General features: G+C 39.6%; 5 protein-coding genes across 6 annotated transcripts; 2 read left to right on the top strand and 3 right to left on the bottom strand.

Annotated features, from left to right (window-relative positions):
• Window positions 1-209: 209 nt before the first annotated feature.
• LOC141764298 (rac GTPase-activating protein 1-like) lies at window positions 210-9,826 on the bottom strand. Its single transcript, XM_074629385.1, has 17 exons — window positions 9,639-9,826; window positions 8,426-8,525; window positions 7,701-7,903; window positions 7,255-7,415; window positions 6,815-6,884; window positions 6,626-6,679; window positions 6,342-6,419; window positions 6,013-6,127; window positions 5,708-5,856; window positions 5,062-5,226; window positions 4,882-4,977; window positions 4,509-4,707; window positions 4,246-4,351; window positions 3,877-4,009; window positions 3,609-3,708; window positions 2,659-2,767; window positions 210-1,690 (listed from the first exon to the last, which is right to left on the bottom strand). Exons 2-17 carry the CDS (start codon window positions 8,508-8,510, stop codon window positions 1,615-1,617), a joined length of 1,899 nt encoding a protein of 632 aa, XP_074485486.1. The 5' UTR covers window positions 8,511-8,525; window positions 9,639-9,826; the 3' UTR covers window positions 210-1,614.
• A 3,893-nt stretch (window positions 9,827-13,719) lies between these two features.
• LOC141764292 (major intrinsically disordered Notch2-binding receptor 1-like) lies at window positions 13,720-20,941 on the bottom strand. The gene is made up of 4 exons (XM_074629370.1): window positions 20,211-20,941; window positions 17,056-19,063; window positions 15,491-15,709; window positions 13,720-15,216 (listed from the first exon to the last, which is right to left on the bottom strand). Exons 2-4 carry the CDS (start codon window positions 19,051-19,053, stop codon window positions 15,025-15,027), a joined length of 2,409 nt encoding a protein of 802 aa, XP_074485471.1. The 5' UTR covers window positions 19,054-19,063; window positions 20,211-20,941; the 3' UTR covers window positions 13,720-15,024.
• A 400-nt stretch (window positions 20,942-21,341) lies between these two features.
• On the bottom strand, window positions 21,342-32,588 carry evc (EvC ciliary complex subunit 1). 2 transcript variants are annotated; one of them, XM_074629358.1, is made up of 21 exons: window positions 32,435-32,588; window positions 32,049-32,239; window positions 31,329-31,442; window positions 30,011-30,097; window positions 29,203-29,426; window positions 28,615-28,699; window positions 28,051-28,149; window positions 27,785-27,913; window positions 27,488-27,649; window positions 27,150-27,366; window positions 25,999-26,147; window positions 25,774-25,872; window positions 25,472-25,684; window positions 24,439-24,548; window positions 24,066-24,267; window positions 23,699-23,923; window positions 23,465-23,600; window positions 22,595-22,697; window positions 22,348-22,474; window positions 22,140-22,236; window positions 21,342-22,055 (listed from the first exon to the last, which is right to left on the bottom strand). In XM_074629358.1, exons 2-21 carry the CDS (start codon window positions 32,226-32,228, stop codon window positions 21,907-21,909), a joined length of 2,907 nt encoding a protein of 968 aa, XP_074485459.1. In that variant the 5' UTR covers window positions 32,229-32,239; window positions 32,435-32,588; the 3' UTR covers window positions 21,342-21,906. The 2 variants fall into 2 exon arrangements, with proteins under 2 accessions (XP_074485459.1, XP_074485449.1); XM_074629348.1 differs by having other exon boundaries at window positions 32,049-32,579.
• A 1,184-nt stretch (window positions 32,589-33,772) lies between these two features.
• Window positions 33,773-47,778, top strand: LOC141764267 (limbin-like). Its single transcript, XM_074629325.1, has 23 exons — window positions 33,773-34,170; window positions 34,810-34,879; window positions 35,188-35,369; window positions 35,765-35,821; window positions 35,963-36,149; window positions 36,258-36,358; window positions 36,494-36,559; window positions 36,677-36,811; window positions 37,139-37,278; window positions 37,739-38,063; window positions 38,201-38,440; window positions 38,687-38,862; window positions 39,247-39,406; window positions 39,500-39,676; window positions 39,799-40,109; window positions 40,557-40,731; window positions 41,990-42,133; window positions 42,347-42,574; window positions 43,411-43,643; window positions 43,733-43,820; window positions 43,929-44,104; window positions 46,884-46,985; window positions 47,230-47,778. Exons 1-23 carry the CDS (start codon window positions 34,081-34,083, stop codon window positions 47,642-47,644), a joined length of 3,978 nt encoding a protein of 1,325 aa, XP_074485426.1. The 5' UTR covers window positions 33,773-34,080; the 3' UTR covers window positions 47,645-47,778.
• A 1,602-nt stretch (window positions 47,779-49,380) lies between these two features.
• On the top strand, window positions 49,381-52,027 carry LOC141764275 (cytokine-like protein 1). The gene is made up of 4 exons (XM_074629334.1): window positions 49,381-49,589; window positions 49,690-49,734; window positions 51,540-51,686; window positions 51,783-52,027. The coding sequence occupies exons 1-4, from the start codon at window positions 49,443-49,445 to the stop codon at window positions 51,882-51,884; spliced, it is 441 nt and encodes a 146-aa protein (XP_074485435.1). The 5' UTR covers window positions 49,381-49,442; the 3' UTR covers window positions 51,885-52,027.
• The last annotated feature ends 8,921 nt before the right edge of the window (window positions 52,028-60,948 follow it).

Raw genomic sequence — 60,948 nt, 5'->3', positions numbered from 1 at the left:
AATGCTTAGATATATAGGCCAGCAAAGTTCTCTTACACCCCTTAAAATCAAGAAGACCTCAAGACCCCTCCTGAAGCTTTGGCGACCCCTAGAGGGGGTTTGGACCCCCCATGTTGAGAACCAGTGCTCTCAGGCCTCACTTCATCAGGGTTCCTCGCCCCACATGCCCAGCAGCTCATGCATGAACAACACCCACCAGGACAAGAAGAACCAGTCTTTTGATGTTTTATTTTTAGCTCAACTGTGGACCTTTCTGTGATCTTATTGGAGCTAAGACAAAAGAAGATAAAGGTTGATATTCAGCCCACAAAGTCTTTGGTGGAAGCAACTACATCAGTTAGACAATACGTCGTTGGAGAAATAGAACTATATAATGGAATAAATGTACAAGGATGTATAAAACATGATAAAATAGAGTACTATTGGAGTCTTACAACCTCAAATGATGCACATTTCTTAATTGGCAGCAAAACATGCTTAGATTTTGGTTTTAATGACTAAATACAGTGAATTTTTGTTAACATAAATATTTTTTCTCTAAATAACTAATACTCAAACCAGTAATGGCATCAGCCTGCTAAAATCTGGAGCTTCGAAAGAGGTGACAATGAGAGCAACAGAGAGAGGAAATTTCCTCAGAGTGATGTAACTGTGCAAGAACGCTACTGTGGATGAAAACAAATATTTAAACTAGTTAGTGTGCATGCAAATCACATTCATAAATCAAAGAAGCTCCAGATTTTATTTTGTGATGACCACACAGATGAGAGCTTGCGAGAGAGAAATATTGACTGAACTGTCCTAGATCACAGGAATAACTTACAGTATTTCCAATCATCTGTTGGTTGTAATGAGTGTCAGTAATACTGACTGGTTGTGTGCATAATATACAGTAGAAAATCATCTTCATTGGTTAAGGTTTGCATTTCTAAAGTGGTGCAACAGCAGCCTCTAGTGGCGTGTATTCCCAGGTAGACGCACATTGTTGCACAGTGCAGAATGCAACATTAATCCCATTCAGTATCAGTGTTTACATTGTTAAAGTGTATAAATTGTCATGATTCGTATACGCACACAATCAACATAAATATAAAACAAAATGTTAAATGATGAAAACAAAAACAAAAAGATGTCATTTTCAGGACAATGAGGCAACCGATGCCAAAAGACAAAGAGACACTGGCCAATAATACAAATTCTTTCCTCTTTGTCCAGATGTACAGCCGTGTATATCACATGTGCTTGAGCACCCGTCGCTGTGGTTACAACCACAGGTTCAAAGATGCACCAACATCAGTGAATGCATAGCTTTTAAACATCAAACAGTGTTAAACACAAGATATAATCCTTGAATTGGTTTAGAATGGTCGCTTCGTCAAAGCATTTAAACCTCTTACAATCACAATCGGTCAGCAATAAATCATTAGTAATCAAAGATATAAAGACAAACTCGTGCAGGAATCTGGTTAGAAAGTCTTGTATAAAATACTTGAATAAAAGATTGTTTCATGCTAAAATTGCAAAGAAGTTTCCCAACATGATTATGTGAATATACCTTCAGTTATTGCAGTAAGTAACCCAGAAATACAATATGGGTCAACCTTTTTTCCCCCATTACTTCAGCTGTGGAGAGGCGAAGAAGTTGCCCTGGCGGTTAGAGGCAGCTGATGCTTTGCTCCTGCTCCCAAATCTAAGGATGGGGGGGTCGGGGGTTAGGGGTGGCAGACAGTAGAATTTTAAGCTTAATAAGAGTAATTTCAGCAAACGCAATAGGTTGGAATTGGACATCAATTAACAACACAAAACAATGACAAATATTGTCCAGAAACCCTCACAGGTACTGCATTTAGCATAAAAAATATGCTCAAATCATAACATGGCAAACTGCAGCCCAACAGGCAACAACAGCTGTCAGTGTGTCAGTGTGCTGACTTGACTATGACTTGCCCCAAACTGGATGTGATTATCATAAAGTGGGCCTGTAAAGAGGAGACTCGTGGGTACCCATAGAACCCATTTTCATTCACATATCTTGAGGTCAGAGGTCAAGGGACCCCTTTGAAAATGACCATGACAGTTTTTCCTGGTAAAGATGTAGTGCTAGTTTGGATCATTTTCAGCCTCCTTATCGACAAGCTAGTATGACAGTTGGTACCCGTTTTCTTTAGTTTCATATGATGCCAGTATCTTCACTCTAGCTTAAAAACTGAGCCTGCTACAACGCGCATTAATGCGTTAAAGAATTTATTGCCATTAAAACCAATTAGCATTAACGCGCAATTATCGCGTTAACTTTGACATCCCTAATAGAAATAGTACCAACGTGATATCATACAATATATAATTCAGGCCTTTAAGTTAACATCCCTGCACACTCTTGGTGCACCCACACAGGTGTTTTCAATTACTATTATTATTCTCGGGACATTTTGACTCGTCATAGTAGGAAAATCACAGGTGTCACTAATGACATTAACGATAGAGCTGTTCAGTTCAAATGCCCCAGTAAACCATGACAGTGAGCCAGCACAGACAATACCAGGACAAAATGTCCTCTGTGAAAAAGGCCTATTGTGAATAAAATCACTATGGCCAAGTGGCGTTTGGAGAATGTGTCCCTGCTTTTGAGAGAGTGTGTGACAGTATGTGTGAGCTTACATGGTGGTGCTGGAGAGGGTGTGCTTCATGCGCTGGGACAGCGAGCTGGAGGAGGGTGTTTTGGCCATCATCTGGTGCTCTGGAGTGGTCACTGGTCCCAAAATGCTCACTACAGGTAAATTAAAGATCAACACATCGTCAGTTTTCAGTTTCAAACCAGGGTTATTACAGTAAACTAAAACTAAAAAAAAAAATTAGCAGTGAAATATTATATGAAATATTTTTAGTAAGATGAAACTAAATAAAAAACAATATCCTTCAAGAAAAATTTAAACTAAATTGAAACAATATTACCTGATTAAAAAAAGGAATAAAAATGAACGTAAATTAATTTCAGTATTCATTTTTTAGCTATAATATATCACTACCAAAAAAAGGAGAAAGCATGATTTTTCATCAACTTTCATGACATTGAACCAGACTTGACATTCCAGGATATGTTATGCCACAATGGCTTCACATCGGACGCTAAAGTAGTGCAAAGATTGAACATTAAACATTAGCCTATGGCCATTTCTACACAGTTCTCCAACCATGTATTTTGCAAGTATATGTAGCTACATACTTCTGAGACATTATAGCTGGCACTAACAAAAACAAACTAAAACTACTGTAAAATGGAAACTAAATATAGAAAAACTAAATGTTTCTGAAAAACTGAAACTTAACTGAAACTAGCAAACGCCCTCTGAAAACTAACTAAAACTAAAGTAAAAATGAAATCGAAAACTCAAATAAAAAAAATTATTGAAAATTAAAAAATAGAACCTTGTTTAACACAGCTAATTTTGTCATTTGTCAACCAAAGATGCTGAGTACAAATGCTGTATATAATGCTGTGTACTGTTTACAAACAGTTCTTTAAAACGAAATAGAACACATTGTCTTATTCTCATGTCATTCATTTTGGAGGAACTTTTATTTTTGGAAATCCCCTTTCAGTGACTTACCTCCGTGGTCTGGAGTATTAGCGTTGTCCATGTCTGTATAATCTGGATGAGCAAACTGGCCCCAGTAGTTTGCTGGAATACTGAGCAAGCGCTCTACAACCTAGAAAGATATAAATTAAATTCAGTATTTGTAGTCAAAACCATTCTAAAGAGCAGAAACTCTGATCTTGAAGTAAACAAAAGCTCACGCATGCATTTATTTAAACTAAGTGATACTTTAAACGTAATGTAGAGTCAGAGCAGTTATTCTTTATTGTCATTTGCTTACCCTCGGTTGCCTGCTTGTGTCGTGCAGGATGGTCATAGGGTCTGGGTCGGCAGTAGCATGACCCACAATAGTAGGGCCAAACACCCTGGCCAGGTTGTTCACATTCATCTTGGTATCCACACACTCAGAGACCCTGGGAAAAGAAAGCGGTAGAAAATTCCTCAGGCTTGACTACAATGAATGTTGATCTGTACAGCAGTGCAGAGATGTGGAGGTTAACCTTATACAATTTGGACAAAATTCCTTCTAGCTTACAAGTAGTTGCTTAAACCGCTCGTGTCTAATGAGTGGAAGGTAATGAGAGCAGATGGGAGCAAGAACTGGATAAAACAAGGTTTCTTAGCACTGCTGAAATGTAATGAAAATTACTTCTGCAGGTGGATCATCAGGCAGGCCAGAGTGTCTCGGTTGGGATGAGGCAGCTCACTGATGGTCTGATAGATCATGGCAAGACTGTTGCCATCATCCTGGATTTCTGTAAAAACAATAACGTCACCAGTCATTTAATAGCTCCTTGATTCACTCTATTTAAATGCTTGTTCTTAAAAAAATAATGTTAAGTAAACATTAAGACACTAACTTTAACACTAACATTAAAGACCACTGCGGATACAGCACTCTCAGACACTCACCGGCTGCTTCCATGAAGACTTTGTTGAGTTGGAAGGTGAGCAGTGGCTCTGGGAGGTTTCTGAAGAAGTCTTTCAGGACACCTGCAACGACGTTAATGTCGTCCACTTTGTGAAGCGGAGGCAGAGTCTTTCCTCGAATCAGCTTCTCCTTCAGCTGTTTCACCATGCGCTCTTGTCCAGGGACTCTGTACAGGCCAACCTGGGGCAAGGAAAAGATAAAAGACAGCAGGTGTCATCGTCTGGCTGCCTGTGATACCGTACTATTGAATGAGATCACTAATTAAGAGAGAAATGATCTATTGTAATCGCTCAAGGGAAAAGGATCAGAGCATAACATGAAGGTGACAAGTAAACACAGACAATAAAGTCTCACCTCATGTAGGCCTCTTTGTTCAATCTCCTTAATGCAGTAGATAACCAAAACTGGGATCCTTGGGAAGGTTTCTGGAGCAAAGTCAGCCAGGGTGGTCTGCACACAAAATACATACAATTAATCTAAACATGAACATAATCTAAAATTACGAAAAACGGTTTAAACATGCTGTAAATGTACCTCTGTGGTCCTAATGGGAGTGCTAACAGCTGTGGGATTACAGGGCAGGGAACAGTTGTCACGACACTCTGGGTGGGTCACAACCCTACAATCCTGGCAGCGAAGGTACATCTTGCCAAACTTTGTTCTTCTTCCACATGGTGCACAGAACTCAGACTTGATCACCTTAGTGAAAGAGGGAACAGAGTGCCAAAGGTGAGCAAATACTTCAAGTAGTACTTCAGGTACTTCAACAAGGTGAACAGGCTTTTAGTAGGGATGCACGATTTATCAGCCGAACACTGGTATCGATATTTGCCTAGTTGACGGTAAATAAGATTACATTCCCCGATGGCAGTGGCCGATGTTCATCTGTTCTGTCACATCAATTTTGCGCTGGCTAAATGTTTTAAGTTATTAAAAGTAAAGAAAGAATATTTTTAATGTGAAAGAAGATTATATCAAAAGGTTGTTTCATAAATTTGTATGATTTAATTTGTGGTCACAAAAACGGAATAGATCACAAAAACAACAAAAACATCAGTATCGGCATCGGCTAACAGCCAAATTGTGATTTTAAACATCGGTATCAGCCCAGAATTTCACAATCGGTGCATCCCTAGCTTTTAGTGTTGATGCCGACACAACAATACGTATACGGTCTTACTGTTTTGGAGATGAACTGGTGCTTCTTTCCTCCTCCATTAGCCCTGGGGGTTCGGAGCGGGGCTGGGAAATTGGAGACTGGTGTGCTGGGGGCCTCACTGGCAGTTTCGGATTGGTCAGTAGTGGTTGTATCAGCCCATGCTGGAGCAACTGTAGGTGCAATCACATGTTGGTAAAAAGCAATGCAGGAACTCAGAAATGCCTTATTTCATGCATATATTCATTTTACAGTCTAATAATTTGATGTTTTTTTTGTTATAAGGTCCCGTAAAGAGGAACGATACAGAAGATCTACAAAATTCTCACCGCTCTTTCTGCTGCGTGTCCAGTAAGGCACAGTTTCAATGGTGGAGACGGCCTCGACAGCACCACCGTTCGCCGGCACGGTGATGGTGGTTTTGGCCACTATAGACTCATTCATCTGAATCAAATAAAAAACAAAGAATATGTATTTACTTCTCTGTCCAACCAAGCTGATTGGTTTAGAAAAAAAATCTATATTGAGGTTTACTTTCTCTTGATAGCCATTTTATTTGTCTGCTACATCACTCCATAATTATTCAAAGCAAATCCACACAGACTGTTTACAAATGTTAGTGTTATATAGTACATTCAGCTGCAGAGGTCAGCATTACCCTATCTGATGGGCGTCCACTGGAGCGAGGTTTCTTCATTGCCTGTGGAGGACCATCAGCAAGTTTTCTGGAGGAACGCTGTGGATTAAAATGTACAGTAACTTTCAAAAACACTTACTTTAGGGATTGGCTGCCAAAATAGCAAGACAAAGTTACAGTGATGCATATAAACACATGAATCAAGCCATTAGCTGCCTTTACACCTAACCTGAAAAAAAAAAATCTTCATCATTAATACACGCAAGGAGGCATCTATTCAAAATATCAGTAAAGACATGACTCACTCGTTTCTGGCGTTTCCGCAGTCTCACAGTCTTCATCACCGAGGAATCCCAGTCCTACAAAGTGGAGAGATAGACCATAGTACTTCATGAACTTAACTTAATGAACACTGTTGTCCCACTATCTGATCCTCAGATCAGCAGTTCTCCTAAATTATACAGTGAAACTTTTAAGAAAATGGGTCAATATACCACAGAGTCGTCCGTTTGGTCATAGCTGATGTCTGACAGCAAAGAAGCCGATTCATCGATGGTAGTTAACCTGTAAAATAGTCAGTATTTAATCTTCCTGATTGAAGTACTTCCTTTGTCCAAGGCAGGTTAGAAAATGACACAATATTCTGGTGAATCATAAAAGCTTTAATATAGTAACTCATTTTATATATTGAATTCCATTCCCTACAGTGTACAGTATACACTGCACCTCTATACAGTATGGCAGACATTGTATTTACTAAATACATAAAGTGCAAAAGTACTTTTAACATAAGTGAAAGCTCAAGAAAGGATGAGGCATTGTGTGTAGATGAACACCTAAAATAATTATTATTATTGTCTTATCAGTACTCTCTGGGAAAAATCGATAGTGGTGCTCCTATAGCTGTTTCTGAACCAGACGAGGAGGATCTGACCTTCGACTGGTGTTGAGGTTGCCCTGTGCTGCCTGTGCTGCCTGTGCTGCCTGGGAGTGGGCATTGAGGAAGGCCAGGGCGGAGCGCTGCTCCTCACTCAGGTGGACACTGATGTTGTTCTCTGATATCAGCAGATCTCGGATCAGCTGTAGCTGACGCTCCTGTTACACCAACAAACCAGCAGGTTGACAGGGACAGGTCCATATATAAAAAAAAAAACAGACAAATGCAAAAAAAATGCATTGTTTAGTAATGATGAACAATCAGCAGTTAGACTTAATCTATTAACATGCAGAGGCCTACAGCTGAGCTTCACCAAGCATAGTGACCAGTGGCATTATCTGAAGATTAACTTCTAGCTTTTCCCTTTTCTAATTTACTATTTACCCCGTAAACAACCATGCATGCATACAAGATATATACTGTATAAGTAGTGTTGCACCAACCAGCTTTTCATAGACTGACTCAGCCTTCTGCCGCCGGCGGATCTCCACATCCACCTGGTTGCGGGCGTGCTTTAGTTTGACCTCCAGGGCTCCCCTCTCAGTCTCTGCTTTCGCCAGCACCTCTTTACAGGAACCCAGCTCCTCACCTGTTCGCAACCACTTCTTACGGCATTCCTCAAAGTTCACCGCCATCTGGAGGAACTCTGAATGAGAAACGGAAGAGGAGATTGTTGTATTGCTGTTGTGCACAATATACTATTCTTCTCTGGGGGTGTGTTAGGCCTCCAAAATCCCTTTGGTTTGCAGTATCAATGATGCAAACCACCTTAAAATAGAGGACCAAAAGACAGAGTGCTCTGCTGTAAACGGAACAAATGAGTATCAGTGCTTTCCTGTTGGTTCAAATGGAAATGAACTGCATTATCTGGACTATTGAAATGGAAATTTTTACTACACCCCAACAGCTATTTCAACCCCCCATTTGTACCATGGGCTGCACCATCAGTTCCCACAGTTTACTCACTAAAGCAAAGGCTCTATACTCAGTACTGCTTCTGCATTCATCGCCTGTGGCTAAGAATTCAAATCATGGCACCAACTAACACATTTCATCCAGTATCACTGCTACTAACATTAGCACCGTGCCATAGCAGACCAGTTTGACTACACTACACAAATACTTGAAGAGGTGCCAAATACCGAAACAAAGTGTGGAGATAACTTACGTGGTTCAATGCCCTCATTCAGACCATCCACCTGGGCTCTCAGACTCTGGAACTGGTTGTGCAGGTTCACCACAGACGACTCCATCACGTCTTGCTGCAGCTAGATAGACAGACAGATAGAAACTTTATTGATCCCGAGGGAATTCAAGTTTCCAGCATCACAGTTCCATAGTGAAAACATATTAGTAAAAAGACACAAGTGAGTAATATGGAGTATAAAAAAGGGGTAACAAATGAGATACAGGACTATTAAAAAAGTGAATATAGTGCAGAAGAAACTGTTAAAAATGAATAAAGTACAGGGTAACAATTGTAATACAGGACTATTAAAAATGTGAATATGGTGCAGAAAGTGTCATAGTGCTGGATAATAAAATATAGGACATGTAGATTTAGGAAAATGTAATTAGAGTATATGTATGGCTCAATAAGGAAGCTGGTTAATAATTAATAATTGATTTATGGAAAAGGGGTGGGATTAAATAAGTTTATACTTCTTCTCACTTCTTTTTGAATATGTAAATCAAGGCATCAAATGTTTGACAATTTATTTTTCTTATGCTTTTCATTGTATGTAAATACTACTTGTTTCTGAATGTCCACTTGTTGGTATGATCATTTTCTTTTCTTTAATTTTTTTTGGTATTCTACATGCTTTAAATACATTTTGAAATGAAATGAAATAGATATTAAGAGATGTCTAATGTGGAATATAATGCAGGACAAGAACTGAGGTAGAGAGGTTTATAAAGAGACTAAAGTGCAGAATAAAGCTACTTAGATTAGTGGGGAGAAATGGATGAGTGTGATGATGATGCTAGTTGATGTTAGTATTGAATTAGCTTGTTACTGATGCTACATTTGATCCCAGTAGGTTAACCCAGTAGGTTAACCCAGTAGGTTAACCCAGTAGGTTAACCCAGTAGGTTAACCCAGTAGGTTAACCCAGTAGGTTAACCCAGTAGGTTAACTATAGTGCTAAAGTAACAACGAAATGTATCTTTATGTCAGCTACTTACTGTTCACCATGACTTTATCTCTCCACTGTGTTCAAAACAACTCTTAAGCATGATAGCTACATTAATGTTGCACCATGTTTAGCTGCACCTTCATGAGCTAATGAAGCTAACATGCTACATTAGCAGCCAGTTTGTGTTGACTTAGCAGCTAACAGCTAACTATCGGTACTCTGGTCGAAAGAAAAACACTTTACCTGTGCAATATTGTTCCTGTGAGACTGTGGCTGACATGTACTGTAACACCGCTGTTAAAAGCAGAAGTTAGATGGTGTATTCCCACACAGCAGCAGAACCAGCAGCACCAGCAGCAGCAGTTAGCACCAGCAGCTTCAGAGCTCCACCTGTTTGGTAAATTCTTCTTCTCAGTTTAAAATCAGCGCCGGTTTTTCTTTCTTCTTCGTGGGATCATTTGCTGCAGAGCGGAAGCGCTCTACCGCCCCCCATACATCCTGAGCTGTAACTGCAGGGGCTTGTAGTCTCAGTTTAATCTAACTCATTAAAAGAGTTTGACATCATGTGTTGTATATGTAATACTCAAAATACATTTATTATATGACCCTACCTACCCACTGCCATCAGACTGTACAACTCATCTCTGGACTAACTAAATAACACCCCCCCCCTCTCTCACATACACACACATACACACACACACATACACACACACAGTGCAGTCAGACATGCATCACAATCGGACATTAGTACTGCCACTTGCTAAACAGCTTTTAAGAGTATTTATTGCTAATGCTTATTTTCTATGTTATTTATTCTTATTCTATTCTTAATCTTGTTGTGTGCTTGTTTTATCTGTTGCTGCTGTAACTCAGAAATGTCCCCTCGGGGATTAATAAAGTACCTACTTACCTACCTACCTACCTTATATATTATTATTACAGATGATCTCAGTAGTCTTAGAAATACTTTTTTTCTATTAACTTATTTGTTTTATTTAATTTATTATTATTCATTTATTTTCTTTATATTAATAATGTGTTTGTATTATTGTTATTGTTATTATTATATTCTTTTATTATTATTATTATTATTATTATTATTATTATTTCAATATGTTTTTTCTTTTCTTAATTTTATTTCAATTTTGAATGCTGAAGTTGTTTGTCCTAGTGTATTGTGTTCGTCTCTAAGTTCAACTACTTAAAAAATTGGTTTATAAACTATTGTAATTACGAACTGTAAATTGCATACATGAGAACAACCTCAAAAAAGGGAAAAAATAAAGTATGAAAAAAAATATATATATATATATTTATAGAACAGCAAAAAAATTATATTATTAAATTGGAAGACTCCATCATCACCATGGAGGAGGTGACTCAACAAAATGCTTTTTATTGTTAAGATGGAGAAGATTCTCTTTAGCAAACGTAATTCACAACACATTTTTTTAAAGGTGTGGAAGCCGCTTCTGACATTGCTTGATAAGACCTAATTGTAAAGCTCATGTGACTTGCTGCTATGTTGTATCTTTACTCTGTGCAAACTCTGCTTTATTCTGTATTCTGACTGATATTCTGGCAGTCCCCCACCCATATGTGTGTAACTTTTTGTTGTTGTTTTAGTTGTTTCTTTTTGCTCAACCTTTACGCTGAAGAGGCAGTCTCCTGTTTTGCCAATATTGCTGTCGTCTGGCAGCTTTGCACTCGTTCTTTACATGTATCGCCTGTTTTTTGTATTATTATTTATGTTATTTTGTATAAGGGTACTGGATGTTTTATGTGTTGTGTGTGTTTATTGTAAAAAAAAAAAAAAAAAAAGTCGAAATTGTGCTGTACCATATAAACATAAATAAATAAAACATTTTATAAATGAATATATTACTCTGTCAATAAGTGAGTCTATTTAAAAAAATATGTAGGCCATATATCAATATTATGTCATCATGCTCATAGGATACATTTCTTCAATTCTATCAATTCATGAACTGCAGCCTTTTTTTTGTTAAACATTGATTTGGTTAACACATTTCATTTATAGATTTCTTTTCTACATTTAATCTCTCTTTATATTGTCCAATTCGCTATTAATTATTGAACTGTTATATAACCATTTCAAGACTGCTGACGTCCTCCATACATTAGAGGAGGACATGGGGGACATACATAATACATGATATTTCTTATAATGACCTAGTGCATCTCTTCATCTGTATAGAAAGACAACAAAACCTTTTTAGATAGGGAACTCTGGCTCTGAGATCTGTGTTTCATGTCACTTTCTTTCAAATATCTGCTTCTAACTTATTAACTGTACCAGGTAACCCCATTAGTAATATCAATAACGTTGCTATATAAACCATTGCACAATAAATAAAAAAGTAATTTAGCTTGAGGTGTGTCAGTCCCGTATCAGTGCCTCCTGCTTTCCTGACTGTGCATCAAAATATTCAATTGAGTGGTGAAATTATGTGTGAAATCATAAAATCCTTTGAAACAATCAGTAACTGTGCCCTGTTGTTGTGGGCCTGGTTGGCACATGGGATGCACACAACGGCATCATTAATCAGCCACGGATGGCATATCTGGGTGCAGCAGCAGCTCCACTGTGCAACATTTAATGAGGGTAACACACACACACACACACACACACACACACACACACACACACACACACACACACACACAAAATCAACTGCAAACAATTTACATGTATGTGTCCATAACACATCAGGAATTTTAAACAACTCAACAATAGACTATACCTGATTTGTGTGTGCTTGTGTGGTTTTGTAATGCATTGGCAGCTAGATTTAGCATCACACACAGAGAACATTGTGTGTGAGTATTCTGAATACTGCAGGTCCATTAGAGGTGATTTGAGATAATAGGATCTGTCAGTCAATATGCGCCCTGTGTCTTAGTCAATTATTCATCTCTATATGTACATTTCCTCCAGTCACAGATCATTTAACTGCCAGAACTCTCTTTTTACATCAATCACTGTCTGACCTACCTTAAACTGAGTGGACTATTACTGCTATCTGCATTAATCTGTAATCTGGCATCAAGTGCATCACCGAGAAAAAAAGGGAAATAATGAATTTTGCAAAACACAGGAGTTGCTTTTAGGAGACATTTTTCATTCACCATAATGTTCGTTTATAACATAGTGCAAATGTATTACTTATCAGAGCAGACAACATATTGTAAAAGGCACGTTACCACTTTGCCGAGTTTATTCAGACAGGCAACATAACATAAATGTAATACCTGCACATATTTTCTTTAATTCACAAGCAGTTTTTAAGACAGAGTGTTTACCTGAATAATGACTTCACAGATTTATAGCTGTCTGTCTAAAAGGTGCATGGATAATAGGCTACAACAATGTCCAAATTTCACAAGTGCATCTCTGCAGTGGAAAAAAAGTATCAGGAGGCTCTAATGCACCGGAGTTTGAGAGGAAGCACCTGGATTGTGCTGACAACAGGGTTAGGCCTCCTCAGTGGCACCACCATTGGAAGGGTAATGGATCCACAAACAGCCTCATGGGGAACACTTGGCAGATATGCATCTACTTAGGAGGATGCATTGAAGCAGAGCACACCCTCTATAAAATCCTGTGCATATTTGTGCACACAAAGCAAAGTGGAGGTTAAGGGTCTTGATACAGATAAAGAAAACAAGCATTTACAGTATTTTTTCCCACCCAATGGTATGCATAGTTTCTGTCCACTTTGGTGTATAAATGGAGAAAAGTGCTTATCTATTGCTGAACAGAAACAAAATAATCCATATCAAGCAATGTAGAGGGGATGGATAAAAAAACATGAACACCTAGAAAATGTAATGCAAGTATTGAGACAGTGTCAGGTGTTGAATTTCTCTATTTGGTGATGGGGTAACGTATTGTAAATTGTGCTTGTTATTTTGACCACACTATAATGCACATTGTATTGCATTACAGCCTCACCTTTAGAGTTCAATCAACACCCGTCTCAACATAAAGTTACCATTACAGTTTTTACTACAGACATATTATGTTGAATTTCATTATATGTTAAAGAGGCCCTATTATGCTTCTTTTCAGGTGCATACTTGTACGTACATGTTTACATTCTTTAATGTTCAAAAAATGTGTTTCTTTTCTCATATAAGCTTTGTTTGAGGGCGTGCCAAACTAGCTGCTAGGCAGGAATTGTGCAAATGTGTTACTTGGTGACATCACCACATTACGGAAGAAAAGGCGGGACTTCAATCAAAGCGTTTCAGGCAGTTCAGGAGCAGTGTTTCTGTTGGGGAAAGTAACTCCCTATGGTGTGGACTTTGGGCTTTGTAACTCTGCAGACCTTTTATTTGCATGAAAAACTATATAACACCCTAAAGGAAAAGGGAAAAGCACAACAGCATAATAGGTCCCCTTTAAAAGTGTGCATGTTTTTGTCAACTCCCCATAGATTTTACACTCCAGCACCAAGATTCGATTTAAATATAACGTCTCCGGAGTCAACAGGATGTTTTTACAAAATGGAATGTCACACCACAGGCGAGACTCTACTTTCATCCTCTGTGAAAGGACGCTATGAATTTGTTGGTGCTAAGTGAGTCTGCAGGTATGTGGAGAAAAGCTCTGGCCAAGTGAGTACAGTGATAGGATAATGTGCATAGGTGCACTCCAAACAGCCCATCAATTGAATTACAAGTGGAATCTCCCACTCAGAGAGTGTTTACTGGAAGAGGCTCCCTCTTTCCTTCACTGCTTCAACAACAACAACACAATTTTAATCTTCCAGGTTTTGAAACCTGAGACTCGGTAAACACTCCAGCCCAAACACATTCATGAGTGGATTAAACAGCTTCTATTTTTCCAGTTTGAAAAATGGGAGGGAACTCTATAAAAATATTATTTTTATTGATTTAAGCTTGTTTGAGCAGTATATCTTGTTGCTTAAATAAAGGACAAGAACATACAAACTAAGAGAAAGTAAAAACGCTCCTGTCGACAGAATCCATTACTATTTATGAACGGAAATGTACAGATAAACTATTATCTTAGAAGTAAAATAAGCCCTGTGGTAGTCTCAAGGAAACAGCGAGAAAGAGTCAGGCAGTGCTCAAGGCTGAAGCTGATTCACAATGCATTTGTAACAGTATTGTTTCTCAGAAAAGAGCAGACAAAATGAGAAAAAGAAAGAAAAATTGCATTGGCTCAGTATTACTAGTTTCCACATATCCTCTCAGAGACATTTTCAGATTATTTAAAACATTCATCCTTAATTACTTCCATTTGCAGCCACTTGAAATTATTACTAATAAAAGTCATGAAATAAATGACAGCAAATGGGAGAAAGATTCAATTTGGTGTAACTGCATGAGGGAGTGACTCAGTTTCAAAGTAAGCCACAGTTCGAATACTCCTGTTTTTATGAAGTCATAAATAATGTTGCTGCATGCAGAGAAGTGTAAGGAGTTACTGAATGTGAACCGATCCAGCTTTATGGTCCGGGTGTCACAAGTCTCTCTAATGAGAATGGCGTGCAAGTTCCTGTGTACAGCACATAGCTGCTGAAAAGAAATCAATAAAATAAAAACAGGCAACAATGTGGGATCTCTGCGAGAGTCTTCATGACATGGTGCAAACGGGAATGACAATGATGAGAATGATGACCACTGCAGTGACAATGAATGCCAGCAGCTTACAGATCTTGGCCCGGCGGAGGTCAGCCTCTTTACGCCTGAGTAGTGCATCGTAGCCCGGAGTGTAGATGTCGTCCATCCAGAACTCCATGTTGTTGGGGTTCAGAGACTCCTGGGTCTGAGGGACATGATGCCATTTAAAGAGCAGACATAGATTAAATACAGGTCCTAATCTAATCTAATATGTTAAAGGAAATTCAAATACTGTGTACTCTTTCCTGCTGTGCATCATTGATTTGTGATGTGTGATTTCATGAGACAGAATTGTATTTTACTACCTCCACTTTTCTTGAGTCTTCATGATGTATTTACAGTATAATAAAAAATATCGTAATAAAAAAATGTAAAAACCTTTAATGTAACGTAGCCGTTTCAGAGTCAATAAATCTTACCTGTAAGTTCAGAGGGGATATCCGTGCTTCTCTGTCGTCCACAGTCCATATGGGCCTCCCCCTCCCCTCAGACAGTCTGGGGTCCAGGATCTTCCCAGAGGACAGCCCACCTGTCAGACTGCTGTCTTTGTGACGGAACAGGGATGAGTTAAACACTTGTTCCATCAGGTTGGAAGACTTTTTGGAGAGTAGGTTAGTCGTGCTGCCTGATTGATCTGCCTAGAAAGAAAATAGGACAAACACAGATTTTATATAGACCGTATTATACAACACCCATTTGAATCTCTAAAATGTTTCTTTACAGCCCTGACCAAACAGTGATATACTGTATATATTATTTTATATGTAATATTTTATCCCTATATTTTAACTTCTGCACTATTTTATGTATGTTAGATGCTCATTTTTTGCCTTTATTGGACAGGTTAAGAGTGTAGTGGCAGACTGGAAACAGGGAGAGAGAGAGAGGGGTATGACATGCAACAATGGTCCCACGGTTGGAATTGAACCGGGGACGTTGTGGTTACATGGCATACCAAGGCGCTTCAGATTCTCACTTTTAAATTTTAGTTTTATACATATTTAATAAGTATTGTTAGAGGGAGCATTAGATCTAATATTTTCATTGCCAACAACTGCCTCTCTGTAATTGTTGTGCATGACAATAAATAACTTTAAGTGTTTACTATAAATGTTTAAAGCAACACCCCACAAAGTGGCATGACTAGCTTTTCAACTGACCAACCATTCAATCACATGTGTCTACCCAGCAGACCACAGGGCCATCCACAGGGCCACCCACAGGCCGCATGGTATGGATTAAGGATGCACCAATACCGGATCGGATATCGGGCCGACACTGACTCAAATAGCTGGATCGGGTATCTGTGACAACGGGGCCGATCTATTCAATTCAATTCAATTCTATGTTTATATGCTATATACATTATATACTGGCATTTTAATTCTTATTTAAGTTTTGAGCAATTTCTTGTTGCATTAAAAGGGTTTACATTTGAATTGTAATTCCTGATCATTTTGAAGATTTTGAAGTAGCTGCTGTACGATTTATTATTCTAATAATGAATATCAATTCAGTAAACTTATATCTACTGTATGTATTTATTTGTTACATTTTGTTTTAAAAAGATAAGAAAGCAATGTTTAAGTCAGGCCTGATGTTGCCTTACATTTAAAAGAACGATCCCAGTCACTCCCACACAGTGAGTCATTCAGCTTATTAATTAAACACTGGTATCGGATTGGTACTCTGTATCTGCCGTTACCTAAAGCCCAGGTATCGCTATCGGTAGTGGGACTGAAAAAGTCAGATGGCTGCATCCCTAGTATGGATATACACACAATAAATTATATTATATATATTGTGCATAGTATATAGTATATTGTGCATATACTGTATATATAGTATTGTACTTTTGCCTTCAAAATGGATTACTAATGAATCTGTTTAACAACTGATGCTCATGCTGAGACACTCATCTCTCATCTAAAAGTTATTTCTTCATGTATCAAATAATAAAATGTACAAAGTAAAATGACTCTACCTTTCCATGTGAAGCTTTGCCATCTTTGCTTTTGGAGAATGACACTGACCAGTCTCTTGCAGAGTTAGACACAATCGGGTGTTTGGAATCAGAGACAATTTTCTCTTCAGTCTGGGTTTTGGAGGCGCGTCGAGATGATACCTCCTTCTTCCCATCTTTCCTCCCCTTTGAATCAGCCTGAGCTTTGCTGCTTTCCGTTTGCGCCCCGGGGGTGTCCCACTGGTTCCATTCCAGACTACTAGTGCTGGTCCTTGGATACATATGCTCAGACACAGACAGAGGCTGAGGCTCTGATGTATCAGAGGGGGTTATAGGGTGGCTCATAAAGGAGGAGACGCCGCTGAGAGGCTCCAGCCATCGCCCACCGGTGATTTGTCCGTCACCACCGATGGGCTGCTGGATCTTTTCATCCAGCCGCTGCAGAGCAGACAGTACCTGGGAGATCTCAGCCTTTACATCGTTTAGAGAATCCAGTTGTCTTTCTATCTGGCTCATACGGAGCAGCAGCTTACAGACGCTGGCCTTGAGCCCATCGTCGCTGCTTTCCAGAGAGTGGAAAAGCCTTTGGAGTTGCCCTAGGCGGCCACGTCTGGCCTCGGGGGTGTCCTGGTTAATGGCTGCTGATCCATCGCTGGGGTGCAGGACTCCCGTGGAACCACACATGCTTATGTCATCTAAGAAACGAAAGATGGCACTGATGTCATCCTCACCAAACTCAGGGTCATCTAGTGAGGTCATGAAGGAGAAGCGATCGGCGTGGACCAGGCTACGGAGGCGCCGGGGGTCCGGTGGGTCTGTCTGGGTTCCTTGAGCTTTGACTCCATCGCCTCCACTTGGCAATCCACTATCCCCACTCTCGCCTCCTGAGGACCCCCCCAATTTGCTGATAACTGGGGTTGACCGTCTTGGAAACTGCCCCCCTTGTGATTCCATCCCCATTCCAATGCTGCCCAGGCCTATCCGGTCCTCTAGACTGTGACTCTTGTTGCTCCAGATGGGCCTCTTGGCCCTGGGAGGTTGAAGGTGCTGGGGGGACCAATCTGGCATCGGCCGGGGTCCGAAGTAAGTTGAGTCCTGCAGGTCATCAAGGCTCTCATGTTTAGGCTGCTGCTCTGGCGACTGGTTGACGTTTGCTGGTGACGGGTAGGGATTCTGGACAGTTTCAAAGCAGTGATTGTCGAAGCCTTTCGGAACCGCGCTGGGACTGGGGGACTCGCTGTTAACAGTCACCTGGGGTATTAGAGGTGGCTGGTTATGGAAGTCCTTCTTAAAGATGTTTCTCTTCTGGTCGACAGACGATCCCTGTTCATCCTCAAACACCTCCATGGGCGCAGAATCTCCACTTGACTCACTGTCCGTCTCCAAAGGCAAGTAGATATTCTTCATAACCTCGTTGGGGATTTGGCCACTAGGGTACAAAAGTGTGGTGTGAGGCAGGTCGAAAGACACAGCCCTCGCCCTGATTGGAGAGGAGGACACAAGTGAGGCGGGATCGGGGGGAAGACTTCCCCGCTTTTGGGCGGAGTAATTCGATCTTGGAAACAGCAAGTGCTGATCGATAGGCCTGCCACCGGAGTCAGAGTGGGCACGTGCTCTTTCTCGACCAGAAAGGTTCTGCTGGTGTATTCCAGGCAGACTGGGGCCTGGGGACTGGTCGACAGGGAGGACCACCTGGCCTCTCATTGGTTGGCCGTCATCAGGGGCACCACCTGTCATCTGAATGAGATTGAAGATAGTCACAATGTCTGCAGCGACGCCTATGGGCGACAACCCCTGGCCTCTGGTGGAAACCCGGTCTCTGAAGAGAGTCGCTGGGAAACAGGGGTCCTGGCAGGCGGCAGCATACAGCAAACTCCTGAGCTCGATTAGGTGCTCCAGGTCAAAGCGGGTGCTGACCATACGACAAAGATCCTGGAAGGACAGCCATTGGCGCATATTGGCCAGTTCCTCCAGGATCCCCAGAAGGACCCGAGGGTATTCCTGCTGCAGGTCAGCCATGGCTGCTCACCTAAGAGGGGAAAACAAGCAGTTAGTCTGAGTGAGGCAAAGCAAGTTTATCTGAAGTACCTTTCAAAATCAAAGTAATTCAAAGTGATTTACAAAACACATAAAAAGCCATTAAGATAAGATATAAAAGAAACATAAGTCAATATAAAAAATACATATACATGACTGCAGGGGGAATTCAAGTCCCAGATCTAATCTGATAAGTGCATACAAATCTTAAATAGGCTGACCATCTCTCTTCTTTGACACAAGAAATCGTTTTTCAACATTTATTGGAAGTATAATAATAAGAATATGATGTATGTTTAGTATTGTAAAGGCTATTACATGTTAATAATAATAATAGTTGTTATTATTATTATTATTATTATTATTATTATTATTAATAATAATAATAATGATAATAATAATAGTAAAGCAATATAATGTTGTGGACTAGGCTATAAAATATTTGTTTTATTATTATCTAAAAATATATAGATTATTACCAGTGCTATCATTAAATTACATGTTAACAATAAATATAACACATGGTAGTAATAATAATACACAGGGCGTTTTGTATTAACATTAATTGGGTAGCAGTTCTATTTTTGAATTACTTGAACTAGTTCACTTAGTTACAATATCAAGTGTTTCAGATACTGTTTCACAGGCAGCATATAATCATGTAGTTTGTCGAAAATAAGACATCAAAGTGGAGCTTTTCTGCTCGGATGGAAAAAGCCCTTCTGAGTGGGGAATTTGGAAAGCGACCTTATTTTTGGGCCCTAAAATAAACTGATCATCTGACCTGATGACGCCGTCACACTGCGCACATCTTTGCCTCTCTGGACATTTTTAATATCTTCTCATTTCTATTAACAGCCTCGGGGCAGACTCACCACTTTACTGAAGAAATGCAGGATGTAGTCGATGAAGATACCGACATGCATTCACTAACTTTAATCCAGGCACCTTTGAAAACGATTTAATGAGGACATGGCAGGACAGTTTCTTGCAAAAAATGCGCAAAACTGCGAGTCCCTCTTTTTTTTGTATCATCATCTGGGACACCAATGACATGTCAAATGCTTTTTGGGTTGTCAACATCTTACAAAAAGGTGTAGCTTAAGTGGATGTGAGACTATAGGAGTGTTTCCACTTACCTGAATCTACTGAGAGAGAATCAGTCACTCCTGCGTCCATGAAAGATGATAAATAAAATCCAGTTTTACGCAGCTAGCGAGGCCATACTCCAAATAGATCCAGGGCAGCGCACACTGTCTCACACTCCTTTCTTTCTTTCATGGGCTTCTCTGTTTGTAGCAGCGACTTGCCCACAGCTCAGGCAGGAGAGGAGAAAATTAGAAATCAGGTCATCTTCCCACAAGTCCTTGCAGTCCCCTAAGGGACCTCAAAATACATCCAAACGGTTCCCCCTCACTACAGATCAGCCACTACACTCGTCAAACAGTGCACCCACATTTCACATTGATAACATGGGAGGAAAAAAACACCCTGTTGACAGGACACCCCAGTGTGTGTATGTGAGTGGGTCAGGTCCAGGAGCAATATTTTCTCAGGGTGCCATAGCAATAATTGGTTATGTGTGCAAATTGAGCATAGGAATAATAAAAGGGCAGATTAAAAATTGATGTTTGCTAATTGACACTCCAAACTGACAGTAAGCCATAAGGTCCAAGGTAAATTGCTTGCTAGATTGCTGCCTACACACAAAGCTGTCTGCCAGACTTCAGCCCTCCCAGACTTTTTCACCATTACTCTGCATTATCATCCATAAAGGGTCGTACTTAAAACTCCATTAGAGCAAGAGAAGGGCAAGGCTTTCATCGGCGAGTGGTAGCACTCCGCAACAATCAGAATGGACATCTCTAATTCATCTGACAGCTCGCAGAGGAGCCCATCCGTCATCCCGTGTACTCAGGAATCACTGGGAATCAATGCGGTGAATGAGCCGTGGTATGTGGGTGTAGGTATAGGACAATAATGTATTACTGTCAGGCATTGCAGCACGGTACTCCTGTAAACCAGGTGAAAAAAAGTACAAAAGTTGAATAATGTATTCAAAACATAATCTGCTTGTTTTTTTTTTTATTATTTCATGGTACTTGGCATTTACAAATATGCTGACTACTTGAGGAAAACTGATTGTTTTGTCATTATTGCAACATTTCAGTAACCTACTTCAAGCACAGAAACATTTAAAATTACACTGGACAGTCTATTATACATACATTAGGGAAAGATCCCTCTTGCTTAAAGAGGACCTGTTATGCTTTTGTGCTTTTTTCCCTTTTCATGTAGAGTGTTAAATAGTTTGTTGTGAATGTAAAAGGTCTGCAAAGTTACAAAGTCCACGCCAAAGGGAGTTACTCTCCCCCACTAACACTGCTCCTGAACTGCCTGAAACGCCTTGCTTGAAGTCCTAACTTTTCTTCCGTAACGTGGTGATGTCACCAAGTAACACATTTGCATAATACCTGCCTAACGGCTAGTTTGGCACGCACTCAAACAAAGCTAGATAGCAAGTAGATGGAGCGGTGTCTGAAGATTTTGGTTTAGTTGACTAATCACAACAGAGTGGGCCAGCTAACCAAACATTTAACATTAAAGCATGTAGACATGTTCTAATAGAAACCCCAAAATACAAATATGAACCTGAAAATGAGCATAATAGGTCCTCTTTAATGTAAACAACCCTGAGGTACTGTCCTAACAACAAAGTTGGTACCAACAGTCCAGTAGTGGCATTATTTCATAAGGCACTAAGTATAAAAAATAATATTAAACTGTTTACAGGACATGACAGTATGAATATGTAAACATTACTGTGTTAAGGGTTCAGCTGAGATGAGATTCTCGTTCTCTTTTCTTCTTTGGTTTTGATTTCACCGCTGGAGTTACAATCGTTGGGGTCAGTGAAGGATTCAGGGCTGGATCTAATGCTGGGTTCAGGGACAGCAGGTCCAATATAGTAGCGCTCGCGTTACCTGTTGAAATATGACACCATGAAGGATGGAGACAGAGGAGTGGTGTATACATGTATTTACTATCTGAGCTAAAAGGGTACTTACCAGCGTTGTCCTCTTCACCGCTGGGTTCTGGGTCGAGACTGTGGAGAGAGACTCGGGCCAAGGCTGCCAGCTCAGTTATGAAGCTTTCTTCTGCCTCCTAATGGACACAACAACACAGTGCTTACAGAAAATAACTGTGCAAGGTTGTAAATCAAGTCTTAAACCTTTTGTCAGACAGCGAAGTACAGAACACATGAAACATACTAACCAGCAGCTGTGCTTTGATCCTCTCCATGTTCTGATCCTGGGCTACTTTCTTCCGCCTCAGTTCCTCATAGATCATTTCCTGGTCCAGTTCACACTGCTCCAACACCTTCGTTTTGTGGAGTTCAACCCTGACACACAAGCAAACAAAGAAACAAACCAAATTATTCTTATTTCATGTATTTAACATTAACAAAAGTGTGTGGTGCAGACAAAGTGTGCAGTGCAGACGGGTAGTGTGGTTGTTGCACCTCTGTTGAAACTCAGCGGAGGTGGGTTTCTTGCCCCAGTTCACCAGCTCCCTCAGCAAGGATCTGTTCAGCTGACTGCTGCTCTCTTGTTTCTCATTAACCTCTGAAGGAACAGTAAAATGAACACACAGTAGAGTTTGTAACTTTAAGGGTGCTTTCACGCCTAATCTGTTTGGTTCGGTTAAAACAAACTCAGGTCCATTTGATTCGTTTGGGCTGCTGTGAAAGCTGTCAATCGAACCATGGAGCAGACCAAACTACCAAACCTAGACCGCCTGAAACGGTGGTCCGCTTCCAAGCGGACTCTGGTGCGGTTCATTTGTGGTGTGAAAGCAAACGAACCAACCACAGGATTTTATGATCACAGATATGTGATTTTAGCATGATTTCAAAAGCTAAACAACTAATTAATTCATCTGCTGACCGTGAAATCTGTTCACGAAGCAATCTTATAATTGATCTGTATATGGCCATGTATATAACCTATTTTTTCAAATCACTTGGTAACCATGGTAACACGCATGCATGCCAGCTCGGGTATGTCCTTGATTATTAGGTCAAAAGCTGTTAAAATTGCTGTGCTTGTATCTGATTCTGTGTACTTTCATTCATTAAGTCAATAAAGTGTGTGACAGTGATCCCACGGCAATAAGCTCCGACTCATTACGCCTTCTTTTTGTCCTGTCTAACACAATCATAGTAATCATTGTACTATTGCAAATATTTCCCTATGACTTGCTAATGAAATACTGTAAATGTAGCATCTATTACATACATTTTGTCTAGATAAGGATTCAGGCCGCAGCCGTAACAGCACAAAAATCTGAGTTTATACAGGTGTGGACGTGTGTGGTGTGATTGTCGTCTCACCCTGGTTAATGTTTGACTGATCCTGCTGTAGTTTTTTGATGATGTCCTGCAGGTGGGAATAGTAGCTTTGGACCAGCGCAGTGAGAGAATCTTTCGTCACATACACGCTTTCCGAAGCAGCCTCTGTCAGGTGGTGCTAATGATGAAAACAAATGTTACTTTGATGTGCTTAGAAAACAAACCTAAAACAACATGCCTCAGAAAGTTGATTCAAATTCATAACCCAAACCCTACCTTCAAACCATCGTCCTGCTTCGGAGAGGTCTGCGACTCAGTGGGTGGGGTCTCCATCACCTGTTGGATGGCGTGGCTGAGGGCGTTGCCTAGCACCAGCTGTGCGTGGCTCTGAAGAAGCTCCGTCCCCGTTTCCAGTTCAGAAAGGAACTCCTGCTGGAAACTGTGGCCCACCAGCTGACTCTCTGGACCCAGATGCCTCTCTGCTAGGCTGGCACTGCTATTCTGTGATTGGTACGGGACGACAACAAGTGTTCAAACTGCTGTGAACTTGAGCTATTACGTTAGATACGTGAATAGCAGGAGATATACTGTATTTTGCAATGGTTTTAAGGTGCTTAATCGAAAATAATACATCTTTTCCCACCTTGAGAGTTGAATTGACACAGGACTGGCTTTTACTGGGATCTTCCATTAGCACAGCTCTGAAATCAGTCTGAGAGAGTACCTTCAGCTTGGACAGCCTCATCTCCTTCAGCATGTGCAGACAGAAGTGCCTGACCACAAAGTACCTCTGCACCGCCACCAACAGGTGCTCGTGTTTCCTCTCTATCAACCTCCCCACGTGGCTGAGAAGAAGATCATATTGCATTTTTTCCAAGTATGTCATAAAAATTGATTTAGATACTGTATAAGTGGATATGGCTGTCTTGTAAATATGAAGGTTTTGTTTTTGTTTACATCAGGTAATCTTCCACACCATCAGTACGCCATAAATACTTTTTGTTTTCCAATCTCACCTGTTGAGTGTGTAGCTCTGTCTGGCCACCATGGCTCGGAGGATCGTCATCTGTTGCTCACTCAGATGTTTGAGACAGGCCCGCACCAGAGCCATCTCCTCACTCCACACCTACAGAAAAAAAGATGCTCAGTTAGAAACAACTGAAAGTCTTGTTTTAGTATTTTATTTAATTATATTCCTATTACTTCATTATTTTTATATTCAGTTTTATTTACTCTTTTGTAAACTAACCTTAAACACACAGTATGTACTCTGTATCTATCCTGTGCGGGTGGCAGGACTACAGGGGTAAAAGTAGGTGCTGGAAATCTGGTGTGTGAATTTATTTTATTCAGTTATTAATTTGTATTTATTTATTATTATCATTATTTGTTTATTTATTTATTTGTATTAATAAAATAATTAATTTAACTTATTATATTTTTTATTTGCATCCATCCATCCATTTTCTTATCCTGGCCGGTTCGCAGGGGCCAGGGAATTCCAGGTGTCCCTCTCCCCAGCAACGTTTTCCAGCTCTTCCTGGGGGACCCCCGAGGCATTTCCTGGACAGATGAGATATATAATCTCTACAGCGTGTTCTGGGTCTACCCCGGGCCCTCTTACCAGTTAGACGTGCCTGAAAAACCTCCAAAGGGAGGCGTCCAGGAGGCATCCTGATCAGATGCCCGAACCACCTCAAATGGCTCCATTCCACACAAAGGAGCTGCAGCTCTACTCCAAGCTCCCTTTTTATAATTTATATTTATTTATTTATATTTTTAATTTTATTATTATTTTTGCCATTTTTTCTTTGCTTTTGAATTTATAGTTACCATCTGTTATTTGTACATATTACTTTATTTGTTGTGGTTTAGGTTGATGTTTTTTTCTTAAGGAAACAATAAAAAAAACTCTTGCAAATATCTTGTATACTTACATCTAAGAGACAGAGTTTAAATATGAATGTAAAATACTTATTGATGAAAGAATCGAGGTGCCAAGCACTGATGGAAAAGCTGCATGTATCTGATCCACCAGATGGTGTCTACCTGTCCATCTTCATCCAGCTGAGCCCTCATGTGATCCAATTGCAGCTTGGTAGTGCACTCTGCCTGCTGCAGCTGTGCAGACAGATCCTGCTCCAGATCCAACCACAGTTTCTCACAGCGCTCAGCAGAGACGTTTGACTGGGCAGGGACAGAGCTGAGAAAAACCTCCTTGGCTAGCTCTCCAAGCCTCTTTGACCAGGAGGCACGGAGTTTCTGAAAATACAAAAACGTACATAAGAATAACTGAAATACACTCGCATAAGTATGCACACAAATACAAAATGCAGTATTCAATCTTTTACCTTCCAATTGTCACAGAGGGCTTCGGCCACCCTGTCGTCCTGCTGCTGCTCCAAGTCAGAAATCTGCTGCCTGTGTTTCATCAGCAGCTCCTGGTACACCTGAAGGGAAGGTTACAGCTCAGACTTAGATACCAGTGGAATCTACAAGCCGTCGCTTGGCCTATATATTATGCAACAGTAATCCCGGACCTACATATTGAGGTAAGGGAGGCAAACTGTTCTGACCTTGGTGAGCTGCTCTAGGTCATTGTTAGTCTGTCTCAGTTCCAGGGCGCGGCTCTTCTCCTTGGTCTGGCTCCTCAAAAGCTTCTTCCTCTTGGACTCCACTCTGCTGCACTTGTCATTCACCAGCTCCTTTGTCTTCCTCGTGCACTCTGGAACATGATCAATCAACTTTTGGATGAGCTGGACTAGTTTTCATTTTCAAAATAACTGCAGTTTGTAAAGCCAGCTGGATGACTATGGTATAAATGTTCATTAATATAGATAGTTCTTGTAATCAATAAGTAGTATGTGAGTGACAATCTATTCAGAATTAACTCTTTGAAGGATAAATTGTATATACTGTTACATCAATCTGGGATTTTAATGCATTACAGGAGGTGTTTTGTGATTTACTTTTTTTTTTTTTATCAATCTGCCTCTACATCTTTGACTATATTGCATTGCTATATGGTCTAATGGGGCTACTGACATGTATGATGGATTTTTTTCCTTAAGGTTGTTGAACGTTCATGTCTAGAAAGAATCCCTGTTTCTTTGATTCTGAGGGGCCAACATTGAAATACTGCCTTCAATGTTGTTTTAAATAGTTCAAAGATCTTTTCACTATCACTCACTATTTGTACTTGTCATAAAAACACAAAAGAAAGTCTAGAAACTAAAGGACCATGTCTAACTAATTGCTGTTGATTCAAGTATTATTAGCATGCTTTTTTATTACACAATAGATCAGCAGCAACAATCTGTGTCAAGTGTAATGCTAAAAGATTTTGCATGAGAGTTTGGGGTGCAGTAATAGTGCAATAGATATTCTGTGCTGCCCTGAAAGAACCTGACCTTATTTAAGGAGCTAAAGAGGATTCCCAGAAAATAGTCTATTTTAAGAGAGTACGTCATTTAAGTTTGAAAAGTAGGCTAGACAATGCTACCTGAAACTAGTTGAGTATAATGTGAGAAACACACACATTTAGTCAGTATGTGGAAAACTGTGTTACTAAATTAAGTCTTTTTCATTTTCACTTTTGCAACCACCTTGCTTAACCCACAAAATGCTTGTTATAAAATGCCTTTTGTCTATTGTCTTCAGGCCTGAATGCGTTGCAGTGAATTTACTTTAGATGAAACTGAAACCATTTTCACTTTAAATGTCTTACCCTCAGTGCACTGTTGAAGGCCTTCAGTCAGAGTTGCTTGAACCTCTGAAAGTATCTTTTCCATGTGGCTAAAGGTCAAGACGTCATCGCTCGTCAGTTGCTCCAGTGCTGTTGCTATTAAGCCCTGCCTCAGAGACGCTTCCCGCTTCAGCAAGGCAGGCTGGGATTGAAGAAGCCCCGTCAGCTCCTCCCACCACAACAACTTCTGCTGGATCCTCTAAGAGAAGTGGAAAACAACTTTTCCTTTAGTATATCCAGTTCCTCACATGATGACACAAGGGATGAGAAGCAAAATGAATGATGTACCATTCATTAAACAATAGCTAGTATTGCTCTACCTTTAGATCAGCTTCTTGTGTGTTCATCAGGTGGTTCTCTACTAACAGAAGAGTCTGGATGAGAGAAAGAATCACATCCTGGGCTTCATCTGGAGAGAAAATGCTGGTCTTCTTCAGCAGATGCTGGCACAAGTCCTCCACCTGTTTGCTGAAACGTCTGGACTGTGAAGAGACATGGACATTAGCTTTACCTTTAGAACCGTCAGTGTAAATAAAGGTGTTCAAATAGACTGTATATTATGAGTATTAGTGTAATTGTTAATAATTTGCTCTCTGGGGTTTTCTCTTTGCTTTTACCACTTGGAGGCCACGTTCGAGAAGATCTTTCTGAGCTCTCTCTATTTCTTCCAAAGTACAGGGAGCATCGTCATTTTTCTCGCTGGCAGCGTGGCCTGTTAGCAACTGTTTCTTCAGCTCATTCAGTTCCTGAAATGACAGATGACAACATTGCAATGGTTTCAAATCTATATTTCAGTGTTTCAATCGACAGAAAAAATAATGTATTATGCATACATTTATATATATATATATATATGGGTAACAGACATCTGATCTGGCCCTACCTTTTCTTGCATTTGAAGAATATTCTTGGAGAAGTCAGCATCATTTTTGTCTTTTGGAAAACGACCGCTGAATATTATTTTCACCATTTGAAGAAACATCTATAGCAGGAAAAAGAAAATAAGGGAGGATAAAACAACAATTTTGCCTTTTGAACGTCCATCCATTATCTGTAACCGCTTATCCTATTCAGCGTCGCGGGGGGGCTGGAGCCGATCCCAGCTGACATTGGGTGAAAGCAGAGTACACCCTGGACAGGTTGCCAGACTATCACAGGGTTGACACATAGAGACAGACAACCATTCATGCTCAAAGTCACAAATTTGGGCAATTTAGAGTCACCTAACCTAACCTGCATGTCTTTGGACTGTGGGAGGAAGCCAGAGAACCCAGAAAAAAAAAACACTAACACGGGGAGAACATGCAAACTCCACACAGAAGAGCCCCAAGTCGGATTCGAACCTGCGACCCTCTTGCTGTGAGGCGACAGTGCTAACCACTGCACCTCCTTTAACAAACTTAAATACATTTTATTAATGTATTAAAGAAATATGACAAAAACTCACCTGACATTTTTCTTCCTGAAGCTGGGAGCAATGCTGTTGTATATCCTGCAGGGCCAAACAGTAAAGGCTGATCCGACCTTCAAAACTGCAGAGACAATAAGAGTGTTATCGCTTCCAGCTAACTTGAGTTTGTGCACACATGCTGTAAGGTTACCCCTGCAATAGGAAGAATGTTTTTTGACACCATTTTACAGCTAAACAGTACACTACAAGATGTTTCTGAAAACATTTGAGCCAAGAAATAGGCATTACAGTAACAGAATATTGATTCATATTTGATCAGCGCTGCCTAGTTTGACCGTTTGATCGGCGTTAGTGAGTGATTGACAGCTGCTCAGAGACGGCAGGCTCCAGCTCGGCTCTGATTGGTTGTTTCCCTCCAGTCTGTGAAATCTTGCAGATGCCATTAGGAGCACCAGAGGACACAGAGGCACATGTTTTTTTCAGATTACCTGTCTCATGCACTGTTGTCAGGACATAGTGACCGTTTTATAAAAATAACTTTTTTTAACCAAAGCTCCATTTCTACCCACTACAGCTTTAAGGTGCATAGTTATGTCTTAACATTTAGAGACTACTGGTTCCTACCCTGGTTGTGTCAGTGTGCGAGGGTAGTGAGAGACCCTGGTGAAGCTCTGGTTCTGCAGGCTCTTGGGGACCAGCGAGGAGGAGATAAACTGACTGCTGCCGTCGTTGTCCTGCTCTTGGCTCAGAGACTCTCCGTCGGTGGAGGAGGAGGACTCATCGTTAGGCATCGCTGGCAACTTGGAGTGCTCATGCAGAGAAGGATTGGAAGCTCCGTCTGCTAGAGGCTGACAGGTTCAGCGAGAGGTTGCAGGTAAGTGAAATGTAACCATAAACCAACTGATTGCAACATACTATATTCTACCTTACTCACCCATTGGATTGCAACAGGTTATGGTTTTCTGTTATGATCACTTCTATTAAACAGTATATATTTTGCTAAACTTTGTTCCTGATGTAATACTATTTAGTCTATAAAAGTCAAACTACAAATTGTACAATTATTTGTGCTTAAAAAAACAAAGAGACCTTCTAAAATAAGTGACCAAATATTCAAGCCTTTATTTCAGTCGTTTGGTAAGGAGCTGTTGAAGACTGAGGACTGCAAATACCACCACCCACTCCCCTTCTGCTGCTAAAGCACCACCCCAGCGCTTTCTCGCTATGCAATACATTTTTGGTATTTATTATCTTTTATCACGTGTTTTTCATCCTTCTTGTTTTTATCCTGTTCTCTTGCTGCTGGTCATTGGAAGTTACCAAGTATAATTTTGTTGCCTACAATGACAATAAAAGTATCTCGAATCTTGAGTGTATTAGCTAGCAGAAGGTGTGTTATTATGGTGATATGCTGCATATTTATGATACTTACTCTGTATTTTTGGTTGATGGGATAAACCACCTTTGCTCTGGATGCAAATGCAGCCACATCGCTGCTAATGGGTGGCTGCTTCTTCTCCTGGACAATGAGTAAACAGAACTGTTAGTGGGAAGTTAATTAGTAAACATAAAAAAAATGGGTAACCCTGAGTGAAGCATGAATGGCGTCATGTGCCATGCAATACAAAATGTTTGGCAGTCATTTCCAGTGATGGAAGAAGTACTCAGACATTTTACTGAAGTAAAAGTAGCAATACCACAGAAATACTCTGTTACAAGTAAAAGTCCTGCATTCAAAATTGTACTTACGTAAAAGTACAAAAGTATTAGCATCAAAATATACGCAAGGTACCAAAAGTAAAAGTACTCCTTATGCAGAACGGCCCATTTCAGAATAAAATATATTATATTACTGGATTATAATTAATGTGTTTATCACTTTAATGTGGCAGCTGGTAAAGGTGGTGCAAATTTTAAGGTAACACTTCATTTTACAGGTCAGCTAATTTCATGGTAATTAGGTGATAATTAGCAAGTAACCTATTTAAAAATTCTTTGGAATTACTGCCAAATTACCCCAAATATTTACCTCAAAATGTATCAAAAATTACTTTATTATAAACATGATTTAATAATTATATGCTAAAATAGCATGTAATTGTTAAAATAGGGCCCTTAGGCTTGAGAAGCGGCTGTGTGCTGCTCTTCATCGGAGGGGGAAAACCAAAACTATTAGAAGACACTTATGATCAGACACAAATCTCACCATTGTGTGACTTATTGTCTACACAAATGTAACCTGGTAGCTGATGCAATGATTCAGGGAGTTTTTTAAGAAATATTAAATTAGTTATTTGCTAATTATTATCTATTTATCAGCAGACATGGAAATAAAGCCTATGAATTAACTTTGTATTCTTTTCCTGGTAATGTATTAAATAAATTACCAGCTATTGGGAAATTGTGGAATATAATTATTAAATAAAGTTTATAATAAAGTATTTTTTTTAGGTAAATATTGTGGTAATTTGGCAGTAATTCCAAAGAAATTTCAAATAGGTTACTTGCTAATTATCGCCTAATTACCATGAAATTTGCTGACATGTAAAATTAAGTGTTACTAAAATGGAAATACTCAAGTAAAGTACCTCAAAATTGTACATAAGTACAGTACTTGAGTATATGTACTTAGTTACATTTCACCACTGGGCATCAACTTGCCAGTGTATATTTCATGTAACTTGTGAAATGCGCTTGTGTAAAGTTACAATAAGTCTCAGATGTTTCTTGGATGTTAAAGAGTATAATACTTTATCATGTGCGGTGCCACTTGGAGCCTCCTTTCTGCTGTTGCTGACACAGTCACTCTGGTTGTTGTCCAACTCCCCATCATCAGGTTCAAGCAGCCGCCTTGCATTGTAACCCTAAATGGGATGATGCACGAGAATATGTCACATCGGATACGTGGTCAAGAAAGAGACAGAGTACACATACACAGTTATAATTATAAATGATATTCAAATTATCTTAAAACATTTTTTGCTTTATTATTGTTATTATTTATTTATCACTTATTATTGTAAGTGTTGTTATTATTATTGTTATTGATATTATTATCATGACCTCATCATCATCATCATCTTTATTATTATTCATATTATTAATATATGTGTATGTATATATACTGTATTATATATATATATATATATATATATATATTACTCATTTATTTTCTTTTTGTTTTGTTTTGTTTCCCCTATGCTCTACACATTAAAGGAAGGATATGTGTATGTATAGATATGTGTGCATGTGTACAGTATATGTGTTTAAGAGTAGATATTGTTTTTGTTTTGTTTTGTTCAGTGTACTTTATTTGTCTTTCTCTGTATAATATATTTTGGTCTTTTTTATGTATGTCCCTGCACATGTCTTCACTTGTTTTGTAATCACTTTATAACACAATAATAAAAAAAGAGAAAGAGACAGAGTAAATAGGAGAAACACATGTTGTTGCATGCTATTTTGCTTACTTGTCTCGTCAACAGCAAAGGCTTCAGGCAGAAGACGTATAAAAGAGCAGCAGCTAATATTCCCGAGAGTCCTCCACAGACTGTCGCCACCGTTAACAGTCCCGTGAAGATGTGCAGCGACTCCACGAAGCTGACCAACACATCAGTGCTGCATCCAGCTATCAGCTCCTGCTCCGTCATCTCTCATCAAACTGTAGTGGAAATTAACCGTTATTATGACCGTTAGCCGTTTGTCCACATCACCTAGCAACTAGCAAACGGTCACCTCGAAGAAAAAGTAACGTTAGCTTTGTGGCCGTTAAGGCTGAAGTTTTCTTACTCGTATATGACTTTAAATGTTTTTTTCTCTCGAAAAGGTTTTACATTTTGAAACATTAGCAACTTACAACTTCTTCCAGCAAAACTTTTTTCCCCAAAAACGACAAGCTCGGTGTAACTTTTAGCCAATAAGGGTGTTAGAGGAGATTTAAGAGAGAAGGACCGAGCTGCGTCAAAACCGTTGAGCTAGCACGCATTACGCCGGAAGAGAGGTTAATTGGCCTTCAATATAAAAGCACAATAATGATTGTTGGTAGAAAATTTGACATTGACGCAAGTAAAAGTGAAGATTCGGAATAAAAACTATCTATTGTTATGCTTTTTTTTTTTTTGCATATTTATTTAGTCTAGGCCAGGGGTCAGCAACCTTTACTATCAAAAGAGCCATTTTAGGTAAAAAAAAATCTGTCTGGAGCAACAAAACATTTGAGCATTGTGATGAAGGTAACACAGTTTATAGTCTAAGTATATAGTATATAAGTCTTTATCTTTATCTTTTATTCGGATCTCCATTAGCTGTGGCTGAAGCCCAGCTATTCTTCCTGGAGTCCACCTAAATCACTTTGAACTGTTAGGCTACATTTCAGTACACAATCACGTTACAATCTTTACCAACAATGACCACAACATCAAAAGCAACAGCAACAAAACACAACAATATTCAATACACAACCCAACCCCTATGACACACAACCCAACACCTAACACAGGACCTAGGTTCAAGTTAATACTATTCACAGAGTATAGAGGTAAATATGATTCATTAGTGGTTGGACCATAGCATATTATGTCAAAATACAAAAACATACAACAACTGAAAATACATACAACAAAAAGTCATAATATTACAAGAATAAAGTCACAACTTTACGAGAAAAAGTTGTAACATTACGAGAATAAAGTCATAAGTTTACAAGAAAAAAAGTTGTAACATTACGAGAATAAAGTCATAACTTAACGAGAAAAAAAGTCAAGAGCCACAGGCTGCAGACGCCTGGTACAGGACTAGAACTATTTTTTCGTAAACCTATGACTTTATTCTCGCAATGTTACGATTTTTTTTTCTCGTTAAGTTATGACTATATTCTCGTAAAGTTACAACTTTTTTCTCGTAATATTATGACTTTTTTCTCGTTAAGTTATGACTTTATTCTCGTAATATTATGACTTTATTCTGGAAATCTCAGATGTTTTTTCCCCTCAATGTGGCCCTAATACTCCGCAGTACATTTGCACTTGGGCCCTCACTGCATTAGACTTATATACTATATACTTAGACTATAAACTGTGTTACCTTCATCACAATGCTCAAATGTTTTGCGGTGTAGTTCATATGACGTTTTATTTTGAAAGCCGTAACCGGAAACACATCCATGTACTTCCTTATTAACGGTCCTTGAGGAGTTGCCCGTTCTTCTTCTTCCCAAAGTTTTGGAAAATGTTTCCGAAGTTGTGCAGCAACAAGAAGTTTTATGGACCTTGTGTTCGTGTATACCTCTTTGAAATGGCGTCCATAGTTTGTCCTGAGATAGTTTAACACAAGTAAGATGTTCTTGTTCGCCAGAAACGCTGCTACTAGTTGATGTTTCTCAGGAAAAAGCGGTGGAAATCTCCTGTTTTCATCGCTGATTTTAACAACAGTGGCATCATCCAGGAATGCAGCCAGCTAGATAGCTAGCTCTCCTCGGTGAGAGTGGCAACACCAAACTTACGAATGCTTCAAGCACACTTCACCGTGAAGAGGATAACGATATGGTTATTTATCTGGAGAATTCAAGTGTCGTGTTTGTGGGAGAAACAGGAGGTGAGTGGTCTAAAGGTGGACTTTAACATGTCAAGAATCCAGAATTGGTGTAACTTAAAGGTCCCATATCATGATCATTTGCAGGTTCATACTTGTATTTTGTGTTTCTACTAGAACATGTTTACATGCTTTAATGTTTAGAGAAACCCTTTATTTTCCTCATACTGTCTGCTTGAATATACCTGTATTCACCCTCATGTCAGAAACGCTCCGTTTTAGCACATGTCAATGGAATTTGCAATGGAATTGTGTTGCTAGGCAACAGTTTGGGTCCATGTTTACTTCCTGTCAGCTGATGTTATTTACTTACACTGTAACAGGTAATAAGCTGGGACACATTTAGAATGTTTACGTTAAAAATTGTGTCAAGGGTCTAAATATTGTATATTTGTGACATCACGAATGGGCAGAAATCCTGACAGCTTGTTTCAAATGCAGTGTTTCTGAACACGGGCTGTGTGTATTACCCTGTGGATTGAGTATTTCGATACTTTCACAGTATTTATATAGGACTTAAGCTTGCTTTATAATAAAAAAACACGAAAATCTCACTTTTTTATAATATGGGAACTTTAAGATTTGTTAATAAACACATAAATATGATATATACAATACTGAATACCCCTTTTCTATTGTCAGAGCCTCTCCAGTATCCATGTAACGCAGCATGACCCAGTACCAGCAGAGGAGATATTGCTTAGGATGGATGGTTTGTTCTTTTCTTTCAATTCTCATATCAACAATAAAACCGGCTGATTTCTGTGCAAACAGCAGATGAATGAACAATTGTACATATAAGTTTATGATAGATAAGTACTGTCTGTTTTTCCCCCCCATGCTATACACATTCACATGATGTAAAGTTAGAATTCCATAATAGTTTTAGATTGCAAATATATGACTAATACCGTATGCAAAAAAAATAGTATGTCTGCATATATGTAAGTATTTATTTATTTGATGTCAATTTCAGACTCTGTAAATGGCTTTTCAAACACCCTATATTTAACTTGACAGGTGCTGTGGAAATCAATGGGCCCGTGGTGTTGTCTGCAGAGCGCCCGCTCTCTTCTTCAGCTCCTGCTGGTCCATGGGGACACTCTCTTTACACGCCACTTACCTACATGACAAACATCTTCCACCCTCGGAACCGCAGAAGCACGCTCACCAGATACAACCCCAGTCTCATTCTGCCTCAGGTCAGTTGCTGCTTGTACACGGTGACTTTTCATGGAGTATGTAGATGTAGTATGCAATGCACCTTTTCATGTACGCGTTTTTTTATTGTCAAAATTTTATTGTGTAGTGTTTTGGTACTTTTGCACTGAACAAATCAGTTGTCAATCAGCCATTTCTTTCCACTCTTTCTATAGTTCTATAGATTGTTCTTATGTATTCCTCTTGGGTACTGGCTGTTTTAAATATAAGAATTTATGAAGTGCCACATACACATACACATACCACACAAATTGTCTTTATTACTTCATATTACATCCCATTCCCATACTTATTTAGAACATTACCCTACATGATTTAAAGAAGAATCATCGTGTAGGAAGAAACTAATTATACAGTGTGTTAAATGTTTCTGCAGGTTCAGATTGTGGCGCCTCCATCCGCATTTGGGGTCAAATTTCACAAGTGTGCACAGGTACGTCAACACAATTGTTTTGCATACAGCCCATTTATCTAAATGCATTTCATTCCAACATATTTTGCTGGACATGAACATGCTGAAGACCGTCCAGTGTTTCATACTCTTCCTGCTGCTCGATCATGTGGCCCCCACCAGGTGAAGCTGGACACTGATCCTCCTCAGCTGACATTCTTCCTGCTGGTTCACAACATGGGCCCATTGGGTGGCACCAACCTGTCTCAGGTGGCTATCCGGGACTCCATTTCTGGAATAGTACCCCTAAAATCTGAAGGCAGGGTGGTAGAAAGAGGCTACCAGACGTTTGCCATTGACTCACTGTCTGGTATGTCAATTTGTTTTGAAAGATGATACCGAACATGTCTGGTTTGATTTGAATTTTTTGTACACTGCATCCACAATAAATAGCATTATATTGATTTTCTTTCTTTAGCTGGATCCCAAGTTGTTGTCAACTATACCGCTCACATAAGGAGTCATAAGAGTGAAGTCCTGGACCTTCCAGCTTTTCTCACCTTCTCAAACGCCTCACAGGTATTTTTTTCTTCTGCTCTTTTAAACTTGAGCAATACTTTCTCTGTTGTGAATTTCACCATGTCAATATTTGCAGTATAATAAGAATATGTTCTGTTTCCTCTTACCCAGAGTATTGTTTTCTTGACTCCACAGAATGATGTCAGTATGTTTGGTCCATTAACAGCTAATCTAACTTTGAGGGTGAATTCCACCGACAGGGTAAGTTGTGAAAAGTTCCTTAACTGGACCTGCAGCCTCAAGCATTGCATGTTTTGTTCTTATACTGTACAAAATTGATTTGATGATAAGTCTGATGTTTCTGCTCGCCATTTTTAGATTTATCCTAACCACGGGGTCCATTTTGCTGGATTTGTCGCGGGCTTCTTTGTTACGTTGATCCTGCTGTCACTGGGGTTTCTGGCTGTGAACCTGATAGGACTCAGAACCAGGCTGAGCCTTCTTCAGCAAAGGGTATCTCAAATTCATATGTGTTTTGTTCTAGTTAAGTGTAAAGACAAACTGTTATTAAAACCTAATTCATTTGTTAATTACAAATGCTTGTCTATTAAAGATAATTTGGTATTTTTGTCCAAACAAATTATATACAGTATATGACAGTTTTGTTGACCAACCCTGTTTCAGCACTATTTCTTTTCTATTAACATACCTAATTTTGTAATTTTGAAGAACTGTTTTCTCAAATTAATCTCAGTATGTTTTGCTCATTGTTTTAGGTTTTATGATTTACTTCAGGTTTATATTAACACACTGTCTGTGCATATTTATTTCTTGCTTCAGAGAAACCGAGGTGATTCAGACCCAGAGTATGCAGACTGCAACATGAGTGAGACCGTAAAAGACGAGGCCGCATTTGAGGACAAGATGGTGGACACCATGGTGCTGGAGGATCCCCAGAACATGTACCAGGCTTTGGAGAAGTGAGTAGACGAGTCAAGAAGGGATTAAACATCTCTCTATAAGGCTTGATATCATTTAATGGAACAAAAATTATAAAAAAATGACTGCCAAGTAGAAGAAACTGGCAATGAAGACATTCACTGCTTGCAGAAGAAAATGTATTAATATATAAATGTTATGTAATAAACTGAAGTTGGGAGTTTTGATTTAATATAGTCAATTTATTTTGAGTCACAAGAACTTAATATTAATGCACTTCTGTGTTGACTTTAAAAAGCTGGTTGTTACCAGTTCACCCCAAATCAGTAATAATCATAACATCTAATATGGTGTGTTCTAATTTACAATTTTTATTGTCATAAATGTCTTTCATTATTATCACATCCACCAATGAATGTTATCGTTTTTTACAATACATCACACTAAAAATCCACAACGTACAGGTTTCCACTGCTTACTCTTCATTTTATCCCTGTAAAGCCTTGAAATGTCCACACTGCTGCACGCCACCAACAACCTTGAGGCCACCCGGATTCAGATCTACAAGGACGTGATGTCCTCCCTGCTGGGCGACCTGCGTTCCCGGGGCCAGGCCAGCGCCCAGGCCCAGCAGAGGCTTCTCAGTGTGCTCCACGGACAGATGCTGGGCATGGAGGGTCGGCTGAAGGAGGAGCGAGGGGCCCGCATGGCTGCTCTGGCTGGCCAGTGTAACCTTGAGACTCGGGAGGAAATGGAAGCAGAGCACCGCAGAGAAGCTGCTGAGAAGGCCCAGGCGGAGCTGCTCTGTCAACATGCAGACCAACAGGTGATAAAAAAAATCATTTGTTTCATTTGTTAGAGAAGTATTCATGTTTGTTTTTCCCTTGGATCTGAGAGAATCCTGTAATTTTATTGCTTTCATTACATACTGTCACTAAACTGTAAACCTCATTTTGTTACTAGGAGCTCCTCCACTGCAGTGTACTCCTGGAGAAGCTGCACAAGCTGAGCCAGAGTCAGCTCCAGCGCATCCTGTTGGTGCGACACGAAGAAGCCTCAGGGAAGGTCCAGAGGCAGATCATTGAGTGGCGCCGGGTGGAGCTGCACAAGATCTTCTCCGAAGAACTGGAGGAGGCCACCAGGATGGGCGAGTTGGAGAAGAGTACAGCCAAGAGTCTTCAGCACGATTACTTTGCCTGTCAAGTGAGCAACCAAACTTTACTTTCAAAGTTGTGACACATTAGAATTGACCATTTGAATGACATAATTATGTACTGTATGTATAATTTGAGCTTTAGACATGCAAAATTGACACCTGCAAGCAAAGCATGTAAAACAGCATTTGCCATTTATATATTTGCTTTATTCTTTTCCTCTTCTTTTCAGCTATCTGTATTTGTTGTAATGAGTACATGAAAATACATCATGATTGATCTCTTTTCTGACCAGGATCAGCTAGAGGAGATGCTGGACGTGGTCCTTGCCAACCAGCGCTATGTGCTCGCTGAACGCCATGCACAGAGGAAGTTCTTGGTTCACAGCCTTCACAGCCTCAACAGCCTGATTTCTGGCAGCTTCTCCAGCACCTCCAGCAATCTGGACAGCTGGTTCATTTACATCAGGAGGTCGGTGCCTATATGAGTTACCATGTGATGATCATTTCACATCTAGTTGCACTATTACACTACATCATAAATGTAGCCAAGTAAGCTTCTATTGCAGTATGAATGTACATTTTTAGAATTTAATCTGAAGTGCTTATATTTGTGTTATAAAATATATAATAGAAAATCTAGATTTGCAAAAAACACTGCAGAAAATGAAAATGAACACGCTTGCATTACAAGTTAAAAGAAGTATTGTCATGGCGTTTTACAGAAAATGTGTATATTATATCAGCCTTTGTTACCAGTTCAACCTTGTAGGCAGCTCTAAGCTTGCACAATATACAGTAAGTAGGCTGGACTGGAGTTGTGTTTTAACCTGGCATGCTTTCATCTCTCCACCAGAGGGAGCACTGTGCCTGCAGAGCAGATAGACCAGCTACAAGAGAAGGCCCAGAAGGAGCTGGTGATGGTGAGGCAGAGACTGGATGAGGCACTTAGCCAAGAGAGGAGAGCCATGCGCTGTGGACTGATTAAGAAGAGACGGGAGCTCATCTCTGACATGGTGAGGAGATCATGTGTATTTAGGGTCCAAACACAACACAAAACCTGTTCATCTCATTCTTTAACTATTATACCACTTTTAATCCTTCTCCAGCTGCGGGTCCACAAACAGAGACAGAAGGATCTGTCGGGTCTGTCCAAGGGTCTGGAGGGGAGGATAGATGTAGCTCAGCATCTGCATTGTTGGCAGAACTTACTGACAGCTCACAGTTTAGAGCTAGCTGAGCTCATCAACAACCTGGATGAGGAGGCTGCGGCCGACATCCGCAAGGTACCACTCTAACACTACACCATCAGGCACATTCATAACTTAGAAAGATACATAAAATCCCACACACGAACATCCCACTGAGCTTGATCGAGTTTGATTTACTCCCTCTACCTGTTCTGTAGGTGACCATGCGTGTGATCCAAGGTGCCATAACAGACGTCAAAGCCATCCAGCCTTCTGCGACCCAGGCCTTGCTAACACTCTTGCCTCCAGGGGCTCAACACTCCCTGCTGCAGGTGGAACCAGAGGCAGGACTAGGACAAGCGCAGGGACAAGGAGCGAGCGCTCTCCTGCAAGGCCAGGAAAGGTTGCACCATGAAGGCAAGGCAGCTTTACGCACCCTCAGCTGCACCAGGGAGGCTCTCAGGGAGGCCATGGAGAGAGAGCTGCAGGAGCAGAGGGGGCTCAGAGCGCACTGCAGAGCCTTCTTCAGGTCAGTGATATAACAACACTGGTCATTTCATTTCAAAGGAAAAATCTTTATGTGTGTGTTCCTGTTAGCTGTGGATTTTCTGGAAGAGGTAGATAGAGAATAAAGACAAAAATGAGCACTTTCTGGATGATTTTCTCAGATGGTGGTATTCTCTACAGAAAAAGCTATTAGATACCAGACTGCCTCCCCATAAGAACTTTTGTGGATTGAAAAATACATTGACAAACAATAATAACACCGTCCTAGATCAACGTTATTCCACATTTTTCAACCTAGGCCCTATTTTCCCATGTATTTGTATCTAAGTGACTAAAAGGGACAACAATTTTTGTCACTTAGACTCATTGGAAAATAGGATCCAAGTTGAAAAACACTAAAGTTATCCTTTACGTCTCATTGTGTTACCCCAGTGTGTTTATCTGTCTTCCTTTCCTCTTTCTGTCTCAGCTGTTTGTGTTCGTCCCAGTTGACTCTGTCTGAAGATGACCGGCTCAGAATGAAACTAGAGTTTCAGAAGTGTCTGTCCGTGATGGACCGCTGCCTGGTGCTGCCCCATGCCGTCTCCAGAACCAAACTCCACATCGCTCTGGCAGCTTGGAGAAAGGAGAGCGAGCAACAGATGGTGAACACATAATCACACATTACTGAATTTAGTCGTCACAGTATGCTCTTTATACCTCTGTGTGTAGGATTAGATCATTTCTGACTTTGGCTACTGCTAGTGTTATCTATTAAAAGGTCACAGTGGCAGACGGCAATGCAAACGACTACCTTGTTGCAATTTTTTTGCTGTACTATTTGGGTTGCCTGTTTTATAGCTTAGAAATAATGCTTTACCTCGCTTTTCTCACTAGTTTTAAAATATAATCATAGCAAGAGCTCATAGCATCCAATCTATTTGATCGAAAATGCAGGTGGAACTCTGAAATGTTTATGAAGTAATGAAAGGTCAAAATTATGATTGTTGGTCCTTTTGCAAAATGTTACGACCCAGCTCGCTAGGGGAAAGGGAAGCAACATAAAACCAGTTGGAATTGGTAAAATAAAGTTATTTTATTAAGAACTTTGTCACAAAACAAACAAAGGAGGCATTCTACAAAGGAAAAGAAAGAGCAGATGGATGCTGTTAAAATCAAATAAACAAATATTACCAAAAGTCGACTCTTTAAAATAAAGAGTTACTAATAAGTTATCTAAAGTAAACCAAAATACAACTAAAACCTCACTATTGAACTTACTGAAATCAAAACCAAAACAGTCAAAACAGCATCCCTGCACCTAGTGTTTCTAGACAGAGAGAAATAGTTTGTGGGGAATCAGTAATCAGCATTCAAAAACATTATAGGGAATATTAAATAAAGGGAACAAAAGAGACAGTGATCCAAACCACACATCATTGTATCAGTGTACTATGAGTGTAAACCAACGTGGTGGTGGGAACAAGCAGAAATCCCCCGTTTTAAACATCCACAGCCTGGCAATATGTATGTTTGTAGTATAATTAAGCGTTGGGGCTCAAATTGACAAGATAGAAATGTTTCTGGGATTCTTCCCTCTCTTGGGAGGGAAGTCTCTAAGCCCACTTCTTTTACTCTGTGCTAACTTATATGATGTGATTATAGTACAAAGCCCACATGTATTAAACTACAGCAGGATATAATGGTGCATTTAATGTTTTCTCAAATGAGTAAAAAATGGAGAATGGCGACCGCCAGTGCAAACCACACTGCGATCAGCCTCAATTGTGTGGCCGCTGGATGAGTGCACGTTCAGAAATAATAATGGGCTCCACAGAGTGGTTTCATTTCTAATCACAATCATCATAACAGCATGCTCGGAGTCATTTCCCAACCAACCTATGGATATTGTGGTTTTTACAGACAAATACGCAATCCAAGGGGAAAACCAGCGAGTCCCGACAGAAAACAGACACAGCTGATCTGCTGCTTTTCCAGAAAAGACTCGAGGACAGGATCCAACTGTTTGAGGAGGAGAAGGAGACGGAGAGCGGCGTCATGAACAAGGTAAACCTGTAAAATTACCTTTATTATAAGTCATTTTTACGTGCAGTAAGTTACTGAAAGGCAAGAAGTGTAGATGATGTCAAACCCTTAGCTCATTCAGTAGCAGAAGTCACATTCGTTGAAGTGAAGGACTATCTGTGTTAAAGTTCAATGACTACATTGCGACTGAGTTCACACGAGACAACTAAATTACATCCATCCTAATTTTGGCAGGTGATGGAGGAGATGTGTAGTGAGCGAGAGGATGACCTGCGCTCTCAGGGCGACAGTCTGGCGATGCAGATGGCTACCATCCACTACCAGAAGGCTGAGAGGAGGACTAAAGTGTTGGAGACCTCCAGAGCGATGCTCACTCAGCACAGCCTGCTCATTCAGCAGCTCAGAGAGAGAAAGATCCTGGAGAGACAAGACATGGCACAGAGTATACAGAGCCACTGCTTGGTAGGCAATGACACCAAGTTGACCCCTGTGTTGTGGCATTGCATGGTTGGAGGGCTGCTCATGGGCATATAATAAGGTTCAAACTAGGGCTGTCAATCGATTAAAATATTTAATCGCATGATTGTCCATAGTTAATCACAAATTAATCACACATTTTCTTTATCTGTTCAAAATATATTTATTATTGGAAATCAATTAACAGCATAAGACAATGACAAATATTGTCCAGAAACCCTCACAGGTACTGCATTTAGCATTAACAATATGTTCAAATCATAACATGGCAAACTCAAGCCCAACAGGCAACAACAGCTGTCAGTGTGCTGACTTGACTATGACTTCCCAAAACTGCATGTGATTATCATAAAGTGGGCATGTCTGTAAAGGGGAGACTCGTGGGTACCCATAGAACCTATTTTCATTCACATATCTTGAGGTCAGAGGTCAAGGGACCCCTTTGAAAATCACCATGCCAGTTTTTCCTTGCCAAAATTTAGCGCAAGTTTGTAGCGTTATTTATCCTCTTTCTCGACATGCTAGAATGACATGGTTGGTACCACTTGATCGTTCACTACTTTCATATGATGCAATATCTTCACTTTAGCCTTCAAACTGAGTCGCGACAACCTAAAAAATCGCAAGTTGTGTTAATGTGTTGAAGAAATTAGTGGCGTTTAAACAAATTTGCGTTGACGCGTTATCACGTTAACTTTTACAGCCCTAATTCAAACTAATGTGTAATTCTCCGAAAATTCTAATTTGCATTCTCCTGTTTCCTCTGAGACTCGTTAAACCTTGTAGACTTTCATTAGAGTGTAATCTGACTCTTGCCACAGGGCCTAGAGGAAGCAGAACAACAGCTTCAGAAGGAGAGGACAGAGCTGGACGGCATGCAAATGTCTCGGCCCAGAGTCGAGTCAAATCCAACACAGAGAGAGGACTCTGATGAGGGAGAGGAGGAGAGTGAGGAGGACAGACTGTTTCAGCTGCAGCAGGATTGCAGAATGACGTCCATCCTCCAGGAGGCACTCTACAAGAGCGATCAGGTCATCACGCTGTTGGCCGAGAGGTGAGCCGTCATGTCGGTGTTATCTCTTGAGTAATGAGGAATTTTGTGGTTGTTAAATTTTACAGTGTTGAAACTCTGGTGTTTTTCAGGTTGCAGGAAATGACTGGCAACAGCCAAGCCATGGAAGATTTAAAAGAGAAAATGGAGCTCAGGAGACTTTATGCAAACTGTGACCAGGTCAATGTTATATTCAACACAAAATACAAGGACATCCTCACTTCTGTGTGCATGCCAGAGGAAGTAGAGGGGAAAACTGTATTTAAGGCGGCTCTGTCTTCATCTCAGGATCTGGAGTTTGCTTCTCGGCTGGTGAAGCAGAGTCAAGTGTCTGCTGAGGTTCTCCTGGAGGCCCTGCGTCTCCTCCTCCCCACCCTGCCTGAAAGTGAACTCCTCTCCATAACTGACGCCCTCTGCCCCAAACAGCACCCTGTTTCATCATCCGCAGAACAGGAACACTCAGGGTAAGAAGGTTCAGGATCTGTCTACTGGTAAACATTGCTGTAGATGAGTTTTACACATCTGGTGTAGGGTCACATTAGGTGAATGTGTTTGACTCATGAGAGGTGATCATTATTGGCAGTAATAACACATATATATATTTTGATTTCTAATATATGTTTTTCTGTCTGAGTCTTTCTCTGTTTTTTTAAAAGCCCCGTGAGGCAGAAAGATTACTCATCAGCATACCAAATCTGTCTGGCTCTTCCAACTTGCAAAGTTTTTTGAGTTTGGTAACCAACTAATGTGCATAAGCCAACAAAAGCTTTTGTCATGCACTAGTCTCCTAGTCCATGTTATTTTCCTTTCCTCCCTTTTTAAATGGAAAAAATAATAAATTGAATATAGCGAAAACCTTTTTGCCCCGAGTACTCAGCCAGCGTCTCTGCGATTCAACTTCTGTGGTTTAAGAAAGTAGTTTTCTGAGTGAAGTCACTGATTCAATAAAAGCAGAGTTTTAGACACATCTGGCTGAAACAAACCCATCTCCAAGCATTGTCTTAAATTTAAATACTGTTTGAACACGATTCCACAAGCGTCCTTTTCCCCGAGCCAAGATTGGAGAGATAAACGATTATACTCATCATTTAATTTCCTGATACAGTGGAACACATCATGTCTGGCCCCCGCTGAGTTTGGATTACTTGACTGATGAATAATGTGTGGTGCATGAGGGACAGAGCTGTCTGGCCAAAGGACAAGGGAATGAAAATGGAACAATATGCAAGACATGTGTTTTTCTTTTCCCTTTCAGCTCTTGTTTCTGCTTTTTGTTTGCGAAATAGAGTTTACCCGTTCTTTACAACAGTTTTAAATCTTACTAATGTGAATTCAAGTAAACAGTAGGATGTGAAACTCCATTAAAAGAATATGTAGCTAACGTTTAATTGGAGAAAAAGAAGTTGAGTTTGTTGGATCTGACCAGCAAAGACTTATTGCCCGGATTGTTAATACTTTTCGATCTTTGATTGAATAAAACAGAAACTATTACGGTGTAACTCGGTAGACCCACTGACACAGGGGTAGGTGAAATGGCTGACAGGCAGATGAGAGATGATCCTGAGACACCGGGGAAAAGACTGTTAACGTCAAGCTAGAAAACAACACAAGTATTTGTTCTCTGAATTCACTCGAGAGGCCTGAGGCATGTGACTCCCACAGTAGTTGAGACAACGATCTGGCGAAGAGCCGGGGTTGATATACTGGAGAGCTGATGAGCTGATTGATGGCAGGTTTATTGGTAGAGCAGGAAGCCAGGGGAGTGAGCACAGTGGAAAATACTGGGCCTCAGCCGTGTCCGTGAAAGGAACAGAATGAAATGTCAGAGACAGCACTCATAATGCGTAAACAACAGTGGTGTAGTGGAGGTTATACACAGGTATACAGGGTGTGCCCACCTCTTTTGAAGTCTGATTGTATAGAAGTCTATGAGAAAGTTACCCTACTTTTCACTTGATTTATTACCTCAGTAAACATTGTAAACATGAGTTTATGGTCTCAATCGCTAGTTTCAAGTCTTCTTCAATACAGCATGATGTTCATTTAGTAAATTATGGTCCCATTTAGAGTCAAATAGACCATAAAGCAGGGGATGCTTTAGGGCGTGGCTACCTTTTGATTGACAGGTCGCTACAACTTTAACCCTTCCACAGTGTGTTTTCAGTTCATGAAAGTTAATTAGGACCTTTTTGGTCGCCTGAAAATGTCTTATTCAGCGCTCGGTTGTATTTAGCTTCACCCTCTCGTGTCACTTTTGGTTGCAAAAAAACAAGATGGTGACAGCCAAATTGCTGAACTCAAGGCTTCAAAATAGCAGTCCACAATCCAATGGGTGGCGTCACGGTGATTACGTCCACTTCTTATATACAGTCTATGGTAGTGCACCCACCTCATCAACGACCATTACACGCCTGGTAAACAACTCTATCAGAACACAAAATAAATTGTCAAAGAAAGTTGAAGCGAACAGAAAATGAACCTCTCACCTGCCTGGATCAAGCAGCTGTGTTTGAGAGAATGGTCTGTATTTTAACATTTATGTTTTGACCAAATACGCTCTCCCGTTCAAATGTCTGGCATAACTTGCTATAAATCACTGTTTTCAACCTCGTCCTGCTATTTTGGGCAGAAAAGTAAACCATCAATCTTTAGTTATCTCAAGAAAAACTTCCATCCACCGCCGTTCTTTGCCCTCCCGCTCCTTGGTGTCCTTCATCAGTTTGTCCTGGTACAGTATGTCACCTCCCAATTTGATCATTTACTGTACGCCCTCTAAAATGTGTAGGTAAGTGTGGTCAGAGCAGGTAATGTATGTAGCGTCTGTTCCATAGGTAATAAAACTCCAGTAACCTGTAAAACACCCTGAATGCTATGAAATGGCATCTATTAGCCCTACTGATAAAAATATACCTTTCCATTTTGCTTTTATGAACATTGTAATCAATTGACAGATACTGTACTTAATTTGTTTTTTAAAATGTCACAACTACTCTTCAATGTTTTGGAGGAATTCTGTAATATTAATTCTTCTAAAGAAAAACAGCCTTGTGTATTTATTAATTTGACAGGCCTAACATGCCGTACCCTACTACCTCCCTGTAAACCAATGAAAAGTTATTATAGCGTATCAGATAGCCAGGCGTCCCTGACCATTTTTTTTTTTTTAAATCAAAGCCCATCATTGTCTGCAGAGATCGTATCGCAGTCACCAGCTTTATAATATATCGATGACCTTTTGACCAGGTGTGCCGGTGGGCCGAACAGACTTCTTCCTGTCAAACTGAGAGAAGACGTGGTGCATAAAAATATGCCAAATATGCCGAGCTGCACTGTGGAGAGAGAGAGGTGAGTTCAACACATTTCTGTGTTTTGCTACAGGCTGCTTTATGAAGACTTCATGTTACGCTTGTATCAAAAGTAATTTGTAGTTGTTCGGTGATCAGCAACGTCACAGACAAATCCTTTTATTGATGTGTAAAATGCCTTTTGTCAGTTACATGGCTGGGCTGCAGCGACCACATGCATGAGGTAAGCAGTTTAACACTCCAATCCCACTAACAACTGCTTCTTTGTCCTCAAAATCTCACAGACTCCAAGAAAAGAGGCAAACATTGATGGAAAAACTGCTCCCCAGATCCCGTCTCCTGGCTCCAAGAGATGTTGCACCACCGCTGGTTGAAAAGAAAAGAAAGGAGGACAATAAAGCCCAACGGCCTATTTATAAATCTACCGTGACTGAAAACACAGTTGCACAGCAGCACAGTGACAATGCAAAGGAAAGGGTTGTGGACACAGTAAATGAAGCATTACACAGCACAGTGGAAGAATACATGATGGCAGCCTCTGGCAGCACTCTGCTGGGCGTCGCTTCTTCCGGAGAGAGGTTGTTTGTGTTCAGGGATCCACCTGAGTCATGTGGCGGTGGGGGTGCTCCTAAAAGAAAACGGAAAAAGAACTTTCTTAATCTGAAGAAAGGCTCAGTGGCTCCAACAAACCTACCTTGAGACTTACAAACAGTTTCTTTTGCAAGGTTTTTTATGACGAATGGTACTTTATCATATATATAGACCAATAGTTTTGCTGTTGCATGGTGGCCGTACAAAGATGGTTGATCTTTTAAATGGTGCGAAAAGTCCTGTAAAGTACAGACTTATATTGTCTTAAAAGATTACACTTAACAAATGTGTTTTGGGGAAGAGAATAGAGATGCACTGATCCAACTTTTTCAGTACCGATACCTGGGCTTTGGGTATGAGCCGATACTGAGTACCAATCTGATACGTAAGGGATAATGTACAGCACGTCATTGTTGTGAAATAAACCCCGACAAATCTTGGTTTATTTCACAACAATGACCGGCTAGCTATATATTATCCCGCTTATTACACAGTTACTTAAGAAATCAATTTCTTTTTTTTTTACTTTTTATTTTAAACACAAACAAACAAACAAACAACAATACAATGATACAATAATGTTACAAGACTGGTCCATGAAAGAGAAAGAAGAAAGAATAATAATAAATTAGTTTAAAAAAAAGATAAAGCATAAATAAAATTGAGGCACTGCACTTATATAGAAGAAAGTGTGGTGAAATTAAATGATGAATGAAGTCAATAATTGTATAAATCAAAAGATTTTACACAAAAATGATCCGCCAGAGTCCAACATCAGAACTGCGTCCATAGCAACGGTCTGTTATAAAGAAATATAAGACCGTAGATCACTGTGATTGACCAATCAGAATCAAGTATTCAACAAAACCATGTAATACCAGTGTTTAATTAATCAGCTGTATGCTTCACTGTGTGGAAGTGACTGGGATCATTCTGTTATGTGTAAGGCAACATCAGGCAAATAAATACATAGATAATACATTTATTGAATTTATTAGTAAAATAATCAATTGTACACCTGCAACTTGGTAAAAAGATCTTCAAAATGATCAGGAATTACATTTCAAGTGTGAATATTTTAATGCAGCAACAAATTGGTTAAAAACCTAAACAGGAATTAAAGTTGCAGTATATAATGTATATAGTACATAGAATTGAATTGAATAGATCGGCCCCATTGTCCCTAATATCCGATCCATCTATGTGAGCCAGTATCTATCCGATATCGGATCATCCCTAGAAGAGAACAGATAAAAACCCCTTCCTGTAGTATTAGTGTGTACTACACTAGTATTATTATTCATGTTCAAAACTCCAGATATTAGACAAGTTACTGAGGTTTTGTGGCTTGATGTCAGGATTGTATACCTCTAAACTCGAGTACTATTGTACTTTAAATGTATCCAAGTTTTTTCATGTGCAGTTGTGTACAGTTTAAATTCATTTTTGTAAAATAAACACTTCTATGTTCCCTTGATCAACCTCATTACAGCAAATCAGTCCCCTGAATTTTGCCTTTCTTGTTTTGACATGTCCAGTGAATGATGATCCCCATTGCTCATTAATAATATCCTGATTTTAGGAGTTTAAATACACAAAATTGAAAGAGGAAAAGTTGTGAAATGTTTGGTTGTGTTGTCAGCCAGAGAGGCTCAGTCGTCTCTGGTATTTGGAGAGTGCATGAACAGTGTTTGCTCTCCAAAACACAGCAGCAGCAGCAGACCCACAATGTTTTCCTCAGCCTCCCTACGCCTCCACGTCATCGTCCATCCTTTTTTTTCCACCTACCACTCCATCCTTAAAACTGCCCCAAGTCCTCCTCCTTACTATTTAAACCCGTGTTGACTGTAGCAGCTGAAATCAATCCTTCCTGAGCAGCAGCAGCAGCATCAGTGTGTTATCCAACATGAAGCTGGGACTCTTCACTCTTGTGTGTCTCTTCAGCTGTGTGTGGCTGACTGAGAGCGCTCCTCCGACCTGCTACTCCAGAGCTCTCGGCCTCAGCAATGAAGTCATGACTCTGCTGGATAAAATCCACACCTACCACCGCACGGTAAGAGCTTTCACCTCTATACGCATTGTCATATTTCTGCAGATGTAAACTGGTATACTCTGTGTTATGTATTCTAACTATCATGTTTGTTGGGTTGCAGAAAAAGTGCGCTGAGATTCTACCACCGATGTTCCTTGATGTGCATGTAAGTTGTAAACAATGGGGGTATTAATGCATATGATGTGGGGACTCAGGGGTGCTGAAAGGGGTTCCCAGAAAATAGGAAATATTTGCATGTCACTTTTTTCTACTAACAACCACCTTTCCCCCCACTGAAAGCATTTACAGTCATTCCAGAGGAGTTAATTTAATAAAAAATCAACAAGTTGACAAAATCCCTGTTAGATGAGAACTGTAGCTTTCACTCTCACCATGATCATGAAGCTAATTCAATGAAAAGATAATCAAACCAATGCAACTATGTGACAAAATATTACCGAATATGGATCCATGGACTGTAATTTGTATGTTTAAGGATTTATGAGACTATTTGAGTACTCTACATTCCAAAAAGTTTAAATACTGTAGAAACTGTTCTGCAAAAACAACGTACTTGCAACAACAACAACCACCACCACCACCACCTTTCCCCCCACTGGTTACAGTCATTTACTGTGTAGACATGTCATTGATGTTGTCTTTTTCATTCTGTTTTTATGTGAACTCTGGCTGCAAAACAAATTTCCCAGACATTTCAAAAAGTGTAAATACTGTTGTGCAAAAACAACATACTTGCAAAACAACCACCTTTCCCCCAGTCATTGCAATCAGATATTAAGAGCTAAGGGACTTGATTTAATACAAAATCAACAAGTTGACAAAACCCCAGTTAGACGAGAGATGTAGCTTTCATTCTCACCATGCACATTAAGCTAAATCAATGCAAAAATAATGAAACCAATGCAAATCAGTGTGTACTGTGGGACAAAATCTTACCTAATATGGAGCAATGTTCTGTTATTTGTATGTTTAAGGGTTTATGAGATTATTTGATTACTCTACATTCCAAAAACTGTAAAAACTGTTGTGCAAAAACAACATACTTGCACAACAACCACTTTCCCCCCACTGATTCCAGTCATTCCAGTCAGATATTAAGAGATAAGGGAGTTGATTTAATACAAAATCAACAAGTTGACAAAATCCAGTTAGCCGAGAGCTGTAGCTTTCACTCTCACCATGCACATTAAGCTAATTCAATGCAAAAATAACCAAACCAATGCAAATCAGTGTGCACTGTGGGACAAAACCCTACCTGGTATGGATCCATGTCCTGTTATTTGTATGTTTAAGGGTTTATGAGACTATCTGAGTACTCTACACTCCAAAAAAGTTTAAATACTGTAGAAACTGTTCTGCAAAAACAACACTTGCAACAACCACCTTTCCCCCTGGTTACAGTCATTTATGACGTGAAAGTGTTGATGTTGATGTTGTCTTTTTCATTCTGTATTTATGTGAACCCTGGCTGCAAAACAAATTTCCCCTCATGGGACAATAAAGATAACTTATCTAGGGTTGTCCCGAATACTATTTTCTGGACTTCGAAGCTTCAGTGAGAAATATTCGAAGCTTCGTGGAGCGGCGCAGCGCGGCAGGTTGATCTCCAACCATATCTGTCATAGAATAACTAATAATAATTAATGTTGAATATGAATAATGAATAATGTTGTGGGATTATTCCTCATTTCATGGGCTATTTTGGTATTTATACATTATTATTGCATACTTATATATAAAAAATTCAAAAACAATTTCAAACGAAACAATCGAATAGTGATTTGGAGGTCAAATACTACGGCAACGGTCGAAGCTTCAAAGCTTCGAAGCATTCGGGTCAGCCCTAAACATAACCTAATTTATAAGAAATTGAGAATAATTCACTAAAAGATTTGTGAATAGTTTAAGACGACACTGTTCATTTTAAAAATATCTGTTTTATCTTTCTAGAACTCATGCGTCACAATCAAGCTGCGTGACTTTCTCTACGTGGTGCTGAACCATCCTAACCAGCAATGCAGGACGCTTCCCAGAATGGTGCTGCTGAAACGCAAAATCGAGAACTTGTACAACATCATCTCCAGGATCTGTTTTCGGGTAAGAGCATCTAAAACGCCCTGCAGTGTGTTTGACCTTCACATTCTTGTTTTCAGGCTCAAGTTCCTTGACCGCGTGTCTTTGTCCCGTTGGCAGGACCTGGTGTTTTTCACAGACGACTGTGAGGCTATCGACACTGGACACATCAAGCCTTACTATGCAGAGGACAGGCTGCAGCTCCTGCAGGAGGAGAGATGAGCAACACAGACCTACATTGGTTGGTTTGTTACATACATGAAAATAACATCAGCAGAAATCTGTAGAATGGTAACACATGCACAATACATACCACACAGCCTGATGCATCATTAACATTACACACAGTGCTGTTTCATGTCGTACCTAGTTGGCTCTAGCTGCAGACTCATGTTAGGGGACATGTGTGGCTGCATTCCAGCAAGGAGTGCAGAACTTTTCCACAGGAAATTTGCTGAATGCCAACCATGGCGATGAAAAACCTTGAAATAACAAAGCAATAAGAGATGCTTGTGAGCTGGGCTTAACCGCTGCTTACTTACCAGGGCTGATCAAAGGTTCATGTGTCATTAAGAGAAATATGCTGCGTTGCCATAACCCCTGGTCTCACTAACGGGTCTTAAAGGAGCACTATGCAGCATTTTGTAAACATTTGAAGAGCTGAACATGGTGGTTGTAAATGTTACGTAAGAAATAGATGTCCCAAGCATTGCTTTCTCACACAAGAGTACGCTCCTTTAGCATTTCCTCACTTAGAAAGTGTATTTTTTTTGCTTTTGTTTTATTCCAACGGCAGTGCTACTGCTTGTGCTGAAGCTGAACGAAATAAATATGTTCTTGGCCTTCAAGCCTATAAAAACAAGAGAACCCTCACAGTCATATTAGACATATTAGACACTTGCCTGTTTTTATGTACACACATTATCTCTCACATTATGTAATAAAACTTCTCTTTATGTATCAGCTTTTACTTGTTTTATTCTCTGAAGTCATTTCCAAAATGTCTGCTAGTTGATTCTGGGAAACCACTGAGACAAAACTGGCCCCGTGTCCAGTCTGTGAATCAGCATGATGTCCTTTCTTATATTTTTCTACATGAGGGAGGACTGATGCTCTAATTTTCACTCAGCGTGGGACAATAACTGATGCGTTTTATTTTTATTGAGACAATATGAAGTTTTGTCAAAGAACAAAAGTATTTTCCCTCTGCAAAGCAAAATAAAATGGTTGTTGTGTTTTGAAAATGTGATTTATGAACTGTAAGTGAAGCGATGTGGTTTTTACACAAACCACAATCCCCGCTCCCACAAATAATGGTGCTGTTTCCATTATTTTGATAACAGTGTTAAGACATGTTGAGTTTGTGAACAAGTCTGCCTCTCTGGTTTAATGTTTGGCCTCTGCTGCCCTCTGCTGTCCAGACTGTATGATCTTCATCCAGAAAGGCAGTTTCTCAGTGTATTTTATACAGATATTCTATGATTTGGGGACCATTTGTAACAAAATTTGCTCTTTCCTGTCACAGGCTGAGATATTTTACTTGATATGTGCAGCATTTTGCTTAACCCTGAATTTAATCTATGTTTTGAATGCATCTGGTTATACGAGGCCATGATGTTATAGAGTTAAAGGTGCTCTATATGATAGCCAGAGCATTAATATAGCATCAAAAAACTATTTGCTATGTAAAGATATGGTTGAGTAATGTCTACTTGAGCAGAGATTGAAGTCACTCCACCTCTGTGTGTGTTGTAATCCAAGCTTCTCCTCGCTTCGTTGACATCGCCGGGCCGGCCGTGTGTGCTTTTAGTGTATGTGAGCGTGCCCCACTGGCTAGCTCACGGCCGCCGCTCTGCACTGCTCTCATACGGCGGTTATGCCGTCCCAACCAGTGGGCAACTCCGGGGCCTGAAAAGTGAAGCCAATGTAGAAGTGCCTTAAACTTGCATTCTTTCTAACAGCCAGCAGGGGGCGACTCCTCTGGTTGCAAAAAGAAGACTGATTGTATAGTTGTCTATGAAAAAATTACCCTACTTCTCACTTGATTTATTACCTCAGTAAACATTGTAAACATAAGGTTATGGTCTCTATCACTAGTTTCAAGTCTTCTTCAATACAACATGATGTTCATTTAGTAAATTATGGTCCCATTTAGAGTCAAATAGACCATAAAGCAGGGTATGCTTTAGGGCGTGGCTACCTTGTGATTGACAGGTCACTACCACAGCGGTGTTCAGTCTGAGTTGGCCCTGTTTTCATATTAGAACTTTAACCCTTTCACAGTGTGTTTTCAGTTCATGAAAGTTAATTTGAACATTTTGGTCACCTATAAATGTCTTGTTCAGTGTTCGGTGGTACTTAGCTCCACCCTCTCATGTCACTTCTGCATGGTTGCAAAAAACAACATGGCAACGGCCAAAAATCAAGATGGGGACGGCCAAAATGCTGAACTCGAGGCTTCAAAACAGCAGTCCAGAAACCAATGAGTGACGTCACGGTGACTACATCCACTTCTTTTATACGGCCTATGGTCTCGCCTGACGTCGTGGTCGCAGAAGCCGGTTCTAACCCAGGTTAACACTGTTAGCTCTGTCACCAGTGTTGCCTTTGTTTTCACTGTTAGCACCGTATGAGCCGCTGACTCAGCTGTTGCCATGTTGAGAGCCATGCAGAGGCAATAGAAATGCTCCAAATTTTGCATTTAGCACCTTTAAGTGTAGTACAGTTCACTAGACTAAAACTAGCCAGAGACTAGTCTGCCTCGGGTTGGCCCTAACTGTCAAAGGCCCGTGAACACCAGCCTCACTGGCTCTGTAAATAATCCATCCTTTCCATAGAAGCCACCGGTTTCCACTCATGTCAGCACAGTGCCAAGATACATGCATGAAAACTAATTGTAGAGACTTGAATTTACTTGTGATAGGTAATCTATCCCCGTGAACATTCAGACAGCTTTTCTTTTCGTCAAATGAGGCCTACGTTATTGTTAGCAATGCTGTGCGTTGTTGCCAGCAGGGACTTGTTTGACACCTCTCCCTGTTGGTCCATTGAAAGACTCTCTGACAGGACTTGGCTGCCAAGCAGAAATATATTTAATGAAAGAAATAATCTCATTCACAATGTTTGTGTTCATGAATGATTTGTCTTTTGAATTTGCAGGAGGGCTGGAAAACTGCTGTCAGTCGAGCTACGCTGTTCCTGGATCAGGCCCATCAGGCAGGACTCTCAACGAATATTCTAAATTCAATATATATTTGAGTAAATAAAAACGGATATTCGAATATGAAAATTGTTATTCGATTGTGGGGGGAAAAAAAGCATCATTACTGCGGCTGTTTGCCTTGCGTGCACTGAATGCACCACATGAAGGGAGACACACAACGTCACTTTCATTAACTGAGAATGAAATGTTACGTAAGGTAAAGCTGAGCAAGGAATAAATCAACAACAGAAAAAACACATGTTATATATTGATATGATATGTACTGGAAATTCCATACAATATAGCCAACAGCAAGTACACTCCCAGGTGATCTCCCTCCAGCCAGCTGCCACCTTATTTAGGTTTTTGTAGTGAAATGAAGAGGTATCGTATAGATAACTCCTCATTTCAACTTCATGCAGTGCTGCATCGCTGGTGGCAAGTTAGGAGACGGTGTCATTGACATAATGTGCAAAAATAGATATTCGAGTAGTTCGAACCTGTGTGTTTTTTTAGAACAAATATTCAAACATAATTTTTGGCCAATTTTGACAGCTGTAGTCCCCAAGCAAAGGTCATCCATTTACTGTTGTCAATACTGCATGTTGAAGGTTCATCCTCAGAGGCAGTTTGGCAGTGCCTTCATCTGTCACAAGGTGGTGCTGGTTGTCGTAGTTCCATATTGCCACAGCACATGAGGATGACTTTCCATCATTTTATGCTGCTGAACATAGACTATATAAAGGTTTGTTTATTTCACTGACAGTAATTATTCAAATGTTATCTCTAGATGTAATTTGATAACAGAGATGCAGCAATGAAATCTGTCAAAACAGAGTCAAATCTGCAGCCATTATGTGAAAAAGGTCCAAACTATTTCCTGCTGTGATGAGAACTAATTAACAAAGTAAGAGGTCAAAAATAGATTGCATTGATAAGCGAAGGACACATGGATTCACAATGATGTTCAAATGTGTTGCAGAATTTGAATCAGCAAACAGAGGTGTACCACTTAGAATGTCTAATAGCACCATATCTTATTGTTGTAATATCATTTGATCATTCTTTAAGGGACTAAAAAACACTCACAGCTCCATCAGTCCCATGCAGGATTTGTTTTTAAATCTACAACACATAGCCTGCTACAGTAATCATTTCATAATCATTTAACAGCCTGCAGTTCAATTTGAGACATGTTGCAATAAGCATGTTTTTCTGTGCCAAGAATCAAGTCGTTGCACTTCTGAACTACAAAAACGAGAACGTTAGTCAGCAGCATGTGGCTTGTTAAGAAATCATCTTAATGGCTGTGCTTATTGATCGTCATTAGAAGGCTGCAGATTCCACATTATTTTCTATCATTAAGGCAAAACGAGAGCAGAACATTTAAACCGCATGCGGCCTGCAGGTAATTTAACAATTTAATGTTCTGTGACACTGCACCAAAAATGTTAAATGCTGCACAATAAAAAACAAAACAACAACAGCCGAAGGGTGACAGTAATCATTCTCAATTACCTTGTAAAGGACAGATCAGAAACCTATTTTACATTAAAGCTTCGGTTTCAGGCAATTTTCCATTACAATTAGCACTTTTATTGCATCTTAAAAGAAATGCTGCCTCATTAGTCCACATAAGAAAATGTTTCCCCCCTCAATTTCCAATAGATGATTGGCACACTCCACATTATTATTGTAATTACGCTGCTCAGTAAATCTGGTTGGTGTTCAAAACTCTCACATATTCGAGCAAAGCTTCCCCTTCTGTCAACCGTAAATGTTCCTTATAAACACACAAACTGTTCCATTGATTTGCACGTTGAAGTAATTATTCAATGAAGGTTCACTGGAGGACTTGTGATAGCAGAGGGAGGTGAATAAGTTCACAAAGATGAAAACAGATATTAACAGTTAAAATCGTTCATTGGGAGATTAATCTATATATCAGGAGTTAATAACTGCAGCCATGTACATTTACTCAAGTACTGTTCTTAAGTACAATTTAAGGTACTTTTACTTTGCTCGAGTATTTCCATTTTCAGCTACTTTCTAATTCCACTCCACTACATTTATCAGACAGCTTTCTGACAAATTCAGATTTTACAAACAAAACAATAAAATAAAATAGTTCAAATCTGCTCAACCTCCACCGACTGTCACATTAAAATACTCCTTACATGTTAAAGCATCAGAAATAATATTCCAATAATATGATATATAATAATGTTAACTCTCTGAAAGGGACAATTCTGCCCAACAAGTACTTTTGTTTGAATACTTTAAGTATATTGTGACGCTAATACTTTTGTAGGCTACTTTTACTTAAACCTGCAGTAGGAAGAAAGTTTTTAGCATCATTGAGCAAAAATTCCAAAATAACCTTTCAGCATATTATAATTCAAGCGCTCTGAGAGAAAACTAGACTTCTGCACCTCCTCATGGCTCTGTTTTCAGGCTTTAAAAATCTAGTCCGTGACGGGAGACTTTGGCCAATAACAGGTCATTTGAGAGACAGAGAGCGTTACTATTGGCTGTGCTCCGGCTGGTGGGCGGTGCTTGGTACTTCCTCAACTGATCTCAACATGGCTGACAGGTCACAAACTTTCTCATTTTACAGCTAAACAGTACACTACAAGATGTTTCTGAAAACATTTGAGGTGAGAAATATGCATTACAGTAACATAATACTGATTCATATTTGATCAGCGCTGCCTAGTTTGATCGTTTGATCGGAGTTTGTGAGTGATTGACAGCTGCTCAGAGACGGCAGACTCCAGCTTGGCTCTGATTGGTTGTTTTCTTCCGGTCTGTGAAATCTTGTAGATGCCATCAGGAGCACCAGAGGACACATAGTCACATGATTTTTTTCAGATTACATGTCTCATGCACTACTGTCAGGATATAGTGACCGATTTAAATCATATTTGCTCCATTTCTACCCATTTTAGCTTTAAGTAACATATTAAATGCAGGACTTTTACTTGTAACAGAATATTTCTACGGTGTAGTATCAGTAATTTTACTTAAGTAAATTATGAGAGTACTTCTTCTATTACTAAATGCAGCCTATAGTGTAATATTAGTGGCCAAAGTCTGAACCAAAAACCTCTCAATGCCTGTGTGCCAATACACCACTGTCCTCTAGTGGACACTGCTGACCATACAAGCACAAAGTGGAGAGGCTTCTATCTGTTCATTGATGAGTCAGTTTAAACTCTAGGCTCTGCTTGGAGGCAACAGTTATATCACCAGATAATAAGAGAATAACTCAAGCTGATGAACAGATCAAGTAAAATAAGTAGTGATAAATCGTATAAGCAAAGTGTATTATTTGTTTGATATTGTTATTCGCTTCACTATATAGGCCTGTTGGGTCCATGCCATCATAATGTGGCCTATTTATATATTTCCTTTAATTTTTACTGTAAGACAATCTGACTTCATGGTGAGCTTATTGCATTACATTGTTTAATATGCCATCGCTCTAATATTTCTGCATATTCCCTATATGAGAACATCTGGATTTCTACAGGAGATCGACTTTATAGGTCTTTTTTTATATAAAGGCAGCCGTAATAAATTGGTGATGATGTATATCTCTGCTGGTAACTGAACATTGATTTATAACATCCATGCTACATTATTAATAGTATTTATAGCATGTGGCTCTGATTGACTGAGACGTGGCTGTGCGTTCAAGTGTATAAGGTCTGCTCCAGTTAAATCAGGCTATTATTTATATTTTGAATTGAACTATTCACCGTTTTCCTGAGCCAAGGTCTTCACTTATATCTGTTACTCAGAGTTAACATGATGTGAAAACAGATGAAATTTTGTTTTGTATTATTTAATTGAACATTTGCATTTTACCTTTTTTTCCCCCACATTTACATTTTCACAACAAGGACACAACTAAATTATTTTATTTATTATTTAATAAAAATTAAATAATCTCATCATGAGGCCACTGAACGTGAAATCCCAACATCTAAAAAATGTTCAGATTTAGAGGTCGTTTTCATCATATTTTTAATTACTTATTTATTATACAACGTATTTAATTACTTTTGCCTCGAATATTTTTAAAAACAATTATTATTGCTCTGGTTTATTCACTCACAAATGCCTGGAAAGGTTTTAAATAAAACGCCCAAAGCCAACAAGTACTGTATAGGCCTATACTCAAATGAGATATAATGTTGTTGTAATGTGAATTAATTTATTCTTGGTGCATGGAAACAACTTTTATTTTTAGTAGGGTAATTTTTAGTTTGTTGTTTAAGTAATTTCAAACTTATTTATGGAAACGAAAAGAGCCTTTTTATGTCACTCCGACTCTGAACAGAAGGTGGTGGTGTGGTATCTGAAACAAACAGAGAAAGTAACTTCTGCTTTAATATTTCATGGATTTTTGGCTTGACAGTAGTGTAAGGTCAATATTTCCCCGCATTTCAAATATATAACGGACATTTTTGTATTTTTTAACATAGATATGTCCTTTTATAAAAGGTTTGACTCACTAATGGCAACACTATGTCTAATATTTGGGATAAAATTAACCTTGCTTTGCAACTAGCAACAGCCAGGCCAACGTATATATATTAGCATATTATTTATTACAATAAAAGTCACATAAAATGTGCAGACCTTTTATTGCTCATAAGCCAATTGACGCTTAAAAAAGCTACTTTGTGAAAAAACAATTATTATTATTATAATACATTTCTAATAGCAACTTCATTGAATTAACTCTCGTGTCAAATCATTGTATTTAGGATATAGTTAAAACAAAATGCTACTTCACTTAGAATAAAGCTTCTATAAAGATAAATTGTGTACATATATGTTAGTAAATATACATGTAGATTCCATTCATAAGTGAAGCACTCTGCAGTTTTAACAGAAAAAAACCTTTTTTTTTGTAATTTTCATCTGGCTAAATATGTTACAATAAAAGTGTTTCTTAAGACTATTTCTTAAAGATAATTAAGAAATATTTTGCTATACACTTTTCTTCAATAACTCAGTTTATGTGTTGGGGAATGAACTGCGTAAAGGTCAAAGGTCTATTAAACATCCACTCACATCATTTCTCCGAGCTGTATAGGCGACTCTCTAATAACCCATTTTCCCTTTTCTTTTGGGGATCAAGGGGTTTTACTAGAGAGTCAAACAGCCTCCTGTGATCTTCTGGATGATATAAACAAGTGAGTTTTGTTTTCTGCTGCAGCTCCTGGCAAAGATTGAAGAGCCGAGGCTCAAAGAGAATGAAAGAGTTGAAAGAATGGACGGATCCCCCTTTGGGCTCTTTTGTGTCAAGTTTCTCTTCTTTTTCAGACGGAGCGTCCATCCGTGTGATTTAAACGCATTGTCTGGGATTATGTATTAATTCATGCCTCATGGGTATAATGGAGGGAGGAAAAATACAATACATAACCAAATAAATAAATAAAAAATCCACCATGAATTAAAGTAAACTCTAAGATATTTTTATACTAAAAGACGTTATAGAATTGAGTGTGAGTTAAAAAAATGTGTGTAAAAATAATAAATCCGGACTATAATTATGCTCTAGTGTAGTTCAGGACAGCAGCTTGTCAAATCAGTGCACACAGAGGAGAAGTGTTGCCCGTCCCAGTCCCCCGTTGACATTTTAGGAATGATAAAAGTTCCGCCTTGCCTGGAGCTACAGCCTCACTGGAGCCGGCCTCCGTCTGCGGCAGATTGCCTTTGCTCATTACAGCAATTATTTTACTCCAATTTAACCCCTTGCATTGCATGAATGGCAGAGAACTCCAGAGAAAGCCTTTAAAAAAAACTGCTGCAGAGTGGCCTGTAATTGTCTCCCTTTCTGATCCCATGTTTTGTCATTTAAAGTCTTGAAAATGACTCCCATCAGAAGGATGAATTCTTTATGTAGTAATGTTTAGTACACCAACACCCCCCTCTCCATAATGGGGGTGTCACCTGGCTCATTTTACACCCTAAACACCCCATAATGACACTCTCTAGTGGGATTGTTTACAAGCAATTTTAGCCCCGAGAGGCAATCTGCAATATTTATCGGTGTGTTTTGAAGTCAGC

Source organism: Sebastes fasciatus, chromosome 1, assembly GCF_043250625.1.
Source record: "Sebastes fasciatus isolate fSebFas1 chromosome 1, fSebFas1.pri, whole genome shotgun sequence".
Lineage (NCBI taxonomy): Eukaryota > Metazoa > Chordata > Actinopteri > Perciformes > Sebastidae > Sebastes > Sebastes fasciatus.
The sequence above is the reverse complement of the archived record's forward strand: the minus strand, read 5'-3'. Positions and strand labels throughout refer to the sequence as shown.

Bases quoted from the DNA above. Each gene is read 5' to 3' on its own strand.
- LOC141764298 (XM_074629385.1), bottom strand. From the start codon at position 8,510: ATGGAGTCGTCTGTGGTGAACCTGCACAACCAGTTCCAGAGTCTGAGA. The intron at 7,416-7,700 runs GTTGGTGCAACA...TTGGTGTAACAG, and splicing joins AGTCAGTCTATGAAAAGCTG to GAGCGTCAGCTACAGCTGAT. The intron at 1,691-2,658 runs GTAAGCTCACAC...CCCCATCCTTAG, and splicing joins ACCCTCTCCAGCACCACCAT to ATTTGGGAGCAGGAGCAAAG.
- LOC141764292 (XM_074629370.1), bottom strand. From the start codon at position 19,053: ATGGCTGACCTGCAGCAGGAATACCCTCGGGTCCTTCTGGGGATCCTG. The intron at 15,710-17,055 runs GTAGAGTCATTT...TTTTCTTTCTAG, and splicing joins GCAAAGCTTCACATGGAAAG to GCAGATCAATCAGGCAGCAC. The intron at 15,217-15,490 runs GTAAGATTTATT...CATGTCCCTCAG, and splicing joins TATCCCCTCTGAACTTACAG to ACCCAGGAGTCTCTGAACCC.
- evc (XM_074629358.1), bottom strand. From the start codon at position 32,228: ATGACGGAGCAGGAGCTGATAGCTGGATGCAGCACTGATGTGTTGGTC. The intron at 27,650-27,784 runs GTAAAAGCAAAG...GTCTCTTCACAG, and splicing joins TCGAACGTGGCCTCCAAGTG to TCCAGACGTTTCAGCAAACA. The intron at 24,268-24,438 runs GTGAGATTGGAA...TCTTCTTCTCAG, and splicing joins CAGAGCTACACACTCAACAG to CCACGTGGGGAGGTTGATAG.
- LOC141764267 (XM_074629325.1), top strand. From the start codon at position 34,081: ATGCTTCAAGCACACTTCACCGTGAAGAGGATAACGATATGGTTATTT. The intron at 34,880-35,187 runs GTTTGTTCTTTT...TTAACTTGACAG, and splicing joins GATATTGCTTAGGATGGATG to GTGCTGTGGAAATCAATGGG. The intron at 38,064-38,200 runs GTGATAAAAAAA...TTTTGTTACTAG, and splicing joins GTCAACATGCAGACCAACAG to GAGCTCCTCCACTGCAGTGT.
- LOC141764275 (XM_074629334.1), top strand. From the start codon at position 49,443: ATGAAGCTGGGACTCTTCACTCTTGTGTGTCTCTTCAGCTGTGTGTGG. The intron at 49,590-49,689 runs GTAAGAGCTTTC...GTTGGGTTGCAG, and splicing joins TCCACACCTACCACCGCACG to AAAAAGTGCGCTGAGATTCT. The intron at 51,687-51,782 runs GTAAGAGCATCT...TCCCGTTGGCAG, and splicing joins TCTCCAGGATCTGTTTTCGG to GACCTGGTGTTTTTCACAGA.